This window comes from Vicia villosa, linkage group LG3 (assembly GCF_029867415.1).
Source record: "Vicia villosa cultivar HV-30 ecotype Madison, WI linkage group LG3, Vvil1.0, whole genome shotgun sequence".
NCBI lineage: Eukaryota > Viridiplantae > Streptophyta > Magnoliopsida > Fabales > Fabaceae > Vicia > Vicia villosa.
Genome location: NC_081182.1, coordinates 94633621 through 94705709, shown reverse-complemented (window position 1 = coordinate 94705709; position 72089 = coordinate 94633621). Strand labels below are relative to the sequence as shown.

General features: G+C 34.9%; 5 protein-coding genes across 5 annotated transcripts in view; 4 read left to right on the top strand and 1 right to left on the bottom strand.

The window, feature by feature from the left end:
• The first annotated feature begins 25037 nt into the window (after nt 1–25037).
• Nucleotides 25038–26910, top strand: LOC131656369 (tyrosine--tRNA ligase, chloroplastic/mitochondrial). The gene has a single exon (XM_058926102.1). It carries the CDS (start codon nt 25132–25134, stop codon nt 26641–26643), a length of 1512 nt encoding a protein of 503 aa, XP_058782085.1. The 5' UTR covers nt 25038–25131; the 3' UTR covers nt 26644–26910.
• Nucleotides 26911–28325: 1415 nt separating this feature from the next.
• LOC131662186 (phosphatidate cytidylyltransferase 4, chloroplastic-like) lies at nt 28326–32723 on the top strand. The gene is made up of 8 exons (XM_058931895.1): nt 28326–28601; nt 29131–29399; nt 30550–30740; nt 31265–31389; nt 31554–31687; nt 31823–31938; nt 32228–32331; nt 32436–32723. Exons 1-7 carry the CDS (start codon nt 28383–28385, stop codon nt 32317–32319), a joined length of 1146 nt encoding a protein of 381 aa, XP_058787878.1. The 5' UTR covers nt 28326–28382; the 3' UTR covers nt 32320–32331; nt 32436–32723.
• Nucleotides 32724–38539: 5816 nt separating this feature from the next.
• LOC131658595 (uncharacterized) lies at nt 38540–40980 on the top strand. Its single transcript, XM_058927872.1, has 3 exons — nt 38540–39202; nt 39356–40079; nt 40157–40980. The coding sequence occupies exons 1-3, from the start codon at nt 38540–38542 to the stop codon at nt 40978–40980; spliced, it is 2211 nt and encodes a 736-aa protein (XP_058783855.1).
• A 7573-nt stretch (nt 40981–48553) lies between these two features.
• Nucleotides 48554–50966, top strand: LOC131662184 (CBL-interacting serine/threonine-protein kinase 10-like). Its single transcript, XM_058931894.1, has 2 exons — nt 48554–48683; nt 48887–50966. The coding sequence occupies exon 2, from the start codon at nt 49250–49252 to the stop codon at nt 50633–50635; it is 1386 nt and encodes a 461-aa protein (XP_058787877.1). The 5' UTR covers nt 48554–48683; nt 48887–49249; the 3' UTR covers nt 50636–50966.
• Nucleotides 50967–70010: 19044 nt separating this feature from the next.
• Nucleotides 70011–72089, bottom strand: part of LOC131656368 (uncharacterized) — a 2209-nt gene continuing 130 nt past the window's right edge. Inside the window, exons 1-4 of the mRNA XM_058926101.1 lie at nt 71923–72089; nt 71529–71667; nt 71245–71378; nt 70011–71061 (exon numbers count right to left, since the gene is read on the bottom strand). The exon at nt 71923–72089 is cut by the window's right edge and continues 130 nt beyond it. Of these exons, the coding sequence (XP_058782084.1) occupies nt 70233–71061; nt 71245–71378; nt 71529–71667; nt 71923–72089 (1269 nt within the window). The 3' untranslated portion in view covers nt 70011–70232. The remainder of the gene's footprint in view (nt 71062–71244; nt 71379–71528; nt 71668–71922) is intronic.

Sequence of the window (72089 nt, the reverse complement as noted above, 5' to 3'; positions counted from 1 at the left end):
CAGTAAAAGATGGCTGATGAAACTGCAAAGTCTACATCTACATCTGGCTCTGCTGAGCAACACAACGGTAACAATGGTTATACTAGACCGCCGGTATTTGATGGTGAAAACTTTGAATACTGGAAAGATAAACTGGAAAGTTACTTTCTTGGTCTAGATGGTGATCTATGGGATCTTCTGATGGATGGTTACAAACATCCGGTAAATGCCAGTGGCGTAAAGCTGACAAGGCAAGAAATGAGCGATGATCAGAAGAAGCTTTTCAGGAATCATCATAAATGCAGAACTGTTTTGTTGAATGTTATCTCTCATGCTGAGTATGAGAAGATATCTAACAGGGAAACGGCCTATGACATATATGAGTCCTTGAAAATGACTCATGAAGGAAATGCTCAAGTCAAGGAGACTAAAGCTCTCGCTTTAATCCAGAAGTATGAAGCCTTCAAGATGGAGGATGATGAAGACATTGAAAAGATGTTTTCAAGATTTCAAACTCTTACTGCTGGATTGAGAGTTCTTGACAAGGGATACACCAAGGCTGATCACGTAAAGAAGATCATCAGAAGCTTACCCAGAAGATGGGGTCCTATGGTGACTGCATTTAAGATTGCGAAGAATCTAAATGAAGTCTCTTTGGAAGAGCTGATCAGTGCCCTGAGGAGTCATGAAATTGAACTGGATGCAAACGAGCCTCAAAAGAAAGGTAAGTCTATTGCATTAAAATCCAATATCAAGAAATGCACTAACGCTTTTCAGGCTAGAGAAGAAGATCCTGAAGAATCAGAATCTGAAGAAGAAGATGAACTGTCCTTGATCTCCAGAAGGCTAAATCAACTCTGGAAGAACAAGCAAAGGAAGTTCAGAGGCATCAGAAGTTCAAAGAAATTTGAACGTGGAGAATCTTCTGATGACAGAAGATTTGACAAGAAGAAGGTCATGTGCTATGAATGCAATGAGCCTGGACACTTCAAGAATGAATGTCCAAAACTTCAGAAGGAAAATCCCAAGAAGAAGTTTCATAAGAAGAAAGGTCTTATGGCAACCTGGGATGAGTCAGAAGATGATTCAGACTCTGAAGATGAGCAGGCTAACTGTGCGCTGATGGCGACAGAAGATGACGGATCGGAATCTACATCAGAATCAGATTCTGAAGAGGTATTTTCTGAACTTACTAGAGATGAGTTAGTTTCCAGTCTAACAGAACTTCTGGAATTCAAGTCTCAGATTAGTCTCAAATACAAAAAGCTGAAAAAGCTATTTGAATTTGAAACGAAGAAGCTTGAGTTGGAAAATTCTGAATTAAAAGAAAAAGTTTTAAAATTATCCAATAATGTTGGATCTCCTTCCAATTCAGAAAAATCCACTCCTAGTCTAAACCATATTCTGAAAGAATATGATTTAAGTTTCAGGAAGTTCTTATCTAGAAGTATTGGCAGAAGTCAGCTAGCTTCTATGATATATGCTGTGTCTGGAAACAGTAGAGTTGGCATTGGTTTTGAGGGTGAAACCCCATACAAACTTGAACCTGTTGATAAGATGAAAATCACATACAAGCCATTGTATGATCAGTTCAAGTATGGCCACTCACATGATATTAGGCACACTTCACATGCTCAAAGTTTTCACATTACACACACTAAGAAGCATGTGACACAACCTAGGAAATATCATGAAACTCACATTAAGAATTATCATGCTGTTCCTCCTATTGCTTACAATGTTAAACCCAAGTTCAATCAGAACTTGAGAAAATCTAACAAGAAAGGACCCAAGAAAATGTGGGTACCTAAGGATAAGATTATTCCTATTGCAGATATCCTTGGCTGCAAAAAGGACAAAGCACAACATGTCGTGGTACCTGGACTCTGGATGCTCACGACACATGACAGGAAGAAGGTCTATGTTCCAAGACCTGGTGCTTAAGTCTGGAGGAGAAGTCAAGTTTGGAGGAGATCAGAAGGGCAAGATAATTGGCTCTGGAACTATAAAGTCTGGTAACTCTCCTTCCATTTCTAATGTACTTCTTGTAGAAGGATTAACACATAACCTCTTATCTATCAGTCAATTGAGTGACAATGGTTATGATATAATCTTTAATCAAAAGTCTTGCAAGGCTGTAAATCAGAAGGATGGCTCAATCCTATTTACAGGCAAGAGGAAGAACAACATTTATAAGACAGATCTGCAAGATCTTATGAGTCAGAAGGTGACTTGTCTTATGTCTGTTTCTGAAGAGCAGTGGGTCTGGCACAGAAGATTAGGTCATGCTAGTTTGAGAAAGATTTCTCAGATTAACAAACTGGATCTTGTCAGAGGACTCCCTAATCTGAAATTCAAATCAGATGCTCTTTGTGAAGCATGTCAGAAGGGCAAGTTCTCCAAACCTGCATTCAAGTCCAAGAATGTTGTTTCTACCTCAAGGCCATTAGAACTCTTGCACATTGATCTGTTTGGCCCAGTCAAAACAGCATCTGTCAGAGGGAAGAAATATGGATTAGTCATCGTAGATGATTATAGCCGCTGGACGTGGGTAAAATTCTTGAAACACAAGGATGAGTCTCATTCAGTGTTCTTTGATTTCTGCATTCAGATTCAATCTGAAAAAGAGTGTAAAATCATAAAGGTCAGAAGTGATCATGGTGGTGAATTTGAGAACAGATTCTTTGAAGAGTTCTTCAAAGAAAATGGTATTGCCCATGATTTCTCTTGTCCTAGAACTCCACAGCAAAATGGATTTGTAGAACGAAAGAATAGGACTCTGCAAGAAATGGCCAGAACCATGATCAATGAAACCAATATGGCTAAGCATTTCTGGGCAGAAGCAATAAACACTGCATGCTATATTCAGAATAGAATCTCTATCAGACCTATTCTAAATAAGACTCCTTATGAATTGTGGAAGAATATAAAGCCCAACATTTCATATTTCCATCCTTTTGGATGTGTATGCTTTATTCTGAACACTAAAGATCATCTTGGTAAGTTTGATTCCAAAGCACAAAAATGTTTCCTTCTTGGATATTCTGAACGCTCAAAAGGCTACAGAGTATACAATACTGAAACATTGATTGTAGAAGAATCAATCAATATCAGGTTTGATGATAAGCTTGGTTCTGAAAAACCAAAGCAGTTTGATAATTTTGCAGATTGTGATATTGATATATCAGAAGTTGTTGAGCCAAGAAGCAACGCATCAGAAGCAGAGCTTCTCAGAAGCAAAGAATCTGAAGATCAAGTATCAGCTTCTCTGGAGAATCTAAGCATTTCTGAAGAACCATCTGTCAGAAGATCATCCAGACTCATCTCTGGTCATTCAGAAGATGTCATTCTTGGAAAGAAGGATGATCCAATCAGAACAAGAGCATTCCTTAAGAACAATGCAGACTGTCAATTAGGTCTTGTATCTTTGATCGAGCCAACTTCTGTTGATCATGCTTGTAACTCGGTGAACTGACTTTTATTTTTAATATGCAACAATGTTGCGGTGAGCAAGAGTCGCCACCGACTTTTATTTTATCCAATTAGGAAAGGTATAAAAGAACAGGAAAGACCTTAAAAAGATTTCGAGTTCGGGGGGTAGGTTACGAAAAGGGAAGGCGTAAGCACCCTTTTCATCCGTAGTTATCTACGGGCTCTTAGTTGCTTAGCTCACTTTTGTTTGAAATGTTTGATTTTGAAAAAGTAGTGTGTGTTTAGAAAAACACTTTTGTTTTGAAAATGTCTAAAAAGACAATGTTAAAAAACATGGTGTGAAAAGTATCTGTTTTTGTTTGAATTGATTGTGAGCAAGCACTTAAGAGTTCCTACCCTAAGTTTGTAAGGTCTTTCCTATTCATTAAGGCTTTCCTTGGGCGATAGTACTATCCATACCAATTGAGGATAGGTAGTCCTATACATTGGATGTGCGGGTCATCGAAGGGTCATCGAGTCGTCATAGGGACTATCCATACCATAAAGAGGGTAGGAAGTCCTATGCGATGTGAATAGTCATAAAGGCAACATGTAGAGATACCTTAGCAATCCGAAGGGACTATCATCATTTATCGAAGGCAACTCGAGGGACTAGATCATGTTTATCGTAGGCAACTCGAAGGGACTATGATCTTTATTCCGAAGGGACAATGATGATTTTGAATCGTAGGCAACATGTGCTAAGGTATCCCTACGTTTTGAGGGACATGACCACTTTTATTCATAAGGCAACCAAGAGGGGCGTACCCTAGAGGTGAGTGAGTGCAAGTGTGTTGTTTTCATTTATTTTAATCTTGAATTAGTGATCTAACGGTCAATTGATTTATCTTGCCATACAATCCTAACCATACATCTAACAGTTAATATAGCAGTTTAATATAGTGCAGAAATTAAAAGCAAAAAAAAATATAGTCCTACGCTATTACATCGCTTCGGGGTGGGGGTTACATAACCAAAAATGGGGATAAAAATAATTACAAACCCAAATAAAAATAAGAATAAAATTGCAAGTGTCTATGCCCAATGCCTTAATAACAATATCTTGCAAAAAAAAAGCCAGAAAATATTAGTATGAGCATAAAAAAATAATGCATGAAAAATGATAAAGAAATACTAACAATCAAGAAAATAATAACAGGTATCTAAAAAATGTTAAATTCTAAAAAAGAAATTAACTACAATATTTTTGGTGTTTTTATATTTAATGAGAAGCTTAAATCTTTCTTTTTTGTATTTTTTTACTAGTTGAGAATAAAATAATTAAATTAAATTAGTTTAATAAAAAAAAACTTAAATTGATTTGAAGGGAAACACAAATTAAGCTAATTTTTATATAGATATTCGGTTTTTATTTTATTTTAATAAATATAAAAGATTAGATATACCACTAATATTAAAAACACATAAATAATAAGTAATAATAATAAATAAATAAAAAAGATCCTAACATTTAGCATTAATAACAAATAGAATTAACAAAATAATTAAAAAAAAACTAACGTGGGGAACGAATTCTCATTTAAAACGAATTAAATACTTATAATTATAAAAATTAAGATTCTTGACCATTTCAAACTAATAAACCTCCATTGAATAACTGACATGTGGTAAATATATTTTAAAATAAATGAAAAAACAATAGCTATAATAAAAACACAGAATTGAAAAAAACTCAAACAGGATCTCATTCTCTCGTGAATTTCATCCTCCTCTAAACAAACTAAATTTTTTTTCTTTCTCAAACGAAACAAATTCCTATCATAAGAACAAAGACAACACAAAACTTAAAAACTCATGTGTGAATGCAATTGATGGTTTAAAAGATGTTACCAGACAGAGGAAGGATGCCAGCGGTATCTGTATACGAAAAGTAGGACTCCGGCGGTTGCAGCGGTGGCTAGATCTGGTGAGCGACAGAGGTCTTGCGGCTGACGGCGAAGGTTTCTGATCGGAAGTGATGGTCGCTACGTTTTGCGACTGTGATGGTAGCGCTGTCGTGGCCGGCGCGGTCTCGAATGGACTGAGTCGGTGATGTGCAGACTCCGACGGTTGTTGTTCGGCATGATGGAGATTGCAGATCTGCGGCTTCGACGATGGAAATGGGGGAGCTGTGGTGATTTCCGCGTGGTGCGATTGGCGATATCTTTGAAACTTCTTCTCTGTAAAATAAAAAAATTATAACAATTTGTCTTCTCTGTAAAAAAAACTTATAACAATTTGTCAGGTTATATTGTTAGTTCATGATTTTGATTCTGTTGGATATTTCTTTTTATTTACAGGTTGGGAAGATTTGATACAAACATTAGTATTATGATGTTGTTGTTTTGATTTGGATTGAGCATTATGATAATTATAATGGTAGATTTTATTGAAACTGTGGTGATTAAAGTTACTGAGAAAGAAGAAAAAGAAAAGTAATGGATGTTCGTTAATGAGTTAAAAATAAATTCTTATGTCAACGTAGTAATATTTACAGTATATGGATCGGTTAGAAAATATGCACCAAAATGTTTAAAAAATTTGTTAGTGTAGCAAAAAAAAATACATATTACATCTACGTGAGAGAATGGTTCTTTCTGGTGTTAGAATGTGTGGAATCAGGGTAATTATTACTTGTAACCAAAATAAATTTCAAAGAAAAGGACAACCATCAGAGGTCCTCCTTTGGTTGAAAGAATAACCTTAAAAATGAAATGGGGCCTCACATGTTTAATCATCGGCCAAGAACATTATAAAAATCAATTTTTTTAAAAGGGAGGCCTCAGGTTAGTGTCATCATTGGCCAAAACAAGGGTTTTAAAAAACGTAGAAAGTTTGATGAAGAACGTATGTAAAAAAAAGCTTTTTTTAAAAAAAATAGTTTATGAATGAAATTGTGAGAATGGTGGATTATGAGAGAATTGTTGATAGTTGTTGATCCAAATGAGAGAGTGGAGAGCCACTATTTATAGACTGAGAACTAGGTCAAAATAATCCTAAAAAGGACAAGATCCAACCCAAAGGCCCATGGACCGTCTTGGTCCCCAAGATTAAGAACCTGTCTTGGTCCCCAAGATTAAGAACCTGGACGTACTTGTGTCCAGGTGCGTCCAGGTGTAAAAAAGATTTAAAACAAAAAGTTAAAAAACATAGAAATGCACCAAGCGAGAGTTGAACCCGTGGCCTTCTATTTGCAAGCCTTTCATTCTTACCAATCGTGCTATGTTATTTATTTGAAATAAAAAGACAATTGAAAGTATATGAAGCATCGGCTAACATTTTCTATTTATTAAAATATAAGCAATTTAAGAGTAAACTACTATATTTTTAAAATAGACTTTAAATCGAATATTTATGAAACTCTGGATGTCAACGTAAATGAATCCAAGATTTAATAAAAATCCAATTTTAAAAATAATTTCGAAAATATTTGTCACTAAAAAGTGTGGGCAAATTTTGGGGTATGACAGCTGCCCCTGTTCAATCTTCTTAAACCTGAAGAGGTAGATTGACACGTCTGCCAATCGTGATCTGAAGGTAGAAGAGGATTGAACACTAGAATACCAAGAAATTTGCTATCGGAGATGCATGGACTTTTAGCGGAGATGGGCTTGAAGATGCCATCCAGGTGTTTGACAAGATGTCTGTCTAAAGCAGACGCTTTTCAAGCTAGATCGCGTGCATTGATTGTATCTAAAGGAGAGATGAAGTAATGTCTTACGGAAGACTACCTGGAGAGGTTCCTAGAAAGGATATGATACGTCTTAAAGAAGACTAACCTAGAAAGGTCCCTAGAAATGATATGAAACGTCTTAGAAAAAGACTGTTTAGAAAGACTCCTAGAAAGGATATGAAACGTCTTAAACAAGACTACCTAGAAAGGTTATGAAACGTCTTAGAAAAGACTACCTAGAAAGGCTCCTAGAAAGGATATGAAACGTCTTAGAAAAGACTACCTAGAAAGACTCCTAGAAAGGATATGAAACGTCTTAAACAAGACTACCTAGAAAGGTTATGAAACGTCTTAGAAAAGACTACCTAGAAAGGCTCCTAGAAAGGATATGAAACGTCTTAGAAAAAGACTACCTAGAAAGACTCCTAGAAAGGATATGAAACGTCTTAAACAAGACTACCTAGAAAGGTTATGAAACGTCTTAGAAAAGACTACCTAGAAAGGCTCCTAGAAAGGATATGAAACGTCTTAGAAAAGACTACCTAGAAAGGTTCCTAGAAAGGATATGAATCATCTTAGAAAAGATTACCTAGAAAGGTTCCTAGAAAGGATAAGAAATGTCTTAGAAAAGGCTACCTAGAAAGGTTGATAAACGTCTTAGAAAAGACTACCTAGAAAGGCTGATAAACGTCTTAGAAAAGACTACCTAGAAAGGTTTGATAAACGTCTTAGAAAAGACTACCTAGAAAGGTTGATAAACGTCTTAGAAAAGACTACCTAGAAAGGTTCCTATAAAGGATGAGAAGTTCTTTAATTGTTTCTGAATTATCTTTGGGGAAAGACTTGGAATGAAGCATTAGAATATTATTTGTCTTGAATGAGTGTTAAGATTGAATTGTTGATACAATCGTCTTTGCACTGTATCTGGATGATAATGTTCTTTTGACTGTGGAATGACCTGAAAAGGCAAAATAAGTTTTATGCAATGTCATGATGCATGTATTGTGTAATGAGGTTCTCGAAATAAACGAGAATGTTGTATGCTATGTATGTAATGTGAATGAGGTTCTCGAAATAAACGAGAATGTTGTATGTTATGTATGTATTGTGAACCATGCGTGGATGGACGATATAGTCGAAGTATATTGGTAACTTTGTATAGCAATTGCTGGTTGAGAAAATAAATCTCTGTATGCTGCGGGAGATGATGACAAGGTGATTGTGTTGAGAATTCCCGTCTTCCGTTCGAGGATATCCAGCTGGGGATTTTTATTACCGCTTGGGGATGAAAGTAGCTTGAGTGATTTGATCCTGATGTGCCCTGACTAGGGATAAGAGAGATGGATAACTGACCAAGTTTCCACTGTGAGTGCCAACTTTACTGGGAACAGTGAGTTTGAATAAACCCTGTTGGAGAATAAGATTGTATCGGAGAGCCTGTAGTGTTGGGGAGCCAAGTCTCTGTTGGGAAGAGATTATTTGAAGGTAACTCCTCGAGGATTACTTTGTGGGGATATTGTTGTCAAAACAACTTTGTGGGTAAGATCCCTTGAGATTTCAATTTTCATTGCCCCCGTGTCACTTGATGTTGGAAAACATTTTCTTAACCATATGTGGCCCTTTGCATGGGGAAGTCTATTTGCCCCTGGAGTCGGTAACTTGGTATACTTGAATCTTGAGATTACTGGAATTAGAACTTCGAAGGAGATACTGATCCTGCTGCTAGTAGCTAAATAACTTTTGCTGAGATTTGTGATCGATGCAACATGCCCCAAGTGATAAACTTGCCCTTCGAAGGAGATACTGATCCTGCTGCTAGTAGCTAAATAACTTTTGCTGAGATTTGTGATCGATGCAACATGCCCCAAGTGATAAACTTGCCCCTCTGGCTGTTCAGCGTCTTTGAGAGATTCTCTGGATCTTGACTTGGTTGCCTCAGATGAATGGGATAATACCATGCCATGCCCCTTTTGTATATTGTCCTTTAGCCAACTGAGTCAAGCGTAAGAAATATCTTTGCCTTTTGATGCGCTTCTGAAGCAACTTTGTCTGTTGGGAGGACTTTCTAGGATTTGTGTTATCCTGAGCAACATGCCCCTGTATCATGAACTTAGGAATCATGCCCCTGATTGATCAGGCTTAGAGGTAATTTCAATTATGCTTGGGCAAATGCCCCTGATTGCCCAACGCTTATGAGGGATTCTTCGAATCTTGACCTGATTGCCCCAGATATCTGAGCGCTTACTCAACGGAGTATTTCGACTGCTTTTGTTCCCCTGAGGGTGATTATAATTTGAGATGTTCATGCTCGAACTCAATGGAGTTCTGAAGACAACTTATCCCTTGAGAGAATTAGACTTTTCATCTGCAGCTCATGATGGAAGCTTTCCTGGTGTCAAGTACTTGTTCATATGCAAAGAATGTTTAGTATGAGAAATATAATTCTAATGCAAAGTTCATGTTTGTCTTGAAGATTTTAAAAAAGATTTGTTTTTTGAAAGGATGTCAAAACATCAATTTTTGTGAAAAGTGGCGTGATACCAACTCAAACGTTTTAGCAAAACTCCTAGGAGTCGGTTTACCGTATTCTCGTTTACAGTATGCTTTCGAATTAACCCTGCTTCAATTAGGACTTTTGAGGGTTGTAACGTGGCTTGGTTCATGGTTTTAGAAAAAAAGATATATAGGCTCAAAATTTTATTGGTGCCCACCCCCTTCGTGATGTTCTCCAACCTAAGTTCAGTTAACTCGATGCGAGCATTCATCCTTCAAGAGGAGCTTGAGATGATTGAGGAATCGATGAAGTGTTTGGACATGTCAATCATTTACCTTTTATTCTTGGTGTCTGATCACACGATCTTGTTCTTTGAATTTATTGTCACACGATCTCGTCCTTTTGCTAAGGATCTTTTTTTGTTTCACGTTCCTTAACTTTTGCCTGGATAAATTCTTTTGAATTTTGATGTCCAGCGGGATGCCCTAATTTTTGCCTAAGTCACTTGTTTTCAAGTTGTTGACTTAGCGGGTCTTTTTTCTTCTTTTTTTTTTATTCATTTTTTTCCATTTTTTGAACAAGTTGTATGATCCTGGGACGTCTTCGATTCGTTGGAAAGATCGTGACCACCTCATTTCTTGGTCGACGAGGGATAACCGTTGTTGTATCGTCATATTTTGACCTTCTATTGCGAGGGATAACCATTTCGTTTTTTACTGTCCTCAACCTTTTGAAGGATAACCATTGTTGTATCCTTAGATGTGCACTTCTGATGAATTTTGAACGCTCGATCAGATTAACTGAACACTACCCTGCCCCTAGGTTAAATGTGAGGGTTTTTTCGTATCGAAAAGAAACTCCTACTTCAAGGCTCAAAGGGGTTGACAAGGGATTAACTTCCTTATATCTCCAGTGTTTGGGGATTTGAAACAATGCCTGTACATCATCAACAGGGTTTTACTCGAAAGCACACCAACTGAGGTGATCGGTATTATGTATTCGTCATTCTCCCTTCGGAGTTGTCATGCTTTATCGCCGAGAGTTTGCCATCACAAGCAAAGAAAAATATGTTAGAGCGAGAGTGAAAGAATTTTTCCAAGACAAACATATTCAATGCATCATTATTATAGTTCAAAAACAAAACAAGTATGACACATAAGCAGTATTGAATCAAAACAAGAAATACTACACAAGAACATGCATGATGATATAGAGATTGTCAAAGTTGAGGAGATTTTCTCCGTATGGACTTATTGATTCAGAAGATCCATTGAGTCGAAGGAGAACTTCAAATCTGACTTTCAGGTACAAATGATGATAACCTTTGCATCGATCAGGCTTTGAACCTTGTTTCTGAATGGCTGACAATCATCAATCGAAGGGTCAAGTGCCCCATAGCGGGAGAAAAACCAAGTGTTAGTATTTGAAACTCTAGATTACTTTTAGGAAGGAGATTCTGACGAAGTCACATAAGAGTTGCAAGTGTCCAGCTCCAGGGAGAATAAAATAGTAAGATGAGAAGCTTGTCTGTTGGTAGCAGCTTCGCCTGAAGAACTTTGACTTTTCACCTTTGGACGTCCTTCTATAAGAATCAAGCTCACCATATCCAGTGGGTCATAGCCTCTGATTCGGGGTATGGTACCTTTGAATGTGAAGGCATACGGCTAGAGGAAAATAAATGATGGGAACTGTACCTTTGAGTTTGAAGGAATATGGCTGAAGGAAAATAAATCCTCTTGCCCCTTGATAGGAACTATACCTTTGAGTTTGAAGGTATCGGGCTAGAGGAAAATAAATCCTCTTGCCCCTAGATAGAAATTTAGGCTCTGGATAGTCCTTCCATAATAGTACCTGGAAATTATACGCCTTAAATCCCTAATATCCTTGAAAAAGGTTAGTCAACAGGTTATGTAAAAGCAGAAGGTAGTATGGACAAGTAAGTCCTACAAACAAAACCTGCAAGGAAATCAAGTGTTTATATAACAAACAAGTCATACAAGAGTCCTTAGGTTTAAAGGCTTGCATGAAGTATGACTAGGTGACTACCCTTCCTCAAAGGTACTTCTAAAGATAAGGATGATATCAGCAACGGGTTCTACCGAGTTATTCAGAATTGTCAGCCCTTCTAAAGCACCCTCGGACATGATGCATTTGCACCATGCAATGATACTTTGAGAGAGGACCTATCTGAATTGTAGCATCGGGTAGCGACTAGTTCTCAACATTTGTCAAGAGTAGTCCCCCCACTACGTTCCTAAAGGCCAAGATGGGTTAAAGGGTAGCTAAAGGTCCTTGAGCTCCGGCGCACCCAAAGTTACATACATAGACCTCCCTCATTTGAGAAAGGTGTGCATATATCTACGGAGTCCTAACTCAAGCGTGAACTTCATATTGACTCATCTCCCACATATGTGAAAGAGGTCGCCATGACTATGTCACTCCTATCTTATGGTGCACTCGAATCCGGGTATAGGATTCATCTTCCATTCAAATGCCCAAAACAACCTTGAAAGGTAAAGCAATCAAAACAAACAATTATTAAAGTGAACTAAACTCTAAGGTAACCCCTCTTTTTAATTATCCCCAGCAGAGTCGCCAGTTCTGTAACTCGGTGAACTGACTTTTATTTTTAATATGCAACAATGTTGCGGTGAGCAAGAGTCGCCACCGACTTTTATTTTATCCAATTAGGAAAGGTATAAAAGAACAGGAAAGACCTTAAAAAGATTTCGAGTTCGGGGGGTAGGTTACGAAAAGGGAAGGCGTAAGCACCCTTTTCATCCGTAGTTATCTACGGGCTCTTAGTTGCTTAGCTCACTTTTGTTTGAAATGTTTGATTTTGAAAAAGTAGTGTGTGTTTAGAAAAACACTTTTGTTTTGAAAATGTCTAAAAAGACAATGTTAAAAAACATGGTGTGAAAAGTATCTGTTTTTGTTTGAATTGATTGTGAGCAAGCACTTAAGAGTTCCTACCCTAAGTTTGTAAGGTCTTTCCTATTCATTAAGGCTTTCCTTGGGCGATAGTACTATCCATACCAATTGAGGATAGGTAGTCCTATACATTGGATGTGCGGGTCATCGAAGGGTCATCGAGTCGTCATAGGGACTATCCATACCATAAAGAGGGTAGGAAGTCCTATGCGATGTGAATAGTCATAAAGGCAACATGTAGAGATACCTTAGCAATCCGAAGGGACTATCATCATTTATCGAAGGCAACTCGAGGGACTAGATCATGTTTATCGTAGGCAACTCGAAGGGACTATGATCTTTATTCCGAAGGGACAATGATGATTTTGAATCGTAGGCAACATGTGCTAAGGTATCCCTACGTTTTGAGGGACATGACCACTTTTATTCATAAGGCAACCAAGAGGGGCGTACCCTAGAGGTGAGTGAGTGCAAGTGTGTTGTTTTCATTTATTTTAATCTTGAATTAGTGATCTAACGGTCAATTGATTTATCTTGCCATACAATCCTAACCATACATCTAACAGTTAATATAGCAGTTTAATATAGTGCAGAAATTAAAAGCAAAAAAAAATATAGTCCTACGCTATTACATCGCTTCGGGGTGGGGGTTACATAACCAAAAATGGGGATAAAAATAATTACAAACCCAAATAAAAATAAGAATAAAATTGCAAGTGTCTATGCCCAATGCCTTAATAACAATATCTTGCAAAAAAAAAGCCAGAAAATATTAGTATGAGCATAAAAAAATAATGCATGAAAAATGATAAAGAAATACTAACAATCAAGAAAATAATAACAGGTATCTAAAAAATGTTAAATTCTAAAAAAGAAATTAACTACAATATTTTTGGTGTTTTTATATTTAATGAGAAGCTTAAATCTTTCTTTTTTGTATTTTTTTACTAGTTGAGAATAAAATAATTAAATTAAATTAGTTTAATAAAAAAAAACTTAAATTGATTTGAAGGGAAACACAAATTAAGCTAATTTTTATATAGATATTCGGTTTTTATTTTATTTTAATAAATATAAAAGATTAGATATACCACTAATATTAAAAACACATAAATAATAAGTAATAATAATAAATAAATAAAAAAGATCCTAACATTTAGCATTAATAACAAATAGAATTAACAAAATAATTAAAAAAAAACTAACGTGGGGAACGAATTCTCATTTAAAACGAATTAAATACTTATAATTATAAAAATTAAGATTCTTGACCATTTCAAACTAATAAACCTCCATTGAATAACTGACATGTGGTAAATATATTTTAAAATAAATGAAAAAACAATAGCTATAATAAAAACACAGAATTGAAAAAAACTCAAACAGGATCTCATTCTCTCGTGAATTTCATCCTCCTCTAAACAAACTAAATTTTTTTTCTTTCTCAAACGAAACAAATTCCTATCATAAGAACAAAGACAACACAAAACTTAAAAACTCATGTGTGAATGCAATTGATGGTTTAAAAGATGTTACCAGACAGAGGAAGGATGCCAGCGGTATCTGTATACGAAAAGTAGGACTCCGGCGGTTGCAGCGGTGGCTAGATCTGGTGAGCGACAGAGGTCTTGCGGCTGACGGCGAAGGTTTCTGATCGGAAGTGATGGTCGCTACGTTTTGCGACTGTGATGGTAGCGCTGTCGTGGCCGGCGCGGTCTCGAATGGACTGAGTCGGTGATGTGCAGACTCCGACGGTTGTTGTTCGGCATGATGGAGATTGCAGATCTGCGGCTTCGACGATGGAAATGGGGGAGCTGTGGTGATTTCCGCGTGGTGCGATTGGCGATATCTTTGAAACTTCTTCTCTGTAAAATAAAAAAATTATAACAATTTGTCTTCTCTGTAAAAAAAACTTATAACAATTTGTCAGGTTATATTGTTAGTTCATGATTTTGATTCTGTTGGATATTTCTTTTTATTTACAGGTTGGGAAGATTTGATACAAACATTAGTATTATGATGTTGTTGTTTTGATTTGGATTGAGCATTATGATAATTATAATGGTAGATTTTATTGAAACTGTGGTGATTAAAGTTACTGAGAAAGAAGAAAAAGAAAAGTAATGGATGTTCGTTAATGAGTTAAAAATAAATTCTTATGTCAACGTAGTAATATTTACAGTATATGGATCGGTTAGAAAATATGCACCAAAATGTTTAAAAAATTTGTTAGTGTAGCAAAAAAAAATACATATTACATCTACGTGAGAGAATGGTTCTTTCTGGTGTTAGAATGTGTGGAATCAGGGTAATTATTACTTGTAACCAAAATAAATTTCAAAGAAAAGGACAACCATCAGAGGTCCTCCTTTGGTTGAAAGAATAACCTTAAAAATGAAATGGGGCCTCACATGTTTAATCATCGGCCAAGAACATTATAAAAATCAATTTTTTTAAAAGGGAGGCCTCAGGTTAGTGTCATCATTGGCCAAAACAAGGGTTTTAAAAAACGTAGAAAGTTTGATGAAGAACGTATGTAAAAAAAAGCTTTTTTTAAAAAAAATAGTTTATGAATGAAATTGTGAGAATGGTGGATTATGAGAGAATTGTTGATAGTTGTTGATCCAAATGAGAGAGTGGAGAGCCACTATTTATAGACTGAGAACTAGGTCAAAATAATCCTAAAAAGGACAAGATCCAACCCAAAGGCCCATGGACCGTCTTGGTCCCCAAGATTAAGAACCTGTCTTGGTCCCCAAGATTAAGAACCTGGACGTACTTGTGTCCAGGTGCGTCCAGGTGTAAAAAAGATTTAAAACAAAAAGTTAAAAAACATAGAAATGCACCAAGCGAGAGTTGAACCCGTGGCCTTCTATTTGCAAGCCTTTCATTCTTACCAATCGTGCTATGTTATTTATTTGAAATAAAAAGACAATTGAAAGTATATGAAGCATCGGCTAACATTTTCTATTTATTAAAATATAAGCAATTTAAGAGTAAACTACTATATTTTTAAAATAGACTTTAAATCGAATATTTATGAAACTCTGGATGTCAACGTAAATGAATCCAAGATTTAATAAAAATCCAATTTTAAAAATAATTTCGAAAATATTTGTCACTAAAAAGTGTGGGCAAATTTTGGGGTATGACAATGCTCTAGAAGATCCAGACTGGATAATTGCTATGCAAGAAGAACTGAATCAGTTTACAAGGAATGATGTTTGGGATCTTGTTCCTAGACCAGATGGATTCAATATAATCGGTACAAAATGGGTCTTCAGAAACAAGCTCAGTGAGAAAGGTGAAGTGGTAAGGAACAAAGCCAGACTGGTGGCTCAGGGTTATAGTCAGCAAGAAGGGATTGACTATACAGAAACCTTTGCACCAGTGGCCAGGTTAGAATCTATTCGTCTACTAATTTCATTTGCCACTCAACATAACATCACTCTCTATCAGATGGATGTTAAGAGTGCCTTCTTACATGGTTATATAGATGAAGAAGTTTATGTCCATCAACCTCCTGGTTTTGAAGACTCCATGTCTCCTAATCATGTTTTTAAACTAAAGAAATCGTTGTATGGATTGAAACAAGCTCCCAGAGCTTGGTATGAACGCTTAAGTTCTTTCCTTCTGGATAATGGTTTCACTAGAGGAAAAGTGGACACTACTCTCTTTTGTAAAACCTTTAAAAGGGATATTTTAATTTGTCAAATATATGTAGATGATATTATTTTTGGAACATCTAATGCTACACTTGGAAAGGAGTTTGCTGAGTCTATGCAGGCTGAGTTTGAAATGAGCATGATGGGAGAACTCAAGTATTTCCTTGGAATACAAATAAATCAAACATCAGAAGGAACGTATGTTCACCAAACCAAGTATGTGAAGGAACTTCTGAAGAAGTTTAATCTTCTAGACTGCAAAGAAGCCAAAACTCCTATGCATCCAACATGCATCCTAGGTAAGGATGAGGTAAGTAAGAAGGTAGATCAGAAGTTATACAGAGGTATGATTGGATCTCTTTTATATTTGACTGCTTCTAGACCTGACATTCTGTTCAGTGTTTGTTTGTGTGCTAGATTCCAATCAGATCCTAGAGAATCTCATTTAACTGCTGTTAAGAGAATTCTAAGGTATCTGAAAGGTACTACTAATGTTGGCTTAGTTTACAGAAAATCTAAAGAATACAACTTAGTAGGATTCTGCGATGCTGACTATGCTGGAGACAGAATTGAAAGAAAGAGTACTTCAGGAAGTTGCCAATTTCTTGGAAGTCATTTGATCTCCTGGTATAGCAAGAAGCAAGCAACTATTGCTCTATCAACAACAGAAGCAGAATATGTCGCTGCTGCTGGTTGCAGTACACAGATGCTCTGGATGAAGAGTCAGCTAGAAGATTATCAGATATATGAGAGTAACATTCCTATATTCTGTGATAATACTTCTGCTATATGTTTATCTAAGAATCCTATTCTTCATTCAAAAGCTAAACATATTGAGATTAAACATCATTTCATAAGGAACTATGTTCAGAAGGGTGTTCTATCTTTAAACTTTGTGGATACAGACCATCAATGGGCTGATATCTTTACAAAACCCCTGGCTGAAGATAGGTTTAAGTTCATTCTGAAGAACATCAGTATGGATTTATGCCCAGAATGAGAAGATGAGAAGTTCTTATGTATGAGTATCTTCTGAAATGAAAGTGGATTATTTTTTAATCAGAAGTTCTAATTGAAATCTTTTAGAAATTATGATTCGGTTATTACTAACGTTTCATTGTCTAAGTTGATTCAGAACCTCTTTTAAAGCAAAACAGCTGTAACGTTTTATCTCGGGATGGTAAACCTGTCTTTACTGTTCATGGATAAGCGCGCGTGCAGTTGAAGGGACGCCGACCATAGGTAACTGTGCTAGTCACCTCATTTGTCTTTATTATCTCTCCTCATGTCACGTAACATTAAATGCTATCCATCATTTGTTTCATTTTCTTTTCTTTTAAATACTCTTCAAACGCTTCTCCTTCCCTCTTATATTTTCTCTATTACACTCTGTCTTTGTTTTCTTTCTCTATCTCTTTGCATTCATATCAAACCCTAGCTGTTCATTATCTGCTAATCCATCATGAACTCTTCATCAAGCCCAGGAAACCATGAAAATGATCAAAACAAAAAGAGAAAAGCTGTTGAAACATCTTCTTCCAAACCCAAAAAAGATAAAGATCACCTATGACCCTCTCAAGGTGAATCCATTCGAAGCAAAGTTGTCTGGAAACTATTCTAGACGTGTGTTTCAACCCCCTGGTGAAAGCCCTCCATCATCTCCATCTTCTTCCTCATCTTTTTACCTTCAAGACTCAACTTCCTCTTCATCTAACCTTTCCTCTCCCTCAACCCATTCCAAAGAAATCTCTTCATCTTCACCTGCTGAGAATGTTGTTTCTGATAGAGATTGTGGAAGATCTGCATCAGAATCAAGTCTCCCTGACCCCTCGCCTGGAAGTCCAAGAAGCAGTCAATGATGCGTTTCACTCCTTCATGGCAAGGAAAACTGCAAATTATGACAGGGTTCAAGACATGCTGGCGCAGATTTTGTCTTAGCTAGGGTCTTAGTCCTTGGTCTTAGTAGTTTTCTTTCCTTGTTGCATCTGCTTGTTAAACATCTTCTCATGTAATATCTTTTGATTATCAATGAAAAGTTTCTTTGTTTTGCATTTCATTGATTTTATTTGTCGTTTTATACATCTGAATCTTTTGAAATATTCTTTTTGATGTTATGACAAAAAGGGGGAGAAGATAAATGATAAATGATTTGATTAATCTATCAGTTGCTGGGTAAAGCTCCCACACATTTACTAACAAGAACTGCAAGTTCTATATGGTTTAAGTGTTTTGCAGGTATAAAGAAGTGAAGAAAATATTCAAAGCAAACACAAGAAGCAAAACCATAAGAAGCGTTATTCTGTAAAAAGAATAAGCTTATGGAAACTGAAGCAAGCTGAGTGCTGTCAAGCTTCAGAATCAGAAGCACTGATAATAGAATTTGATCCATATTTGTCTATTTGTTCTGACAAAATTCTATTTGCTCTGATACATTATTTTAGCCTATATGGCTCTGATACATATCATGTGTTCTAATATACATTTTATGTTCTGACTCGTTCATGCTGACTTTTGTCGTTTAGTTTTGTTCTGTAACATTTCAGGATGTAGAGATGCTCTGATGATGCTCTGGTACATTCAACAATGTTCTGATACAAATCTAGCATGAAGTGATGTTGGTAGAAATTCAAAGCTCTGAAGCTATCCGAGGGAAGCAGAAATCAGAAGCTGTGAATGATCTAAAGATCCAGAAAACTCAAGTTCTGAAGCTGTCCTAAATGGAAGCAGAAATCAGAAGTTGTGAATGTTCTGATGATCAAAGAAATTCAAGTTCTGAAGCTGTCCTAAATGGAAGCAGGAATCAGAAGCTATGAGTGTTCTAGGGATCTAAAGAAATTCAAGTTCTGAAGCTGTCCAATGGAAGCAGAAGTCAGAAGCTATGAATTCTCTGAAGACAGAAGCTTATGTGATCGTCTCTATCGAAATAATCAGGGAAGTCTTTTATTAAAGTTCTTCGAGTATTTATTTCAGGGGGAGATTATTTATCTCAGGGGGAGATTGTTAATCTCAGGGGGAGACATATTCACATGCTTATGCTATAGCTGTGTAATTTGTCTTTTGCCGTCTGCTCTTTCTGATCGCAAATTCATATCATTTATATATGTTTTTGTCATCATCAAAAAGGGGGAGATTGTTAGAACAAGATTTGTTCTGATCAATTATCTTAGTTTTGATGATAACAATAATATGAATTTTGCTTAAGATAATATGGTACTCTAATCCAATGCAATTTCCTTTTCAGGAAATATATAAAGAGTATGCATAATTCAGCGCTCAGAAGCTTTGTCTCAAAGGGTTCAGCATGCAACATCAGAACATGGTCTGGCAAGACATCAGAAGATGGTCGAAGCAGAATCAGAACATGGGTCTATGGAAGCATCAGAAGAACATGAGATCAGAAGCACTGAAGTTCTGATGGTATCACGCTCAGAAGCACTTCAAGGTCAGAAGATCAGAAGATGCTTTGCACCAAGCTGTTTGACTCTGATGATATTCAAACGTTGTATTCACAAACATCAGATCAGAAGGAAGTACAAGTGGCAGGCTACGCTGACTGACAAAAGGAACGTTAGAAGCTATTAAAGGCAACGTCAGTAGACACAGCGTGAACAAGGCTCGAGGTAGTTGACAAAAGCGTATAACATTAAATGCGATGCTGTACGGAACACGCAAAGCATTAAATGCACTCAACGGTCATCTTCTCAAGTGCCTATATATATGAAGTTCTGATGAGAAGCAAGGTTACCAATTCTTAACGAACTTACACAATTTTTGTGAATATTAACTTGCTGAAACACTGTTCTATTCGAAGCTCAGAATCTTCATCTTCATCAAAGCTCACTACATTGCTGTTGTAATATATTAGTGAGAATAAGCTTAAACGATAAGAGAAATATCACAGTTTGTGATTATAGCTTTTAAGAAGCAATTGTAATACTCTTAGATTTGATTACATTAAGTTGTAAGGAACTAGAGTGATCGTGTGGATCAGAATACTCTAGGAAGTCTTAGAGGTTATCTAAGCAGGTTGTAACTAGAGTGATCGTGTGGATCAGAAGACTCTAGAAAGTCTTAGAGGGTATCTAAGCAGTTGTTCCTGGAGTGATCAGTGTGTGATCAGAAGACTCTGGAAGACTTAGTTGCTGACTAAGTGGAAAACCATTGTAATCCGTGCGATTAGTGGATTAAATCCTCAGTTGAGGTAAATCATCTCTGCGGGGGTGGACTGGAGTAGTTTAGTTAACAACGAACCAGGATAAAAATAACTGTGCAATTTATTTTTATCGGTCAAGTTTTTAAAGCTACACTTATTCAAACCCCCCCTTTCTAAGTGTTTTTCTATCCTTCAGACGTACCTCCGGTTCTTCTTCCTCCGGACATCCACCTCCTCCGTCATATGTTCCGGCCCCGGTTACACCTCCTCCGTCATTTGTTACTTACAGTAGTACACCTTTTGAAATTTGGAAGCCTTTTTTTCTCCCCACCACTCTCTCATCCCCACCTACCCGTGTTTAACAATATGTAACTTTAATTTTATGTATTATTATCATTGTAATCTTCACCCGATTAAATAAAGCGAATTGTTGTTGTTTTTCATTTTATTCTGTCCAGACATATTTTCGGAGGTTCATTTCCGAATTCTCCAAGGGGGGTGCGTTCAGAGATGAACTTCCGAAACACCACATTTTCTGAAAATGTAACTTTATTTCGGAGATGCATCTCCGAAACCAATATTTTATATTAAAAAAAACACGTTTTCGGAAGTTCATTTCCGAAAACACCTTTTTTTCAAAAAACAGTACCGTTTCGGAAATGAACTTCCGAAACAAGGGGTAATGTTGTAAATTCACCAGGGGTGGGCAAGAAGGTTAGGAGGTGGGTGAAGAAAAAACCAATTTTTTTCCTATGACATACTGTTAAAAACATGTTTGAATGAGTTTTGTTTTTAACTTTTAGATTTTATTTTGCAAATTAATTTTAAAATATTATTTTGAAAAAAAACATATTTGCTAATCTTATTTTTAAAAGTTGTTTAAAAACTAAAAAAAAACTTTTTTTTTTATAAATTTAGTTTAAAAAAATAAAAAGAGGAGATTTATTTTATACATATTTTATTTTTTCAAAATAACTTTGCTTTAATATTTTTTATTTTAATATAGATATAGTTCAAAACATCTATAGTATAATATTTATAATATTAAATATAAATAAGAAATTCATAACACATTTTCAGAAATATTTTTTTAATATTTTTAAATCAATTATATTTATATATGCGGGACTGATACAAGAATATTCACATTCACTATTAATATACTCTTTTGCATTAAGTCATATTTAATGAGCTCTCATGATTAAATCATACTTAATATTTTATTAAACATCTTAAATATTCTAACAATTTAATTAATTTATGTTCTTGAACGTTCACTTAGCCCATAGAAAAATACTTAAGAATGGGTCTCCAATTAAAAGGCACGTAGTGCAAGTAGAAATTTGTTCTAATTAAAAATAGGCAATTTTGTCATCCAACACATTAATTACTGTTTGATCCAATTTGACGGTTGTCGGCACAATAAGTCGCATCACACGCGAGTAATCTCAATCGTTCTTAGTATATAAGAGCAATTTAGGATGTCGCTCGACACAACATGCATATTTTTATCGTTTAAAATTAAGCATCTTGCAGCGGAATTCAATAACAATATCATGTTCAAATAGTTACTTAAAGAAAACTTGTAAATTAATTCAAAAACAACTCAAACGCCTTATTCCCGATGTTACATATCAGAGCAGTACAAACCAACTAAATTAGATAAAGTGAAAATAAACGAAGATGAGCATCTAGGCCATCTTCCGAGTCATATCAACTAATATCACTCCTCATGAGTATCTGTACAATAAGGTACAAACAACACAAAAACAAATAAGAAAGGGATAAGAATAAACTTCAATATATTAGCGGTGTAAAGAATATGAGGGTAGACATAAAGCGGATAACAACAACACCATTCATATACATACAATTTACAATCAATTATTCTCACTCAGCACGATGAATAATTTACACCAATATAAAAAAGCTCATATGTATGTAATGTGACTCTCGACTTGACACTATGCATGTGGTACCAACTAAAAAATGGTTCCTTTTCAAATTGCATCCTCACCCCCCTTATGAACTCCGAGTCCCCCTCATGAGCTCCGTACAAGTCACCTGTACCCCTTCTGAACTTGTAACTCGCATCTTTCACAACACAATACAATATGATGCATGACACATTATCAATGAAATAACAACAATAACAACAATACATTTACGGTTCCCCTTCTAACCATAAACATCATGCAAAATAGCAATAATGTAGTTTCCCTTTCTGAACTACCACCACAAGAAAACAATCATAATTATGTACACATCACATGATTATTCACCAAAACACCCAACATCATAAAACAACTCAATTCAACAACTCACCCTTCCATGGACACTTCTCCATGAAAGTCAACATAAATTATTTTCATAAAATAATTAATAACACAATAATCAATCATCAACACATCACACTCATTCATATAATTTTAAATTATTATTGCATACAACAGTAGTTCCCACTTCTAAACTACACCGTTCAACTGAAGTAATCACAATCATGCGCGCATCATATAATTATTCCACAACCACACTTCATAACCAACATAATTTATTTAATTATTATTTCACCTTTATAATAATTTACAACATAGCAGTCTATCATACATGTTTATACAATTACATCTCACCATAATAAATATCATATGATCATTCATAAAGTTTATCAATCTCTAAAACATCACCATAACAGTTAATATCCTTTTCATCAAAATTAATCATACACACATAAATAACCTCCTAGGACATCATCGTGGGATAATATTACCCGTTAGTTTTCCGACGCTTTAAACCACAAGTGAACCATTCAATTGCTGCCAGTGGACCAATCAATTGGTCTTAGATCCATGTTCACTAATTGTGTATGCTCAGAAATGGACAAATCAATTACACCCCTAGGCCAATTGATTCTTTCTTGTATTCTATTAAAAAATTCCAATTTTTACAAGAACCAATTGATTACATACATAGACTGTTATGAATTCAATGCCAATAATAAAGTATAAAGCAAGGAAAAAAGAAGAACACAAGAATTGGTTATAACTGTCATTCTTTTACTTTCTCTTAGAAAACAAGATTACAAGTTTACAAGAATAACAAATAACCTCTCTCACCTTAAATTAGGATTTGCAGCGTACAATGATGAGAGACTAGTATGCTATTTATAATAAAACCTAACATACTAACTAATGAGCTTTTTCCACAAGGCCCATTACACAAGCTAACTTAATAAACAACCTAACTTAACAAATTAGGATTTAAACACTAAAACCTAATTTAACATGCTAACAACCCTAGCATCTTCGACACCTGCATGCTAGACCTATCTTCGACACCAGCATGCACACTTCGACACCAGCATGTGAACAACCTTCGACTACATGCTTAACTCTGTCGAACTGTCGAAACAAAATGCAACCCTTCGACCATACTAGAGTCCGGTCCAATATCTCACATAGACCAATGGATTGCTTGCTTCATTCTGTCAAAAAATTCAATTGTTTCCAAAGGAACCAATCAATTGACGTAGGGTGTCAATTGATTGTTCCACCCTTCCTGGTTCTAATTTTTTCCAATTTTCAAAGGGACCAATTGATTAATCCAGGGTGTCAATCGATTGACACCTGCAACTTTTCTAAAAATTCTAATTTTAATCACGCTACAACAATTTTAATCACTTTTAAACTCCACCCAAACATGCCATCACACACCTAAACAACTTATTTTGACCATCAAACCTCACACGCCATTTACCTACTATTACTACATCATATACACACGAATTAACATATAATTTCATCAATTCTGCATCAACAACAATTTAACCATGAGAACCATCTTCATGTTCCTCATCACCAATGCAACACACTAATCATCATCATGAACATAATTAATCACATAGAATTCATCAATTTCTCATCATAATTCAATAATAACAACACATAATCAATTCACAACAAGAATCATCATTATCATGTTCATGATCTTAAACCAAACTTTTCAAAACACAACAATGGAGAAAGAAAATCTAGAGGAGGGTAAGATCCCTCTCTATCCTTCATAAATTACACCTATATACAAAAGTAGCTTCCCTCCTAGCCTCGATTTCTTCTTCCCAACCTTGTTCTTCCTAATGCCTTTGCCTCTTTATCTCTCAAACTCAATTTCACGTATCAGTAAAATCTCAACTTCCCACTCTTCTCTTTTTAATATAAACCATATTTCCTCATTTAGGTTATTCCTATACTATCCTCACTAATCTCCACAATTCCTAAGTGTGAATCACCATATCACTATGCTTAATCCACACTAGGATCCCACTTCCGCTACACCACCGAGCATAACCAGACTCTGATACCAATTGTTGGGGAGTCTGGAGACTAAAGCTTGGGAAGTACCAATGAGATAAAGGTTCATAAATTCAAGTTACTTTGATGTCACATCTCCATAATAACCTTAAGACATTAGGAATATGCGTCATTTCTCTCATAAACTCGACATTTTTTTCCTGTTTTTTAGACGATGTAGGACTTAACCATTGACACTTGAATCCCAACAAATTTCTTATTTACCTATGACAAGATTTATTCAAATTTTATATAGTTTTAAGTAAAATAAAAGAAATTCAACATAAAAATCTTTTAAAATCCGAACAAACCTAGAATCCCAAAACAAAACGAACCATAATACCAAAAAAAAAAAAAAAAAACCAGAGCACTAGTTTCACAATTCACACATCCCAAACCCCATCACCATCATCCTAACCATGGCCACAAATTTTGCTTCAAGGTCCATTTTCTTCTCCCATTCCACCAAGTACTTCATCCTTCCTTTCAAACCTCCTTCTTCCCATCTTCAATTTCCCCTCCCTCTCCGTTTCACAAGAACAACCTGCACTCTCCAACATCAACAACACAAACAACCTCAAACTACTAGAAGCGTCATCGGAATCCTCGAAGAAAGAGGCTTACTCGACTCCATAACCAACGATGCTCTCAGAAGCATTTCATCAAACACCATCAACGCACCCCTCAAAGTCTACTGCGGATTCGACCCTACTGCCGAGAGCTTGCACTTGGGCAACCTGTTGGGTCTCATTGTTCTCTCTTGGTTCCGCCGTTCGGGACATAATGTCGTTGCGTTGATCGGTGGCGCCACCGCACGGGTCGGTGACCCATCTGGGAAAAGCCTTGAAAGACCAGAGCTTGATGTTGAAACTCTGGAGAGGAACACTGCAGGTATTGAAAACACCATTAGAACTATCTTGGGTCGTGCTAAAAATCCTAACTTTGAAGATTCGAATGTGAATGGTAATGGTAATGGTAATGGTAATGATTCTTCTGTTGTGGTTTTGAATAATTATGATTGGTGGAAAGAGTTTAGTTTGTTGGATTTTCTGAAAAGGGTTGGGAAGTATGCTAGAGTAGGTTCAATGATGGCTAAGGAGAGTGTTAGGAAGAGGTTAGAATCTGAACAAGGAATGAGTTATACCGAGTTTACGTATCAGTTATTGCAGGGTTATGATTTCTTGTATTTGTTTCAAAATGAGGGTGTTAATGTTCAAATTGGGGGTAGTGATCAATGGGGCAATATAACTGCTGGAACTGAGTTGATTAGGAAGATATTGCAGGTGGAAGGTGCTACTGCTACCTATGGTTTGACATTTCCTCTTTTGTTGAAAAGTGATGGTACGAAGTTCGGTAAATCTGAGGACGGTGCAATTTGGTTGTCTCCGTCTTTCTTGTCTCCGTACAAGTTTTATCAGTATTTTTTCTCTGTTCCAGATGCTGATGTTATTAGGTTTTTGAAGATTCTTACCTTTTTGGATATCGATGAGATAGTTAAGTTGGAGGAAGAGACGAAGAAGCCTGGATATGTGCCTAATACTGCTCAGCGGAGGCTTGCTGAAGAAGTTACCCGATTTGTTCACGGTGAAGATGGTTTGAGAGAAGCTCTTAGAGCAACTGAAGCATTGAAGCCGGGATCTGAGACAAAGTTGGATTGGAAAACTATCGAGGGGATTGCAGAGGATGTTCCGTCTTGTTCTTTAGCTTATGACGAGGTTTTGAATCAGTCTTTGGTTGATCTTTCAGTTTCTTCTGGTTTGTTCGACAGCAAATCTGCTGTGCGCCGGTTGTTAAAGCAAGGAGGTCTTTACTTGAATAATAGCCGAGTAGATAGTGAAAATAAGAGGATTGAGGAAGCCGATATAGTGGATGGTAAAGTTCTCCTTTTATCTGCAGGAAAAAAGAATAAGGTACTGGTACGAATAGCGTGATTGGATTTACTACATGAATATTCTTTGGAGAGTGTTTTATTTATTCTGTTTGTTTGATGTATGCTTTGTAAACCTTTGATTTTGGTGGTAATCACTAATATTTAAGTTGCTCATCAAACAAGCGTGTTTATTGGTGTAACTGTTGAGCCAATTTTTCATTTGCTTGGTGTTCTGATGAATAATTTTCTTGACATTGGTGACATTTATGCTTGTGACGATTGTTACTCGGTATCATTATGAATAAACTTTGCTGCTGTCTACTAGTTTATGGAGTGTTTATCATCACTCAACATAGCTATCAAGGAGTGTTTATCAGATATATTTGTATCAAATAATTTGTTTCAATGTTCTTTAGAATTGTGTTGCTCTGTTATTAATCAACAAAAACTAAGGATGTATCAAGATGAGAGTACAAGAGATCCTTCAATTTAAAACTGGATACTAGAAAACAAAATCAAGCAAAAACAATTTTTTTATAATGAATTGTCAGTGGTTAGTTTGTTAAGAGGGAGGAGAAAATTGTTACCATGGAGTAAGACCTGAACCTTATTAATAAAAGAATGATAATAGGTTATGTTAAGGCAGTAAGGTTGGTAGCTCTGCACAAACACCAAACAGCAATGTGGGTACAAACTCGTGACAAAAAATGATCACAAACATTAAACTGCAACTTTAAATAATGAAATTCCAAGGCAGGGTATGAGTTTGAATCCGTGACATCCATTTATTCAACTTTAAATAATGAAATTTTAACCAACAAAAAAAATGATGCTATATTAGAAAATACTATAATAATGTAAAAATGGTTTGTACTTTCAAATGGTTTAATAATACTTAGATTATCTTTTAGTTTACAAATAATTATAATAATGTATTTGAAGTATTGTTTTATATTACAAAAATGATCAACTATTTATTTTTTTTAACAATAAACAGTTAAGTTGTTGTTTTTATAGTGATTTTGAATGACTTGACATGGAGAAGATTTTAAAAGTGATTTTGGATGACTAACTATTCCACGTCAACATTTTGGATGACTTGACATGGAGAATGTTTTAATAGTGATTTTTTCAAAATTATAGGGTCATTAATGTGATTTTTTTTACAGGGAATTTTTCATAAAAACCCCATATAACATGGGTAAATAACTATTAACCCATGATTTTGTCTTTATATAAAAGTTAAAATAAATTAAGGATTGTATAATATATCACATATGAGAAAATCATGGACTAATTAACCGCAAAAATTGTATTTATTATTGATGAAAGAAATCGGATGAAATCATGGAATAATAATTCATTAATAAAATTAATATAAAAGACACTAATTTTATTTACAATTTTAAATATAGAGTTCGATTTTTGACATGGTCAGTGCACGTGCCTCCGTAACACAAGCTGAATTAGTCAATCTACTATGTAAATCAGAATCGGTGCTAAGGAAAAAAAATTCTACCCATTGAATAATACAATTTGATTAGGGTAGTTCTAAATCCTTCCAATTGCAGCTTTTTAGTTGATCATCTATTATCATTAAATCAATTAACGATCGCTTATGAAGTTTTATTTGAGGTGATTTGAATTTGATCACTATAAATCATACTTTTATTTAATCGGTAAGTACAAAGCTTACTAATTTGGCGACATAGTACAAACAAAATTGAGAAGGATTAACTTCTACCTTTTTATTTATAGTGAATAAAGAAAAAAATTCCACTTTTCCTTTCACTCGTCGTGATGACTCAACTGGCACTTTCCAACTCGCCCTCGCCCTCTCTTCATCACAACTTCATTCCCAATTACCGCCCTTTCTCCTCCCAATCTCAAATTCTCCTCCTTCACCCTTCTCCCAAACCATTTATCCGGTTCACTCGCCAACCGCCTTACCCCCGGTTCATCGTATCCTCCGTCAATCAACCTGAACCGGACCGGCTTCCTCCACTCAATGCCCAAAAGGTAACTACTTGCTCGCCATTCAATTCATCGTATATATCGAAAAATTTATATATTAGGATCCCTTTAATTTGTTAATCAATAACTGATAGTACTCACTTTATATTTGAAAGTTAGTTAGCTTTGGAGGAGTCTGGCTCTTTATCTGTATAGACAGAAACAGTTGGGAAATAGTTATAGTTTTTTTTTTTGTTCTGGGCGGAATTGTGAATCTACTCCATTTAATTATGTGTTTAATTATGATTTATTTTTAATTAAAAATTTGTGGTATAACTATATATCTATGAAGCACGGACACCTGAAACACGACACGTTGACACCACCACTGACACATCGACACTGATAATAATTAAAAAAAGTTGAATAAATTAAACGTAGTCACAAGTATTGGTATTAATTTCGGATACCAACACTGACACATACACACTTTTTTCAGAGGTGTCAGTGCAACATAGCTATATATACTATGTGCTAAAAGGTTTATGGTGGCATTCAATAAGGAGTTAATGGGATCCCTGGTTTTCTATTGTAGGAGGATTTGCTCTTGAAATCTCAACAACAGGGTAGTCAGCTTAAGAACAGAGTTGTTTTTGGACTTGGCATTGGGATTTCTGCTGGCGCTATTATTTTGGCCGGAGGATGGGTTTTTGCGGTAGCCATGGCGGCAGCTGTCTTTGCTGGTTCACGTGAATATTTTGAATTGATTGGAAGTCAAGGAATTACCGAAGGAATGACACCTCCTCCGCAATATGTGTCGCGAGTCTGCTCTGTCATTTGTGCCTTAATGCCACTATATGTCATGTAAGCTTAGTTAGTGTGCCTTAATTTTTTCATGAATCCTTTCATCTCACAATTTCTACTATACTTTTTATGATTTTCCAATTGAATGTATCATGCATTTAACAATGAAATTTTAGCAATGTTTGTTTTGCATGTTGAATGCAGTTTATTTTCTGGATCTTTTCTATATCATATATACTCTTTATGGTGTATATCATAAACAAAAGTTGAAATAAAACTAAAAAATGGTAGAGGGAAGGATAAATAAACTTTCTTTGATTCTGTAAATAGTTATTTTCTTTACTTCTTTTCCTTGATCTTCAAGTTTCTATCTAGTTCTTAGGCACAGGTAGCAAATCGGTCTTTTTTTTTGTTTAGGTATGAAGTTAGATTGATGAGATTTACATGGACCATCTGTTTTGTAATCTTACACTCTAACATGTAGGGTTCATGATACTATATATCCGTGATTAGATAACTTTAGCCATGTAGAAGATAGCAATAACAGGATACTATATTTCATTGATTAGATAACTTTAGCCATGTAGAAGATAGCAATATCAGTATCACCACCCTTTCTTGTTATCTTCTTGATCTCACTCTCCCTTTCACAATTCTCTTCAATTGTTTGTTCCGTCTTGAAAATCCACCTTGGTGTTAACATAAACCATTTTCTTAAGTTAAACTTTGGGACATTATTTTTTTAAACTTATCTTTATTGGTCTTCCTACATTGCACAGCTACATCACATCAAACTACCAACATGATTAATTACCCGTGCAAGAAGGATTTTGGCTACTGTTGTTGGGGAGAAGACAAAGATTGGCTTACACCCTTTCAAGTGGATCAGAGCATGACTCATGAGGCACATGTGCTGTAAAATTTTGTCATCTCTAACAAAAAATCTGATGATTTCAGTATGTCAAGGGGGATTATCTGTAAAAAAAATAGAAAGTATATTTACCAAATGTAGAAATGTCCCAAACTTCTGGTTAATCTATGTTTTCCCCTTAATTATAAGGTTTCTTTGTTTTTATCTGTATCACGAGAAAGCTTGTGTAGAGAGCATCTTAAAGACTTGCACAATTTTTTTACATCCATTTTTTATGACATGGAAGACTTATTGATGTTGCTTGCTGATTTATTAGTATCTATTTCCGATTCTTGACAGGTATCGTGGTCATATTGATGTTTCTGTGACATCTGCTGCTTTTGTTTTGGCCATGACATTACTTTTGCAAAGAGGAAATGCCCGTTTTGCACAGCTAAGCAGTGCCATCTTTGGGCTATTTTATTGTGGATATCTTCCAAGTTTTTGGGTTAAGCTTCGATGTGGTTTAGCAGCTCCGGCCTTGAACACAAGTAAGTATTTCTCTATCGTCAATAAAAAAATTACCAATCTCACTGGCTCTACGATTCATTATTCGTTTATACCAGTGTTATCAAATATCCGCAATTGTGGCGATATGGAAGATATACGTGGTGGTTTTTGGGCTTGTCGCAATGGTAAATATCCGGCCGATATTGTGGGGTTTTTCCGCCATAATCGACTATAACGGCGCCGCAAAGTGTCTGGTATGGCGGGATTTTGGCTCTCCGCCATAGACAGCACTGGTTTATATCTTTGTAGAAATAGTATTTTCAGACTCTAACCTTAGCTTCAGAATATTTTTCATTTGAATCTTTAGTAGGGTTCATTCCCCCTTCCCCCAATAATATTATGCTACTGTATTTTCTAACTTCATTGATGTTTAGAAATTAGAAGATTTGTAATTATTTGCTAACTTCTGCATATTTAATTGAGCATCTTTTTCTACTCTGTTTTACCTTTTACTATATGGCTTGAATTAGGAATTATATGTCCTTAATAGATTGTTATTCTGTAGGTTTAGGAACAACATGGCCTGTGCTTCTTGGTGGTCGAGCTCATTGGACAGTAGGTCTTGTGGCAACTTTGATTTCCATAAGCAGCATTATTGCAGCTGATACATTTGCATTCATTGGTGGCAAGGTATACAAGCTAATTAGCTTGCAAAAATAACTATTTATATTTTGTCCTTCACAAAAGTATTGTTCTGTGGCTGTAAAGTCGGTCTAACTGGTTCTTATGAATTTTTCGTGATAGCTTGTGTTTTAGTCTTCAACTGTGAAATTTCTTTTTGTATCTTCATGCAGGCATTTGGCAGAACGCCTCTTACTAGAATAAGTCCAAAGAAGACATGGGAAGGTACTATTGTAGGATTTTGTGGTTGTATAGCTACTTCCCTGGTCCTTTCAAAAGTATTCAGCTGGCCAGTATCACCATTAAGGTACTCTTACCCGTCCTTGAAGTTAACGCCGTTCTGCTTAAGATGAACATTCATACATTTTCCGTGTAATTTAAATATCCTGTGAAGTGTGAACAGTTAACACTTAACTTGTGGTTTTTCCTGGAATTTTGTCAGCGCCATAGCACTTGGCATTCTGACTTTCCTTGGGTCAGTTTTTGGCGATCTCACAGAATCAATGATTAAACGCGATGCTGGGGTGAAAGACTCTGGCTCCCTAATACCTGGACATGGTAATGACTCTTTACTAAATATTTCTGTTAGAGATGCATTGTTTATTTTCCTTGATTATAAGAAGAAAATTTACAAGTGAATTAAAGGAAATTTATGAGGATCCTTCTATTTTGTTCATCTTTAGATTGTTGCATCTGGTAAATCAGTAATTATAGGTCATTTGGATGTTTAAGGAGTGTTAACTTTTCGTTACAGATGAACCACACATGTTCAGTTTTCACCTCATTTTTTTCTCCATCAAAAAATATTTGAAGATTAAACACATTTTATTGATTTCATCTAATTTAGGTGGAGTACTCGACAGAGCGGATAGTTATGTTTTCACGGGTGCGCTTGCATACTCCTTTGTCAAAACCTTTCTTCCACTCTATGGATTATAACATGTAACAGAGGTGTGTTTCTTCAAGTTAGTTTATATGATCATTAATCTAGCAAAATAGTTAGATTGTATCTCAATGGTATTACACTGACAATGTTATATGTTTTTTAATGACAGCAAATTGAGTGTAAATATTTATGGAAACATGCGGTTATTTGACCTGGGATCAGAAGACAACAATCAAATGCATAAAAATTGAAGAATCTTGTTGAGTGAACCAGATATATTTTTGTGATGACGATCATCACTTTATTCATCATAAAAGGAACAACAGGAAAAGTCAATTAGGTTTAGGGTTTAGGTATGAATTTCAAATTAAACCGACCGCATGTAAAATCGGACAGAATCTAACACGATTTCATTGGTTTTACTTGATTTTGAAGAAATTAATTCTTTTTTCTCCTCCATAGTTTTAACTTTTAATAACAATAGAAATTAATGAAACTTTTGTTTTTTTAGATAGTTTTGATTGAATATTTTTATAAAGGGGAATGTTGTTTCCATCCTTAGTGGTGCCTTCCACACCCTTGAAAACTAAAAAAATGTTCTTTATCTCCGGACGCACCCAAAATCTCACTATTCTTCACGTTTTTGAGATTCTCTCTAGTTTAAAATAAAAATGGTTCAAAGATGCATCTCAGCAAACTGTTTGGGTGTATTCAGAGATCCATCTCCGAAATACCTCCTGTACTTATTTATGGGGTTTTGTTATTCACTAAACTGATTTAATTAACAAATTAGTGATATTTTCGGAGATGCATTTCCGAAAATGTCCAACAAATTTTTTGATAAAACATCACCTTGCATGATCTTTTTATTTATGCTAAAAACATACTCCATTGCAGGTCATATACTTCCTCTCAATGTGAAGCATATGAAAGCACCTTAAAACATACTCCATTGCAGGTCATATACTTCCTCTCAATGTGAAGCATATGAAAGCACCTTATCGTTTAGGAGGCAAACTTGCTTCTTTATCAATTAGATGAAAGCTCTAATTGATTAGACAAAGATTTTTTGCTTTCATAATAATCACTTATTATTCCATTAAGCACTTGCTAATATTAGTTTTTAGAAGTTTTGAAAAAAGATGAAGAGTTAAAAATAGTTTAGTGTGTGTGCATCTCCTTAGTATTTTAAGACTTATTCTTGCCTATATAACATATATCTAATCAAATGCAAGTTTAAAATGTAAGAGCAAGATTGGTTTTGCATTTGGCCTTGAGTTTTGATGATAACTTTACATGTTATCTTAGAGAACAATTGTATACTCTAATGGTTTCTAACTAGAATGTAGCTTTTGCTAAACAGGTTCTAACTCTGGTAAGAAGGCGTATGACGTCATCAGGTTCTGAACTCAACATTCTACACAAACTCTATTAGAGATATTCTTTGTATAGTTTTGTTTTTTTAGCAAGTAACTTTTGTTCATATCTTGCTTTCAACACTTTTTTGTTGTTGTACTTAAACTTTATGTAATCTAGTTATTAGAAGCATCTTTGTATACACATCTTTGTAAATCAACGGTGGTTGATGGGTATCTTGGGGGACTAAGTGTAGTCAGAATTCCCAAGAAGACAGTGGCTGCATTCATTATGATTTACAGTAAGGATCAACTAAACTTGTTAAGGTAGTCGCAAAGTTGATCAGACTTCTTGTGGTTGTCTGCAGCTTGTCATTAAGGATAAGTTGAACTTGACAAAGTTGATCAAACTTAGTGTGGTTGTCTGTAGCTTGGAAATAAAGATCAGCGGACTTGTTTGGACTAGCCGCAAGGTTCATCGAATTTGTTGTGTTTTGTCTGTAATATGTTTGGTTATAGTGAATTAAGTCCTTATTGAGAATGGAATATCACCTTGGCAGGTGGACTGAAGTAACTTCGTTAATAGTGGACCAAGATAAAAATAATTGTGTTCATCTATTTTTATTCACCTGTTAGCTTTGTGTTTTGAATTGCGAAAAAATTATATTTGGTGCAACCTGATTCAAACCTCCTATCTTGTGTTTCACGCACCTTCATAAAACACTAAGTGCAAGATCAATAGAGCTTTCACAACTCCAGTTCCTTTTATTTGATTGCATTGACTTTGTTTAACCCTTCATAGTAAAACTTAGACATTTTGCTTTTTCTTCCTTCTTGATTGATGATACTTGTGACTCATTTTTCCTTATTCAGTTGTCATCATTAAAAATTCAAAAGACTTTTAGTCGCCACACCATATATTACCACATTAATGTTTCTCCTACATGTCCATATTGCGTTGGAAATGTTGAAACTTTCATCTATTGCATACTACTTTGATCATGACTTTATCAATTTGGCGTGCGTGTTTCATATCAAATATCCCTAAAAAGTTTCTTAAAGTTGATAGTGTGAATTTCTTAAGTTTTATACAAAATGTGGCTATTAAGGTAGGTGATATAGTGTTTTGAATTATATGGAGGACGCGAAGCACAAAAAATAAACTTGTTTTTAAGGAACACAATCATCTTTTACATCTACAATTGTTTCAGTGCTTTTATATCATCACATATCACATCGAAAATTTGGCAACTCAAATATTTCTCCTCTTCTGACTTCCAAGAAAAATGTGTTGACAACAAGCAAATTATGATGGTCTGATGTGCAACTTGGATGACCACTTCCAATTTGATTGTTATTGTAGTGTGACTTTTAAAATAATTTACATGCAAAGATTCAAGCCATCTTGATTAAAATTTCTCATGTTGGAATGTAAGCTTTAAGAAAATCATGTGCTTTTCTTTTTATTTCTTCCGTGTCATTCATTTAGTGGTGAAGAAAGTATCAAAATTTCTTTATTATACTTATTTTTTAAAACTAATTCAAAGTTATATATCTATAATCTATAATATAAGAAAATTAGATGCTCTGGAAAATATCATTTTAACCTTTTGTCTTTGTCTGCCACCTCATCATTTTAGGGGCATTTTGTGTCCAAAATTTATTTTTTGTAACTAAATTGTACTTTTGATTCTAAATTGTACTTTTGTAACTAAATTGTACTTTTGGTTTAAATTGTACTTTTGCAACTAAATTGTACTATTTTAGAGGTATTTTTTGAATTTTTTATGCATGTACCACCTTTTTGCAACTTTATACCCAATATACCACACTTTTGGAACAAATTCCCAATATATCATGTTTTCAAAAAAATTTCGTTATTGGTATAGAACCTCCGCCAATTGGATGGGCGGATGTGTGTTAACTTTTTTGGATCCGCCAATGGGAAGGGCGGAAGTGTATAAATTTTAATAGGCTCCGCCCATTGCTATGGCGGAAGCCTTAAAACGTATTTTTTTTTCTAATTCTAATTTTTGAATTAATATATGTTATATATTTTTTGTTTTAAATATAAAAAATAATGCAATTAATTTTTTTAATTTTAAAATAAATTGAATTAAAATATATTAAATAATATTTACATAAATAAAATACTTTTAATTGATAAATTAAATTACAATGCAATTAAAAAAAATAAAATTACAATAAAGTAAAGTAAACGGTATTTAATTGCCGCCTCGACCCGGTCGGCGTAACCGTTGGTTGGTTCCACAATTAGGAGGATGTCCATCTCTCGTACTTCTTCTACGAGGCTCTTCATCATTTGCAGGTTGAGTAGAAGGACCTATCTCATATCCGCGATCATATAATTCTTCGACCATTTCTTCATTGATAAAATCAGCCGCCGTCGCACTGCCATAACTCAATCTGGTCCCCTCGTTATTCCAATCCTGTTGAGTGGTGTTATGCATTGAGGTTTGCATGTTGACATAATTTTCTTGTGAAGGATTTGGGGTAAATTGTTGTGATTGAGAAAAAGGCATTTGTTGTTGGGGGGTTTGATAGTTGTGGTATTGTGGTTGGTTATAAGATGTAGATGGGTTATGTTGGGTAGTGGTATGTTGCATTTGGGTGTATTGGGGTGTTTGGTAGTGGTGTTGGTAGGTTGGGAAAGGGGTAGGTTGTGAGAATGGTGTTTGTGGTTGGGTGTATGAAGTATATGGGTTTTGGTGATGATAATGTTGGCTTGGGGTAAAAGGTGGTTGTGTTGGAATGAAATTTTGTTGGGTGTTATGAAAATGTTGTTGCATGTTAGGGATAGGTGGTCTGGATTGTTGGAAGTTTGAGGTGGAGGGTTGGCTACGAGGGTCAAACAAGTATCTATTCGGCGATAAATACAAATTTGACACAGTGGCATACCATGACATGTAGTTTGGACTCGGTTTACATTCTTGAGGCATGATTTCCCCCTGCAAGACAGTTTTATGGCGATTATACCATTGACGACGCTCATTCTTGTAATGGTCTTTCCAATCATCGTATGGCCATTGATCGGATAATTGACTTTTATGATACTCTTCCATGCAAGTTGGAGGACCCGGTATGCCTTGTTTAATGCCAAACTGGAGCTTAACCCTATCAGAATGATGCATTTCAACATAAGTGAAGCTTATGATAAAAGTTTTTGTACTCCACACGTCACTATCAGTTGGTTCCAGATCTTCGAGTTCGAGATAGGGCCTCCATGTAAACTGTTACATACAATTGTTTAGTTAAAAAATAGTTATATGAAATAGTATTAATTATTATAAGTGTTAAATATATTACATCAATCGGCTCGAAATGATCGATGAACGTTCGATATCCAGGAGCACAATGATAGGGTGTTTTTTCATAATTCATCCCATGTGCAGACCACCTAAAAAAAGAAATAATTAGTACCTAAAAAAATAAAGATATAATTGTAAAAAAAATTAAAACGTACTTAGTTGCATATGGAAAAATGTATGGGTTACGATTCAATGGTGCCAGTCTCGGCATTCTCGACCACCCCCAGGCTTGAAGTAAGACTCCACAACCTGCAAAATTATGCACTTCTTTTTTGGCGCATCTACACAAGTGTCTGTACAGATGTGCTAGAGTTGCAGATCCCCAGCTATACTGACCTGTTTTATTAAAATCAGATAATAATGGTAAATACTGCAGATGTATAGTGTTACCATTAGTATCAGGAAATAATAGACCACCAAAAAGCAACAAAATATAAACTCTAGCTTTTTGTAAAATTTCTTCGACGGTGGAAGCATCGGTTAATGTCATTTGGTTTTCATATTTTTCTTTGAGCCAAGTCATTTTAATGAATTGGCCCTTTCTACTTGTGTTTGTTAATGGTTCACCCAGTAGTTCTTCAGCAATAGAATAAGACACGGCTGTAGATCCAGCTACTGCGAAACCATTAATACGTAAACCCATCAACATATGAACATCTTCAAGCGTAATGGTGCATTCACCGGTTGGTAGATGGAAAGTGTGGGTTTCTGGTCGCCATCTTTCGCATAAGGCTAGGAGGAATTTTCTATCTACGCCATAAGAGGTAATGTTTATGACATGGCCAAATCCCGCTTGTTGCAAATACAGGCGGATCATATCGTTGACTTCAACAAAACTATGTGACCGAGGACGAAATTTGTTTATATCCTGAAATACAATAATAACAACAAATAATTAATTTAACTAAAAATTATAACAAGCGAAGAAAAAAATTATAAAGATACTTACATATGCCATAATGTTGTTTGGTGTGCCTCGATGTTCTTCTCCGAGTGTTAACAAAGACATTTTTTTGTTATGAGGGTAAGAAATTGTAGGATAGAAATACTTGAAAAATGTATGAGAAGAAATAAAGTGGGAGTGAAATTGTATTGAGAAAGGTATTTGTATGAGAAAGGAATTTGAATTGAGAAATATAGAGTAAAAATTAAGAATAGTTGGTGTTAGATAGTAAATATTAATTGAATGTAATTTAATTCGTGACAGAAAATTCAAAATTTCGTTGACTTCATTAAGGTCCGCAGATCAAATGGGCGGACGCATTTATTTTTCTATGACTTCCGCAGCTGGAATGGGCGGATCAGTGTAATTTTGTCTGACCATTTAATGCTTTCCGCATCTGGAATGGGCAGACCCCATTTAATTTTGTTGACTTCCGCAGATTCATTGGGCGGATCTGTGTCTTTTTCCTGACATCCGCAGGACCATTGGGCGGAGCTGTAGGAGTGCATTTATTCAGCCAACGAGAATTAAAGTGTTGTATTAAAAATAGTTCAACCAATATTTCTCACACTCTTGCATTAATATTATCCATACTCTTGCTTCTATATTGTCCACACTCTTGCATCTAAATTTTTCACAAAAAATTATGCCTATACAATATATTGTGAATGCTCACTACAAAGGAGAAATTCAGTCATCTGATGTTGTTGGGATTATTTTTGCAAACACAGAAATTTGTCGTTTGAAGATAAGCAGAAATCCTAATTTTGGTTACCTGCGGAGTAGGTTGGAATCAAAGTTGCAAGCTGGTTCGATTTCACAAATTATTTATCGAAATGTAATTTTATTCGGTAATGATAATGTGAAATTTGTTCCTCTGAAGGTCCGAGACAATGATGATGTCGAAACAATGTTTGCGAACCATGAAATTACTGGCTTTGATTACATTGATCTCTACATAAAATTTCAGAGAGTTGAACAAGAAAATGCAGCAATAATTCCTAATGAAAATGTTGAAGAAGACGATGATGAAGAAACTGAAGCACAAGTTGATGATTTATTTACCACTTTGTTCGAAACAGATGCAATCAATGAAGAGGAGCAACAAATTCCAGTTGAAAATGTGTATTGTCCACCGCCCCACCTTACAACATTGCAACTAACTGAAGACCAACCTTCGTTTGCATGGCCACGGGATCCCCGTCTTCCGATGGAAGGTGACATAACAGTGGGTAACCAGTTTAAAACAAAAGCCGAATGTGTTCGAGCCATCTCTAAATATCATATGAAACAATGTATTGATTTCAAGGTGAATTTTTCTGACAAAAAAAGATATGAAATATGTTATAGAAACGCTACATGCAAGTTTCGACTTTTGGCGTCCTTTCGAAAGAGGAGCGACCTATGAGAGATAGGCATTATGAACCCACTACATAGTTGTTCAACAACTATGTTCAATCAGGATCATAGGCAACTTAGCTCTCAGATAATGTGTCAACATTTAATGCCCCTTGTTGATAAGGACCCTTCAACTAAGGTGAGCGTATGTATTAGTGAGATTGTGTCTGAATTCAAATTTACTCCGTCGTACAAGAAAACATGGATTGCAAGGAATAAGGCTATCGAACAGGTATACGGTAACTGGGAGAATTCATACAATGAGCTGCCACACTACTTGTTAGCTCTCAAGAAATTTGTTCCTGGTATAGTGGTAGAAATGAAAACACTTCCCGTATATACAGATGACGGAACTGTTGTCAATGGAAAACAAATTTTCCATCGACTTTTCTGGGCATTCCAACCAAGCATTAAAGGGTTTGCATATTGCAAACCTATACTTCAGGTTGATGGTACCTGGTTATATGGTAAGTACAAAGGTACCCTACTAATGGCGGTAGCTCAAGATGGAAATAGTAATATCTTTCCAGTTGCTTTTGCTCTCGTGGAGGGGGAGACCGCAGATGGTTGGGGTTTCTTTCTAAAGAACTTGAGAATGCATGTAGCCCCTCATCTTGGGTTGTGTTTGATTTCAGACAGGCATGCATCAATTGAAAGTGCTTACAATAATCCAGAGAATGGTTGGCATGAGCCTCCATCTGTACATGTCTATTGTATCAGACATATCACACAAAATTTCATGAGGGAGATCAAAGACCGTACCCTCCGAAAAAAAGTTATCAATATGGGTAAGTATAAATTTCCTATTATTATATTTGGTAAATTATATGTATATGTTAGTAACCCATTTTTTTGTAATTATCAGGGTACGCTTTGAACCAACCAACATTCCACTACTACCGAAATGAAATTGGTATGGCTAATGGTGATGCTTTAAGATGGCTAGACAATATTCCATTGGAAAAGTGGACGAGGGCATTTGATGGAGGTCGGCGTTGGGGTCACATGACAACAAACCTGGTGGAATCGATGAACTCGGTATTCAAAGGGACACGTAATCTACCTATTACGGCATTGGTGCGTGCAACATACTATAGGATGGGAACACTTTTTGCTGAAAGGGGTGCTAAGTGGAGTGCAGTATTGAGTTCTGGACAAACATTTACAGAAAGTTGCATGAAGGTGATGAAAGAAGAAACGGCAAAATCCAGCACGCATCATGTAAGAATATTTGACTATAACCATAACACTTTCAGTGTGAAGGAGACAATGGACCATGGTGAAGGAAAGCCTATGGGAGATTACAAGGTAAACCTAAGAGATCTTTGGTGTGACTGTGGAAAGTATCAAGCTTACTGTGTTCCTTGTTCACACGTTATTGCTGCATGTTCTGTGGTGCGCCAAGACGCCTATGCTCTACTGTCCGACGTTTACAGAGTCTCAAACTTATTCGGTGTTTACAGCACAAGTTTTCCAGTACTACCATTAGATGAGTATTGGCCCTCCTTTGAAGGAGATCAAATTTGTCACAACCCATTGATGCGAAGGAACAAGAAAGGCCGTCCGGTGAGCTCACGTATTAGAAAGGAAATGGACAAGTATGATAAGTTAGAGAGAAAATGTGCGTTGTGTCGTCTTCCTGGTCACAACCGAACGAATTGTCCAAATGTTGGAACCAGTAATGCATAGTGTTTTATATTGTTGTTAAATTTTATGCACCATTATTAATACAATGTCGTCTTTCGCATTTAACATAATTACAATTACGACAACACAGATCTTTCGCATTTAACATAAATAACATTACAATTACGACAACACAGATCTTTCGCATTTAACATAAATAACATTACAATTACGACAACACATATAACATATATTAAAATAGATAAAAACACTCAACATCAACATTCAAATTCAACAACATTAGTTGATCTAAACCAACATAATTACCAAACACATCAACATATCTAGGAGATTACCACCGTCAACACAATATCATCTGGTCCTAACATCATCATGAGGACACAAGCATCATTTACCACGGGTCTCCAAGAACGAGTTACTCCATTTGGGCCAGACACTTTAACTGACCTTTCAATTTTCCTAATCTTTTCACCCTCAACGATGTGCTCATCTAACCAGCGGAGCAAGTGCCTCTGAAGATGCTCAAAGGTCTGTGTGTTCCAAAGTGTGATCTTCATCGGAGGCTTTACTGCCGAAAATATAACATGTGCATCTCTTTTCATCATGGGAAACGTTGGTAACATTGTTGCAGTGGTGAGTGTTGTGAGTACCAGCTCATGAAGACACTGCTATTTATAAGGACAAGGTTGAAATATAAAATAATAAAATAATCAAAATCTCCGCCCATTGTAGTGGCGGATCTGAAATTAAATAATAAAATAATCAAAAGCTCCGCCCATTGCAGTGGCGGATCTGAAATTAAAAAATAAAATATTTAAAAACTCCGCCCATTACAGTGGCGGATCTGAAATTAAATAATAAAATATGAGTCATGCTAACATGTGCCCCAAGGGCACAGGTTAAGGATACTATAAATAGAAAAAGTTAAATATAATTAAATACAATAAAGTCATATTTAAAGTTTCAATACATTAAATGCACGCATTTTAAGAAAAAAATTCTATAAATATTTCATAACATGTGCGGATGTGCCCTTGGGGCACATGTTAGCTTTTACCATAAAATATTTAAAAACTCCGCCCATTGCAGTAGCGGTACTGATAATTGCAGTGATATACCAGTATTTAAAATTTATAATTAATAATAATATGATTAATATATAATAAAATAATTTAATTAAATAATCAAAATTTTTATAAACATGTTGTGAAATTAATATTATATTTTATTATAATCTTTTTAATATATATTAATGGTTTATTATTCAATTATAATATTTATTATATTATTTAAATTTGTTTTTAATTTAATTAAAATTTTCAAAAAAAAAAATAACGAAAACACTACTCCGCCCATTCAAAGGGAGGATGTTCATAAAAAAAGAGAGGCTCCGCCCATTCAAAGGGCGGATGCTCTATAAAACAGGTTTTTTTTTTGAAAACATGGCATATTGGGAAAAAGTTTGAAAAGTATGGTATAATGGGTATAAGTTTCTAAAAAGATGGCAGGACAATAAAAAATTCGTATTTTGTGTCCAAAATTTACTTTTTACATGTGTAAAATAATTAAACACTTTCGGTGCATGATTATTATTCTCTTTTTTTAGTTCACAAGTAAATTAGTTTCTAAAATATATGTTATTAGTTTAATTATGTGTCAAATGTTTATTATGGGTCAAAGTCAAATTCTATTATCAATCTAAATATTTTTATAAATGATGCCTACAAAAAATAATATTTGTGTACTGAGTAAAATATATTTGATCTATGTATTTTCATAAATGGTGTTATTTTTATATAAATGAAAAAATCTATTATTGATCTAAATATATTTATATACGAAAATTTACTATTGATCTAGATATTTTTGTAAATGATACCTAAACATCAGGGCTAACCCAATCAATTCAGAGACCCTGTTTGAATAAAAAAATGGGCCTAATAAAAATATTTACACCGCGGATTATATCGACTATGAAGTAAAAAATACATTTTATTCATAAATAAAATTACTTACGAGTTGATTTAATTCAGAATAATTAGATAAAAAAATAAAATCCTATTCAATTTCATAAAATTTAATTTAAATTAACTTTCTAAATTTATTTGGATATGTTTGACACCCCCTAATTATATTGTATATTACTTGTAACAGTTAATTTATTTTAGATTTATAGTTTACGGTTTGCACTTTTTCCTAATAAATTGTATACGTTTTAAATTATATATACTCCAGGAGTATAGTGATAAATATTACATACTTTTTAAATTAAAAAAAGTGTATAATTAATATAAGAATTTCTTAAATATTAGAATGTTAATTTGATTGTCTGTAGGCTAGCTTTTCGTTTTACTAGAGATTAAGGGCCCATATCATTACACATAAAAAGAGTATAACTTTTTATAATTATTTAACTAAAAATGCATTGATTTTTACATGCTATTTAAATATTGAGACCCCATGTTGTAGCATTTGTACATGCACATGGTAGGCACTAGTAAACATAAATAATATTTGTATATGAAAAAAAATCTATTGATCTAAATATTTTTATATACGAAAGATGGTACTTATGATCCAAATATTTATGATCCAAAAATAGTATACGAAAAAAAAATTATTATTGATCTAAATATTTTTATATACGAAAAATTACTATTGCTCTAGTTATTTTTGTAAATGATACCTAACCATAAATAATATTTGTATACGGGAAAAAATATATTATTGATCTCATGGCCGTCTCAATTTTTTGGAGGCCCTGTGTAGATTAGTCATGGTTCAATCATGACAAAATAATTAGAGGCCCTATTTACCCTCATTTTAAAGTGGCAAAGATTTATGAGGCCGTATTTAGTTACGATTTAATCGTAAAATATTTGAGGCCCTGTGCGGTAGCCCGCCTTGCACGCCCTTAAAGACGGCCCTAATTGATCTAAATATTTTTATATACAAAAAATGGTATTTATGATCCACAAAATTTTGATTCAAAAATGGTATACAGGAAAAAAATTTACTATTGATCTAAATATTTTTATATACAAAAATTTACTATTGATTCAGATATTTTTTGATACCTAAACATAAATAATATTTGTATACGGGGAAAAAATTATTATGGATCTAAACATTTTTATATACGAAAGATGATATTCACGATCCAAATATTTATGATCCAAAAATTGTATATGAGAAAAAAAAATCTAATATTGATTTAAATATTTTTACATACGAAAAAAATTATTATTGATTTAAATATTTTTTTTTAGTTTTTAACCTTCTATTTAAAATAAATATATTATGTAAAAAATGCGCGTACCAGACCAGAACCTGTGCGTATGCACGGGTTTGTTACTAGTTTGATTAAGAATTGAGACATCTTTATCAACTACATTCTCAAAGATGAAAACTCTTAGAGCATAAATATCGGGGGTGGTATTTGCCACATGTACCACTTGTGTCAGAATAGTATGGATAATTGAATGCAAATGGTGTAGTATTACATAACCACCGTATCCAAATAATGTTACGGTGTTTTTCAATTTTTTATTATATTAAATGTTAAGTTAGTGTATATTGTGTGATTAGTGAGACCCATTTTAATGTTTTAGATGGGTAGTATGAATATTTACAAATTTTAATTAGGTGGTTTAAATCAGTGTTTTAAAAACCGGACCGAACCGACCGGTCGGACCGGGAACCGGCCAGGTAACCGGTCTGGTTCAATAGTCGGATCGGGTATGCCATCAAACTGGTGGAAACCGGTGAAAACCTGGAAAACCGGCGGTTTAATTGTTTTTTTTTAAACTTTTTTTTTACTTTATTTTAAAAAAAAATTTAATTTTTTTTTTAACATTTCTTTTAAATTTTTAAAATTTAGTAGTGTATTACTTAAATAGCATTCTCAGATAGTTTTTTTCGTTAGTGACAAATTAAAAACTTTATTGTCTATTTGTTATCTTTGCTAATAAATTTTCTTAAATAACATAAACATATTGAATTTTATTTGATTTTTTTTATAGGAGGATTCTATTTTGAATTAAATTTGGTACACATTGGAGTTATTTTGTTATAAACTATTCAATTAGATTATGTTGTAATTAAACTTTGTTTGCAATTAGACTTTGTAATTTTGTACTATTTTGTTATGTGTGATACTTTGTTTAAAATTTGAATTTAAGTTATGAAATTGTGAATTTATGATATGATATTTTTAAAAAATTTAAGAGCTCGTTATATTTTTTTAGAGACTGAATCATTCGGTTCGACCGGTTTTATACCTATATAATGACAGGTCTATTCAACCGAGTTATCCGGTTTAATCCGGTTTGATCGTGCGGTTCGACCAATGACCCAGTGGTTCGATCGATAAACCAGTGACCCAGTACCCTCACCGGTTCAATGACCGGTCCGATTTTTAAAACACTGATTTAAATAATTGAGAAGTGTGAAATAATATATTATATTAAATAGGATCCATTTATACCACCAAATAGGTGATATGGATGTGGATGCTCTTATGCAAATATCCTATGAAATTATATGCAAATCGCGTGAATTCTCTGGTAAGATGACGCATAAATCATTGTTTTCTCTCTCTCTCTTCATCGATTTTAACAAATAATTTACTTTTTGTTTTTTTCTCTCTCTCATAAAACACGTGTCTAAAAATATAGGTGAAGTTAATAGTAGTATTGATTTTAGAGTAGTACTATCCTTTCTTGAGTTGATCGAAGATATATATAGAGATAAATGGTAGTGAGTCTCGGTGTTTTGGTGTCGGCAGAGGGATACGAATAAGGATCCAGAGTCTCTGAACTCTCATCAAATCTTGAGAAGCCTAGCTATTGGAGCAAGTCTGTTTTAATGTTGGTGTTTTTTAGTTATGATCCTTCAATTTGTAGGTGCAATTGCTATAATTTAATACTGTTTCATGGTGATTATGGTTCTGATATCTTCACTGTGCAGCTGGTCTGTGGCTGCATTCCATGCTTGATATCATACATTTATGCTGTATGGAAATTGGCATGTCTCATGCCTTTGGTAATGGAATTGTTTTTTGCTGTTTCAAAAAAAAAATATATAGAGATAAATGATTTGTAAACAAATCAAAATGAATAGGCGCGTGTTTGTTTTCACGTTGAAAACAAAACAACGCAACTCACCACTCTTGGGGTATGATAAATGGAGCTGTGAGGCAGTTCCAAAGAGATGCCAGATTATTCCACTAAAACAAAGAAATCTCCTTGAATTTCTTAAAAACTGCCCATGTGTACTTTGAAACAATACAAAATTAATATTACTAGCTTTTTTTGGTTACAAAATTACTAATCCTTTTAAATATGAATATTAAAAATAACCTTGAGGGTGTAAAATGTCGGTAAAAAAAATTGTCATTTATTCATTGCAAATCCGCCCCACACGCTAAGGAAGTATTTGGGACCCACAAACTTGCACAATAGGACTATTTTAGTGTCTTCCATAATCAAATAAATATATTATCAAAAACTATATTATAATTTAAAATTATATATATATATATATATATATATATATATATATATATATATATATATATATATATATATATATATATATATATATATATATATATATATAAGGAGGGATATATTTACTCCAAGAGTAAGTTATCAACACTTACTCCACATCTTAACCATTGATTTTTCTCAATCTAATGGTTAAAATTAATGAGTAATTAAATGTGGAAAGAGAAAACTAATACTCATTAATTTTAACCATTAGATTGAGAAGAATTAATGGTTCCACATCTTAACCATTGATTTTTCTCAATCTAATGGTTAAAATTAATGAGTAATTAAATGTGGAAAGAGAAAACTAATACTCATTAATTTTAACCATTAGATTGAGAAGAATTAATGGTCAAGATGGGGAGTAAGTGTTGATAACTTACTCTTGGAGTAAATATATCCCTCATATATATATATATATATATATATATATATATATATATATATATATATATATATATATATATATATATATATATATATATATATATATAGGCGGAGCCAGCATGCGGCGACCTCGAGCAGCTGCCCAGGCTCCCCTTCTTCTCACCTTCCATTTTCATGCACCTTCTTTTCTCTAAAACCCTTCCATTTTCACTCACATTCTTCTCTTCCCTTTTCACCCTTTTCTTTTATCATGTCTCCCAAATCAAAGGTTCTTAAAATCATTGCAAACTCTTTTCTTAATTTAATTATGGAATATTTTGTGATGTAATGAAGAGTTTCAAAAATTGATAAAAATTGAGTTAGAAAGGAACAAATGGTATGATGTTAAGGTTTACAAAAGGACAAATGCTAGAGACATGTAAGAATTGGGTTGATGATTGTTGTTGTTGTAGGTTGTAGTTTATGTATCAGTATCGAATTGTTGTCGTTACTATCGTTTTGTAACTTGCACACTAAGTGTTTGGTAAATTGCTCCAACCAAGTTTCTTTTCCTTTTTCGCTTCTGTTTTTTATTGAATTGTTGTTATTGATTGATTCACTTGCTGAACTTGTGAAGGAAGGAAGAAATTATTGAAGCAAGCTCTTTTATTCTGGAGTCATATTCACCATGTGATAATGTCGAGATTTTGAAACAAACTCTTTTAAACAATAAAGTGAGTTACAACTTACAAGCTCTACCTTGCTCAGCTTGTTTAGTTGAACTTAGTAAATATGTGTGATATGTTATGGTTTATTACGAACTTGTGATATGTTTTGTTGAAATTATTTACTAGGTTGTTGCGTATTATTACCACGGTTTGATTCTTGACGAAGGAAATACAGAGAAATCACATGGGATGATTGTGGCTGCATTGCAAACAGCAGATAAATACTTCATAGAAAGCAATAAGTTATGTGAGACATTCGATGCGGCTCCTCCATTTTTAAGGTTATCTATTGTCTTCCTTTTTACATAATGATATGCTTATCGCGCACACGAAAGCTATGTGATTGTGTTTATAATAAGCTTACAATATTTTAGCAATATCTTATGGTACACTTGTAGAGAAAGATACATGTTTCAAGAACTTATGATCCTTGCTTATTTTCTGCAAGAGCCTTTAACAATTTTTTGTCAAATATCTGTTATGGTTCGTCAAAAAATTATTATGTCAAATACTGTCTTGGTAGAAAATTATGAAGCCAGTAAAAACTTACCCATGCTTCATAATTTTTCTGGCTACGCCAATATATATATATATATATATATATATATATATATATATATATATATATATATATCAATTAAGTTGATTTAGTCTAATATTTATCATTCTTTTATACTACTTGATATTTTTTACACGACTATCTACTAAACTAACTTAATTAAATATTTATTACATTTTTATATTAAATATCTTATATTAGATATAAAAGTATAATAAATATTACTTGAGATACTCACAAGACAGCTTGATAGAATGTTAAATTCGATATTATTAAGTTGAATATTTTATTTATATTTATATTTAAATTTATTGTAATTGTTATCTTTGTCACTTTTTCTAAAAAAATAAAATGAAAGTTAACATAGTTTAAAGTCTTAAGTAGCTTTTTTTTTTTAAAATTAAAACTATATACTCCATTTAACTAATTAAACCATTCGGTTTCTTAATCCTTGGTCAAAATCTTTCACTTCATCATACAAACATTTCTCTGCGTTTCTTCATCTTCCCTTTGTTACAATCGCTTCACCCCCAAATTCTTAAGGTTACTTTATTATTACTAGTTTTCATCTTCACCTTCAATTTACAGTTTCATCTTTTGCATGTTCCTGATTCTTCTTGATCATCAATAGAATCGTTGATTTCATTGAGCTCAATTCTGATTTATCTTCATCAATTTGATATAATTTTTTCCAATTATGAACAGTTATTGAGGTTGTGAAGTTTCTCAATTTGTTTGTTTTTCAGATTCTATCTGTTGAAATTGAAGTAAATTTTGCTGAAAAAGACACTTCTGGAATGCCTAAAAGATGCAAGTTTTTGATTCCAACTATAAGGTGTTATTGTTGTTCTCACTGTATCATTTGATGATTGAAAAGAGTGAATCACAAATTTACATTAGCTATTCCTTGATGCACAATTGGCACACAAGTTTTTTCATAATGCCTGTTCTGCTGATTCGTGATCGATGCGAAGATGGTTGAAATCGAGACTCGATACATGCTTTTCTTATATATATGTAGATAGATATATACAGTGTAGTAAATGGTACAGAGTTTTAAGTGGGATTAGAAGTTAGTGTAAAGTATTATACTGGTTTATGGTTTAGTAATGGAGAGTAGTGATATGGAACCGAATGTGTTAATGGAACGGTACGAGTTGGGGAGATTGCTTGGTCAAGGGACGTTTGGGAAGGTTTACTATGCACGGAGTAAGGTGACTAACCAGAGTGTTGCGATTAAAGCGATAGAGAAAAATAAGGTTATGAGAACGGGTCTAGTTGATCGAATCAAGCGTGAGATATCGGTTATGAAATTGGCTAGGCATCCTAATATTATACAGCTTTTTGAGGTTATGGCGACGAAGACTAAGATTTACTTTGTTATCGAGTATGCTAAAGGCGGTGAACTTTTCAACAAGGTTTCGAAAGGTAAACTCAAAGAAGAAGTTGCGCATAGATATTTTAAGCAGTTGATCAATGCGGTTGATTTTTGTCACAGTAGAGGTGTGTATCATCGAGATATTAAGCCTGAAAATATTCTGTTGGACGAAAATGGGAATCTAAAGGTTTCTGATTTTGGGTTAAGTGCTCTTGTGGAGTCAAATCAAGAGGATAGTATGCTCCGTACGCCTTGTGGCACTCCGGCCTATGTTGCTCCTGAAGTTATCAAAAGAAAAGGGTATGACGGCGCGAAAGCCGATATTTGGTCATGTGGAATAGTTCTGTTTGTTTTATTGGCAGGTTATCTCCCTTTTCATGACTCGAATTTGATTGAGATGTATAGGAAGATAAGCAAAGCAGAAATAAAATATCCTAGTTGGTTTCGGCCTGAAGTTTGCAAGCTATTAGGCGATATATTGAATCCGAAACCTGATACTAGGATTTCCATAGCTGAGATTAAGGAACATTCTTGGTTTAAAAATGAACCAAATCCTAGGAATAAAAAACCACAAGTGGAAAACAGCACTCTTTCTGCTTCTTCTTCCAGTACAGTTGTGACTGATGAAAACGACAGTCCAGAAGCGGAAGAAGCAAAGGAAGAGCCGTTTGTGCCGACCAGTATAAATGCCTTTGATATTATTTCCCTTTCGGTTGGTTTTGATCTTTCTAGATTCTTTAAAGACGATGTTCAGAAAAAAGAAGCAAGATTTAGTTCGAAACTACCTGCATCAGTCATCATCTCGAAGATGGGAGACATTGCTAAGCAACTAGGGATGAAAATTCAGAAAAAAGCCGCTGGTTTGTTGAAATTGGAAGGATTGAGTGAAGGTAGAAAAGGGGTTTTATCGATTGACGCAGAGATCTTTGAGGTTACTCCTAATTTCCATTTAGTCGAGGTGAAAAAATCGAATGGAGATACATTGGAATATCAGAAAATTCTGAAAGAGGATATTAGGCCTGCTCTTCAGGATATTGTTTGGGTGTGGCAAAGTGACCAACCACTGCAATCTCAACAATCAGATCGACAGCTACAGATACATGACCAGCAGCAATGACAGCCGCAGTCATAATACATTCTCAGTGATCAGGATCAACGCCGCTCCAAATTTAGCGCTCAGAGAGTGCTGAAATAGGTATTTACAGGTTTGGTTGTAAAAGTTGAACTCGTCCTTGCAGGATATGAGTGGACTACTTACCAACCGAAGTGCGAGTATATTTCATGACAACGCCCTTTTCCTTTTTCGAAGAAAAAAAATCTCAATTGAGGACATATATGATATAGCATTTCATGATGCCATGTTTTTTTTCAATCATGTTAAGATTTAACTGTCTCCTTCTGTTGACCTTAATTTAGTAGAGATTCTGTTTGCAAAGTACATTTCTCAATTTTGTTGTATAATGAGTTTTATTGAACTTTTGTCCATTTTTAACTTGATGATAATAGAATCTTAATGGAGAGACTCTTATACAACCATGGTTTTAAATTGTAGTCCGCAACCATAATTGCGCCCACAATATTGCTGATGAGGTAGTTTCCACAACCGCATGGAACCAAAATTATATAGTGATTTAAAATCACGCGTCTCGATGCATTAGGAACCAAATCTAACAACTACGGGAATATTTTTCAAATATTTTTATCAAAAATAAAAAATTCATAATTCTAAAACTCAATTTACTTATGTTTTAAAGAAACATATTAATGTTAAATATTTTTCAACCGTGTATTTCAAACACTTTTCAATCCAGATGTACGCCACAATATATGCAATATGCATTGCAGCAACTGCAATGACCACTGACCGCATTCACAATACCTGTAAGCGAATTGCATAATACGTTTTGCAGCAACCGTAATGATCGCATTCGTTTAACACCTGCAACCGGATTGCGACCTACAATGACCGTAATAACAACACTCGCAACCGAATTACAACCGTTGTTTAAAAACATGCATCTGATTTAAATGGAGAGACTCTTATCTTATTGCGGACAATCAAGGCAAATATAGAACAGTAGTTATGTGCTGCATGCCATGTGACCAAATATTGAGGGACCATGTTTGTATCTTAAACTTTCCTACTTTGTACATTTATCAAAAGCACTTTGGTCGAAGTGCAGCCCCATTTGTCAAAAGCAAAAGCTTGAATAAAAAGAAAAGAAAGGATTAAAATTAAAAGATAAATGAAGAGTTAATAGCTTGGTTTACAATTTACATGGTATCTCATTAGCATTTACTTCTGCCATGTAAGAAAAGTCACAAATCAATGAGATGCGTAAGATCAATGGTATTATTGGTTGTGGCGGTGTGATTCGAGGGGATATCAGTGAAGAAATAGTGGGTTTTTGAAATTTATTGGGAGAGGGGACCTTTATCTGGATGAACTATGGGGTCTTTATGAAGGGTTGCAGCTTGCTGGAAATATGCACTTTTGTAAGGTAGAGCTGAGGGTGGATTCATTGGTAGTGGTTCAGGATGTCAAAGAGAGGAGGAATATCCATCGAGGAGGGAATAATCTCGTGTTCAAGATAATTAGTATGTGGGATTGTTGTTTCAATTTTGAAAATATTGCCACAAAGAAAATTATCGGGATGAGTCGCGTACTAGGTCGCTTTCTTTAAGACGTTTCGCCGTACTGCCAATAATTATGCAAAGCAGTTCGAGATTCGACGACCTCTCCAGGATAAAACACTCTGTTCAGAGAATACGACTATCACTTGCACTGTGATGAATCATTCGAAGTACACCTTCAGATGGTATAACAACCAGACGTAGTATCTGGAATTAATCCAGTCGAAAATAGAAAAGAAAACATTTAGATGAAGCAGAGTAGAAAGAATGAAAAGAGAATTCGAATGTGAATTCTGTAGTGAGTTGTGAAGGATAGAAAAACACTTAGAAATGGGGGGTTTGAATAAGTGTAGCTTTAAAAACTTGTAAGATAAAAACTATTTGCACAATAATTTTTATCCTGGTTCGTTGTTAACTAAACTACTCCATTCCACCCCCTTGGAGTGATTTACCTCACCTGAGGATTTAATCCACTAATCACACTTGATTACAATGGTTTTCCACTTAGACAACTGCTAAGTCTTCTAGAGTATCCTGATCACAACCTGATCACTCTAGGAACAAACTGCTTAGACAACCTCTAAGACTTTTCTAGAGTATTCTGATCTACCTGATCACTCTAGTTCTTACAACTTAATGTAAACAAATTCTAAGAGTATTACAATGCTTCTTAAAAGCTATAATCACAACTGTGATATTTCTCTTAAAGTTTAAGCTTAATCTCACTATGATATTACAGCAGCAATAAGTGAGCTTGATGATGAAGTTTGAGAGCTTTTGAATTTGACAGCGTTTCTGTATAATGCGCAAGTGTTGTATATAGCTTCTCATCAGAACTTCATATTTATAGGCGTTTGAGAAGATGACCGCTGGGAGCATTTAATGCTTTGCGTAATCCGTACAACATTGCATTTAATGTTTCACTCTTTTGTCAACTACCTCGAGCCTTGTTTCCGCTGTGTCTACTGACGTTGCCTTTAATAGCTTCTAACGTTCCTTTTGTCAGTCAGCGTAGCCTGCCAGTCTAGTACTTGCTTCTGATCTGATGTTTGTGTAAACAACGTTTGAATGTCATCAGAGTCAAACAGCTTGGTGCAAAGCATCTTCTTGTCTTATGACCTTGAAGTGCTTCTGAGCGTGATACCATGAGAACTTCAGTGCTTCTGCTTCTGATCTCAAGTTCTTCTGATGCTTCCATAGACCCATGTTCTGATTCTGCTTGACCATCTTCTGATGTCTTGCCAGACCATGTTCTGATGTTGCATGCTGAACCTTCTGAGTCAGTGCTTCTTGCGCTGATTTTGTGCATACTCTTTATACAATTCCTGAAATGGAAATTGCATAGTATTAGAGTACCACATTATCTCATACAAAATTCATATACATTGTTATCATCAAAACTAAGAATATTGATCAGAACAAATGTGGAGCCTTTCTCCCAGCAACTGATAAAATAAATCAGATCATTTATCACATATTTCTCCCCCTTTTTGTCATAACATCAAAAACATAATAGATTCAGATGAAAAACAAGACAAACATATAGAAGAGAAGGATAATTATCATTAAGTTCAAGGAGAAAAGGTTCAGAAGTACAAGAGGAAGATGCAAAAACAGATGCAGCAAGGCAAAAAAAAATAGTCTAAGACTCAATCTAAGATGACCCTAGCTTGGACATGATCTTGGCCAGCATATCATGAATCCCACTGTTGCTCTCATTCTGCCTTTCCATGAAAGCACGAAATTCAGCATTGATTGTTCTCTGCTCATCCTGGTTCTTCTGAATGACTTCCAAAGTCCTTGCAAGACGAGAAGGTTCATCAGAAGAAGCTTCACAACTTCTAACCACAGGAATGGCATTGTGATCCGCAGCTTCCATGGTCAGATCATTTGCAGGATTTTCCTCAACAGGAATTGTTTCAGCAACATGATCAGCATCTGCTTCTTGCATAGAAGCGTCTCCATACTCTGCAGCAGGAACCTCGGAATCTCCATCTTCAAGCGCCTGAAGAATAGCAGCAAGATTCCTAGGGGCAGAAGAACCTTTAACTTCTGGTGGGTCAACAACTTCTGGAATGACCAAGCTTGGGTCTTCCTTAGAAATGTTTTCCCTCAGAAAGTCAAAGAGAGTCTTGAAATCTCCCAGCAGAACAGGGTATTGAGGCTTCCAAACCACAATTTCCCTGCAAGGATTTGCTTCCATTGCAGCAGCAATTCTTGCTTCTTCCAATTCATCCACAAATCTCTTTTCCTCAGCAGCAACACAGTTTCTGAGGGGATGATAGTAGATACCATTGTCACCCTCCAGAAGATAACTAGCATAACCAGGGGCAACAGCCACTAGTCTCTTCTGTACTCCCATTGCTCCTACTTGAAAATCCTGGCGAAAGCTTCTCCAGAGATTTCTTGTAGAAACATCATCAAGACCATTAAGGAAAGCATCCCTCAAAAGGTCCAGCCTGCTAATCACTTCATGTCTGAACAGCTCCAGGTAGATATGGGGTTCAGGTTCAGGAGGGTTGAAGGTGAATTTGTAGTCAGGGTAGAGAAGGCAGTAAGGGTTGGATTTTCTGGTAGGTAAGGGATGGGATAGAGAAGATGAAGGTGCAGTGGTTGAGGAAGAGGGAATATCAGTGAAAGAGGTTGATGAGGAAGGTATATCTGTAGGTGTGGAAAGGATGGTAGTTAAGGGGGTAGGGTTGAGAACTTGAGAAGATGATGGTGTTTGCAAGCTATTAGGTAAAGGTGATATAGGGGTAGGAGTTTGTGCAGGAGGAGGTGATTGAGGAATATTTGTAGAGATAAGGATATTTTGAGGTTCAGAAGGGGAAGGTTGGATAGGTGGAGGTTGGTACACTTGCCTGGAGAAGTTACCTGTTCTGATTGCCTCAAAGGAATCAACCTTAAGAGGGTCATAAGTGACCTTCTGCCTTGTTTCTCTCTTGACAGCTTCTTCTGCAGCCTTTCTCTTTAGCCTTTTCTCTCGCTTCTTCTTATCCTCCTTCTTGAGGTCAGCTTGAGAAGGAAGCACTCTTCCACGAATCCATGCAGGATCAATAGACGATGAATTTCTCACAGAAGCCTCCAAATAGAATTTAACAGCCTGGCAAAGTTCTGCATGAAATAGAGTAGAGAAGCCTGCAACAGGAATTCTTCTGTATTCAATGTCAAAGGGAACAGCAGATATTTCCTTAACAAGTTCCATTCTCAGCAAGTCAAGACTATTGAAGATAGAACCCCGAGTGACTCTAAAGAAGTTAGGTGTTCCAATAGCCCTTAGGGAGTCCATTAGGTCACTTTCAATCAGAATGTCTGAGATCACTCTGGCGAAAGGAACAACATTTCTTTGAAGATGAGGATACTCTGCTCGTTCGTCATCTCTTGATTCTTCAATAGCCAACTTCAGATTCTCAAAGATGATGTTGGAGATGTTGATCTCAATTCTTCTTCCGATGCAGGAGAGAGTGTACTTATGGTCAGGAATGATGTAAGATGAAGAGAAGAATCTCTTTCTGTGATGAAGAGAGCCCAGAATAATCTCAGCCCAAACTTGATAAAACGGCTTCAAGGTACCAGTTAGACTTGAATCAGTACCGGTAACACACGAAATCAGCTTCTCAACCTGGAACCAATCAACTCTGCCAGGAAGGGGACCAGTGACTCCTTCTTCATCGGTCAAGTTGTACAACTTCCTGATTAACTTCTCAGTTATCACAACTTCATGCCCTAGCATGAAGGAGATAATGGCGGTTGGAGTGACGGTTGCATGAACCAAGAAATCTTTCACTAGTTCAGGGTAAATTGGTCCAGCCAATCTAGCCAGATAGTTTGACCATCCCTGTGACATGAGTTTAGCATCAGGTTTGAAACCATATGCTTTCAAATTTTCAAAGTCCACTGAGGACTCACAGAGAACTTCCAGTTCTGACTGAGGAATGGAGCAAGTCTTCAGAGGAGCGTATCTGTGCTTGTTGTATACCAGTTGAGAGGAAGAATTCATGATGATGTTGCTTGGTTTCTGATCACAGACTAGGGTTTGAAGGAAACAAATGCAAAGAAAGAGATGCACAGATGGAGAGAGAAAGAAAAAAAGAAAATGAAGATGAAGTGGGTTATTTAAACGGTTTGAAAAAGAAATTAAAAATAAAGTAAAAAGAAAACTGTTTAAAAGAAATGATTAAAAAAAATGACATCAATATGAATTTAATGAGAAATGACGTTAGGAGAGATAATGTGACAAAGTGAAATGATTTGCACAGTTACCTAGGGCGGCGTCTCCTCAACTGCACGCATGCTTGTCCAAAAATAGTGAACACGTGTTCATTTTCTGGAAAGACTGGTGACAGCTGTTTTTCTTTAAAAAAGCTTCTGAATCAACTTAGATAATGAAACGTTAGTAATACCAGAATCAGAACTTCTAATTGATTAGTATCAGAACTTCTTATAGCTGCCTAGTCCTAACACATTTTAGAAGGTATTCATACAAAGATCTTCTCATCTTCTCATTCTGGGCATAAGTCCATACTGATGTTCTTCAGAATGTACTTAAACCTATTTTCAACAAGGGGTTTTGTAAATATGTCAGCCCATTGATGGTCTGTATCCACAAAGTTCAAAGAAAGAACACCCTTCTGAACATAGTCCCTCATAAAATGATGTTTAATCTCAATATGTTTAGCTTTGGAATGTAAGATAGGATTATTAGATAAACATATAGCAGAAGTATTATCACAGAAAAATAGGAATGTTACTCTCATATATCTGATAATCTTCTAGATGACTCTTCATCCATAGCATTTGTGTGCTACATCCAGCAGCAGCAACATATTCTGCTTCAGTTGTTGACAGAGCTATAGTAGCTTGCTTCTTGCTGTACCAGGAGATTAGATGACTTCCAAGAAATTGACAACTTCCAGAAGTACTTTTCCTTTCAATTCTATCTCCAACATAGTCAGCATCACAGAATCCTACTAAGTTGTATTCTTCAGATCTTCTGTAGACTAAACCAACGTTAGTAGTACCTTTCAGATACCTCAAAATTCTCTTAACAGCAGTTAAGTGAGATTCTCTAGGATCTGATTGGAATCTAGCACACAAACAAACACTGAATAAAATGTCAGGTCTAGAAGCAGTTAAGTATAGAAGAGATCCAATCATACCTCTGTACAACTTCTGATCTACCTTCTTACTTACCTCATCCTTACCTAGAACACATGTTGGATGCATAGGAGTTTTGGCTTCTTTGCTTTCAGAAAGATTAAACTTCTTCAGAAGTTCTTTCACATACTTCGTTTGATGAACATAGGTTTCATCAGAAGTTTGATTGATTTGAATCCCAAGGAAATACTTGAGTTCACCCATCATGCTCATTTCAAATTCAGCCTGCATAGACTTAGCAAACTCCTTTCCAAGTGAAGCATTAGATGTTCCAAATATAATATCATCAACATAGATTTGACAAATTAAAATATCCTTCTTAGATGTTTTACAGAAAAGAGTTATGTCCACTTGTCCTCTAGTGAAACCATTGTCCAGAAGGAAAGAACTTAATCTTTCATACCAAGCTCTGGGAGCTTGCTTCAATCCATACAATGATTTCTTAAGTTTGAAAACATATTCTGGAGACTTAGAGTCTTCAAAACCAGGAGGTTGATGGACATAGACTTCTTCATCTATATACCCATTTAAGAAGGCACTCTTAACCTCCATCTGATACAGAGTGATGTTATGTTGAGTGGCAAACGAAATTAATAAGCGAATAGATTCTAACCTGGCCACTGGTGCAAAGGTTTCTGTATAGTCAATCCCTTCTTGCTGACTATATCCCTGAGCCACCAGTCTGGCTTTGTTTCTTACCACTTCTCCCTTTTCACTAAGCTTGTTTCTGAACACCCACTTAGTACCAATGATGTTGAATCCTTTTGGTCTAGGAACCAAATCCCATACATCGTTCCTTGTAAACTGATTTAGTTCTTCTTGCATGGCAATTATCCAGTCTGGATCTTCTAGAGCTTGATCGACAGAAGTTGGCTCGATCAAAGGTACAAGACCTAACTGACATTCTGCATTGTTCTTAAGGAATGCTCTTGTTCTGATGGGATCGTCTTTCTTTCCAAGGATCACATCTTCTGAGTGAGATAAAGAGAGTCTAGAAGATCTTCTGACTGTTGGCTCTTCAGAAATCCTGAGATTCTCTAAAGATGCAGCAACTTGATCTTCTGATCCATTGCTTCTGAGACTTTCAGCTTCTGGAGCTTTGCTTCTTGGTTCTACAACTTCTGATATGTCAATATCTATATCTGCAAAATTCTCAAACTGCTTTGGTTTTTCAAGACCAAGCTTATCATCAAACCTGATATTGATTGATTCTTCTACAACCAATGTTTTAGTATTGTATACTCTGTAGCCTTTAGAGCGTTCAGAATATCCAACAAGAAAACATTTTTGTGCCTTAGAATCAAACTTACCAAGATGATCTTTAGTATTCAGAATAAAACACACACATCCAAGAGGATGAAAATATGAAATGTTGGGCTTTCTGTTCTTCCACAATTCATAAGGAGTCTTATTTAGAATAGGTCTTATAGAGATTCTATTCTGAATATAACATGCAGTGTTTATCGCTTCTGCCCAGAAGTGCTTAGCCATATTGGTCTCATTGATCATGGTTCTGGCCATTTCTTTCAGAGTCCTATTCTTTCGCTCTACAACTCCATTTTGCTGTGGAGTTCTAGGGCAAGAGAAATCATGGGCAATACCATTTTCTTTGAAGAACTCCTCAAAGAATCTGTTCTCAAATTCGCCACCATGATCACTTCTGACCTTTATGATTTTGCACTCCTTCTCAGATTGGATCTGAGTGCAGAATTCAAAGAACACTGAATGAGACTCATCCTTGTGTTTTAAGAACTTTACCCATGTCCAGCGGCTATAATCATCTACGATGACTAATCCATATTTCTTCCCTCTGATAGATGTTGTTTTGACTGGTCCAAACAGATCAATATGCAGAAGTTCTAACGGCCTTGAGGAAGAGACAACACTCTTAGATTTGAATGCAGGTTTGAAGAACTTGCCCTTCTGACATGCTTCACAAAGAGCATCTGATTTATATTTCAGATTTGGGAGTCCTCTGACCAGATTTAGTTTGTTAATATGAGAAATCTTTCTCAAACTAGCATGTCCTAATCTTCTGTGCCAGACCCATTGCTCTTCAGAAACAGACATAAGGCAAGTCACCTTCTGCTTCTCAAGATCTGAAAGATCAATCTTATAAATGTTGTTCTTTCTCTTGCCTGTAAATAGGATTGAGTCATCCTTCTGACTTACAGCCTTGCAAGACTTTTGATTGAAGATTATATCATAACCATTGTCACTTAATTGACTTATGGGCAATAAGTTATGCGTTAATCCTTCTACAAGAAGTACATTAGTTATGGAAGGAGAGTTACCCATACTTATGGTTCCAGAGCCAATAATCTTGCCCTTCTGATCTCCTCCAAACTTGACTTCTCCACCAGACTTAAGCACCAGGTCTTGGATATCTGCAATGGGATATCTGCAGCTAAGGATATCTGCAACAAAAATTATCTTCTCCTTAGGTACCCACAATTTCTTGGGTCCTTTCTTGTTAGTTTTCCTCAAGTTCTGATTGAACTTGGGTTTAGCATAATAATTAACAGGAGGAACAGCACGATATTCTTTAGGTTCGACAGCATGATATTTCTTAGGTTGTTTCACATGCTTCTTGGTGTGTACAGTGTTAAAACTCTGTGCATGTGAAGTGAGCCTAATATCATGTGCATGGCCATATTTGAACTGATCATACAATGGCTTGTATGTGATTTTCAGATCATCAACAGGTTCAAATTTATGTGAGGTATCACCCTCATAGCCAAAACCAAACCTTCTGCCAATACTTCTAGATAGGAACTTTCTGAAGCTCGAGTCATATTCTTTCAGAATATGATTTAGACTAGGAATAGATTTTTCTGATTCGGAAGGAGATCCACTATTTTTGGATAGATTTAAAACTTTTTCCTTCAATTCAGAATTCTCTGATTCCAACTTCTTAGTTTCAAATTCAAATTTCTTTTTCATCTTTTTGTATTTGATACTAAGGTGAGCCTTGAGTTCCAGAAGTTCAGTCAAGCTGGAAACTAATTCATCTCTAGATAGTTCAGAAAATACCTCTTCAGAATCTGATTCTGATGTAGATTCTGATCCATCATCCACTGTGGCCATCAGTGCAAAGTTGGCTTGCTCTCCTTCAGAGTCTGATTCTGATTCAGATTCAGAATCATCCCATGTTGCCATAAGACCTTTCTTCTTATAAAACTTCTTCTTGGGATTCTCCTTTTGAAGTTTTGGACATTCATTCTTGAAGTGTCTAGGCTCATTGCACTCATAGCAGACAACTTTCTTCTTGTCAGATCTTCTGCCACCAGAAGATTCTCCTCGTTCAAATTTCTTTGAGCTTCTGAAGCTCTTGAACTTCCTTTGCTTGCTCTTCCGGAGTTGGTTTACCCTTCTGGAGATCATGGACAGTTCATCTTCTTCTTCTGATTCTGATTCCTCAGAATCTACTTCTTCAGCCTGAAAAGCGTTAGTGCATTTTTTAACATTAGATTTTAATGCAATAGACTTACCTTTCTTCTGAGGCTCATTTGCATCCAGCTCGATCTCATGGCTTCTCAAGGCACTGATTAGCTCTTCCAAAGAAACCTCATTCAGATTCTTTGCAATCTTGAATGCAGTCACCATTGGACCCCATCTTCTGGGTAAGCTTCTGATGATCTTCTTTACATGATCAGCCTTGGTGTAACCTTTGACAAGAACTCTTAATCCAGCAGTTAGCGTTTGAAATCTTGAGAACATCTTCTCAATATCTTCATCGTCCTCCATCTTGAAGGCTTCATATTTCTGGATTAGAGCAAGAGCTTTGGTCTCCTTGACTTGAGCATTTCCTTCATGGGTCATTTCCAATGACTCATATATATCATGGGCAGTTTCCCTGTTAGATATCTTCTCATACTCAGCATGAGAGATAGCATTCAGCAAAACAGTCCTACATTTATGATGATTTTTGAAAAGCTTCTTTTGATCATCATTCATTTCTTGTCTTGTAAGCCTTACGCCTGTAGCTTTTATTGGATGTTTGTAACCATCCACCAGAAGATCCCATAAGTCACAATCTAGACCAAGGAAGTAACTTTCCAGTTTATCTTTCCAGTATTCAAAGTTTTCACCGTCAAATACTGGTGGTCTAGTATAACCATTGTTACCATTGTATTGCTCAGCAGAGCCAGATGTAGATGTAGATGTGTTTGTTGGAATTTCACCAGCCATCTATTACTGAAGCGTTTTTCTCTTCCTGAATCTTTTCTAAACACGGTTAAGTGCTTGCAACTTAGAACCGGCGCTCTGATGCCAATTGAAGGATAGAAAAACACTTAGAAAGGGGAGGTTTGAATAAGTGTAGCTTTAAAAACTTGTAAGATAAAAACTATTTGCACAATGATTTTTATCCTGGTTCGTTGTTAACTAAACTACTTCATTCCACCCCCTTGGAGTGATTTACCTCACCTGAGGATTTAATCCACTAATCACACTTGATTACAATGGTTTTCCACTTAGACAACTGCTAAGTCTTCTAGAGTATCCTGATCACAACCTGATCACTCTAGGAACAAACTGCTTAGACAACCTCTAAGACTTTTCTAGAGTATTCTGATCTACCTGATCACTCTAGTTCTTACAACTTAATGTAAACAAATTCTAAGAGTATTACAATGCTTCTTAAAAGCTATAATCACAACTGTGATATTTCTCTTAAAGTTTAAGCTTAATCTCACTATGATATTACAACAGCAATAAGTGAGCTTGATGATGAAGTTTGAGAGCTTTTGAATTTGAAAGCGTTTCTGTATAATGCGCAAGTGTTGTATATAGCTTCTCATCAGAATTTCATATTTATAGGCGTTTGAGAAGATGACCGTTGGGAGCATTTAATGCTTTGCGTAATCCGTACAGCATTGCATTTAATGTTTCACTTTTTTGTCAACTACCTCGAGCCTTGTTTCCGCTGTGTCTACTGACGTTGCCTTTAATAGCTTCTAACGTTCCTTTTGTCAGTCAGCGTAGCCTGCCAGTCTAGTATTTGCTTCTGATCTAATGTTTATGTAAACAACGTTTGAATGTCATCAGAGTCAAACAGCTTGGTGCAGAGCATCTTCTTGTCTTCTGACCTTGAAGTGCTTCTGAGCGTGATACCATGAGAACTTCAGTGCTTCTGCTTCTGATCTCAAGTTCTTCTGATGCTTCCATAGACCCATGTTCTGATTCTGCTTGACCATCTTCTGATGTCTTGCCAGACCATGTTCTGATGTTGCATGCTGAACCTTCTGAGTCAGTGCTTCTTGCGCTGATTTTGTGCATACTCTTTATATAATTCCTGAAATGGAAATTGCATAGTATTAGAGTACCACATTATCTCATACAAAATTCATATCCTTGTTATCATCAAAACTAAGAATATTGATCAGAACAAATCTTGTTCTAACAAGTTGCAAATGAACTGAAGCACTCTATTTATAGGCAAAGGATCCAATTGAGTGGAGAAAAAACTGTGGTAAAAACCGTGGGAGAGTGGAACCGGCCCAGTCAAACTAGCCATTTTTTCACTTGGTTAGCAAGTCATGTAAGACTCTTGGAGGAATAATAATATTTAATTTCTAACGAATTAATTAATTAATGATAATTAATTTCCATTAATTCGGGTTCCAAAAAATTAACCAGACTAGACTGAACGTACGGACGGTGGCGTGCACGTCTTGATGGCTTATGGTTATGGGTGTGTCTTCACTCATTTACAAAATTGTTGGTGCCCTTGGGCCCAACACCAATTGTCCAAGTTAGAATAAGTATACACTACTAATATTTGTATTCCCTCTTATGTGGGATTAAAATGAATCCTTCAAATTCATTTTCATACTAATTCTTACTTGTACTCATTTATTGTCCATTTGATGTCAATAAATCATTTCAATTTTCACTCCAAGTTAACACCATACTAAGAATTCCAACAGTGGGATCTAGACTGGGAGTTAGAAATAGTCCATGTTCATAGGGAAGCTAATCAACCGTCTGGCGCACTGGCAAACCATAGTTTTTCCTTGAAAGAAAAGTATATCATTTTCGCGGATTGTCCTGTTAATTTTGAGTATATTCGTAGAGCTGATGAGAACAACATTATTGTTCCTAGAATTATTTGTCTATATTTTTCTTTCCCCGGGCGTTTAGCCCTCTCTCTAATAAAAAAAATCACTATCTCAAGATTAATAATATAGACACGAGAATTAATATAGCATGTTTTATCACGAATTATCATTAAAGGACTTTAGATTAAAAAGACGTATGTACTTCAAAGGTTAGAACTAGGGCGTGTTTGTTTTAGCAAAATGAATTTTTTCTTTGTATTTTTTAAAATAAATTTTACAAAATCGTTTTTGCAAAATATTACAAATTTTTTTATATTCATTTTTTCTAAATTGAACATTATTTTTGACATCGGATAACATAAACAAATATTATTGAAGATCAAAACATTATCAAAATTGCATTTTTTTTTTTTAAAAAGTGGCATTTCAAAAATGATTTTTTTAATGAAAATCTATTTAAAATACATCAAAATAAGTGATTTTTTAAAATTCTAATATCTAAAAAAAGTTTCAATAAATGATGAAATACCTAAAATAACTATTTAAACAAAGTTTTTATTTGACGATTTTATGAAAAGTTTCTTTATAAATTTTTTTTACATAAAAATATAACACTATAAAAATTATTTTTAAAAAAAGCCAAAACAAATGGTCTTTAGTTCGACCAATCACCTAAGGCTATGTTTAGATTGATGGAGCACGACGGAGCGGAGTGAAAAGAAATGAAATAATATTATGTTCCATTATTTAAATTGGTAAAAATATGATGGAATGAAGCGGAACATAATGAAATGCATTTTATCATATTCTATCCAATTTCTTATTTTTCGTTCCATCCAATTTGGAATGTATGGAATAGAATGAGATATTTTAAATAAAATAATCAAACAAAATTTATATTCCATTCCACTCCGTTTCATTCCGCTCCGTTATGTTCCATTCCGCTTGCTCCTGTTGTGTTTCATCAATTCAAGGATAACATAAAACTCGTTAATTAGATCCTTAAATATTTATTTTAAAATATTCAAAAAGTATATATATATATATATATATATATATATATATATATATTTCAGAACGGTTTTATAAAGTTCTATTTTAAATAAATAAGAAGCAATGAAAAGGATGCTGTAACTCGGTGGTAGAACTGGTTTTATTATTTCGCAAGCAATGTTGCAGTGAGCAAGAGTCGCCACCGACTTTTATTTTGTCCAATTTCAAGAAAGGTAAAAAGAACAGAAAAAGACATTTTTTTAGAAGAAACGGGGGGTAAGTTATGAAAAGAGAAGGTGTAAGCACCCTTTTCATCCACAGTTCTCTGTAGGCTCTTAGTTTGCTTAGTTCATGTTTGCTTATTATTTGTTTGAAAAAGAGATTTTTGAAGAGAAAAGGACTTTATCTTAAAAGCGTAGCCTTTGTTTTTGAAAGATGTGTGAAAAACAATTTCTTTGTTTTGAGCAAGCAAACTAGGAGCACTACCCTATACTTTGTCTTTTCTATGCTTTTTTAATTTCTTAGGACTAACCATACCATTTGTGGGTAGGTAGTTCCTTTTTATTGGACGTGCAGGACAATCGAAGGGTCATCGAAGGTCGTTGAAGGCAACAAGTAGAGGTATTCTAGCATTTTTTTGCTGGGCTATCATCATTTTTCCGAAAGGGGCTCCGAAGGACAGGGTCACTTTTATGATGATATATTCGAGGGTCATCTTTGTTAAAATACCTCTACATTAGAGGGACACGACCTTGTTTCGAAAAGGCAACCAAGAGAGACGTACCCTAGGGGTGAGTGTGTGCAATTGATTTAGATTCGAGTATTTTTATCTTGGATTAATGAGCTACGATTTAATTTTTGAAGTCTTTTCACGCCCTATTTAATAATACACGCAGATATATATTGCAGAAAAAGTAAAGACGGAAACATAAAATCATAACTATTACAGGACTTCGGGGAGGGGGATTACAATTAAAACCTTACATCCCATAAACAGCTACATAACTATAACAAAATGCGGAGTAAAATAGTAAATGTAACAAAGCAAGAGAAAATTTGCGAATACCCACAAGGCTCAAGACGGTACCTCGCATAAACAAGAAAATGTTAGTAGTGAATATATAAAATGATGATGCAAAATGATAACATATAAATAATTATTGATTAAAGAAAAATCTAAAAATAATCATAAAAAAATATTAAATTATAACAAATATGTTAAGCATTTTTTATATGAAAGAAAATCTAAATCCTAATATTTTTGTGATTATTATTTTCATATTTTTCTTTTATGATGATAAAATTAAAAGGGCTAAACTAACCTTAATTAAATTATCCCTAAATCTAAAAAATTAATATTAAATAAATAAAGTTCTGACACCTAAATAAAATAATTATATTAACTATACCAAAAAAATAATAATAAAGATGATGGATGGCAAACAACATGACGTGTTCCACCTCTCCCATGTTAATCTCATGTCTTTTTCCAATTTTAATTTTAATTTGACTTTTCAAAGTTATGGATGTAGCCAATAGTTGAACGACACCTAGCAATTGACAAAAAGGACAAAACAAAAAAAAGAACAGCATCCATATACGTTCAACAGTTTATACCATTTTTCCTTCAACGATAGATCTAAAACAAGTTCCAATTTTTAATACTCAAACCAAAATATTATAACATATTAATCAATGGAAACATGAGTAGAAAATGGGAACAAACCGCAATTAATAGAAATCGGAGGCGAGATCAACGGCGTGGTGGTTCGGATCCGAGAGAGACGGCCACCGCGGATGAACTAAGGTCTTTCGGCGGTGCCTGTTGCACGTACGAAGGTGGCCGGAGCTGTCACGGTGGTGCTGCGCGCAAGGGAGAGATCGACGACGGGAGTGTGGTTGTCGGAGGAGGTTGATCCCGGCGGAAGCGGTGTTTTGCGGTTGTGCTGCGTTTTCGATCCGTCGGTGTTGCGATCCTGCAAAAAAAACAACAACAAACTTGAACTTGTATTAATGTTTAGAGTGATGAGTGATATTAATGAATTTGTGTATTGTTTTGAATAATGGTTTTAGAGTTTGAATTTGATTTGAGGATGATGTTAGATTTTGTGTATGATGTAGTGATCTGGTTGAAACAAAAACGTGAAAGTAGGAAGAGAATGATGGTGTTTATGGGTTGTGTTATAGTTAGAGCTGTCAAAATGGGCTCGGTCCATTGGGCCGGCCCATAAGCCCTACAATTTAGCGCGGGCCGGGCCACAAAATACCTTAAAAAAACACGACCCTGTCTTTTTGGGCCAGCCCACTGGGCCTATGTTTTTTATGGGCTGGGCCGGGCCGGGCCAAGCGGGCTTCGGGCTAACCGATTAAAAAAAGATTTTGGTAAATTTTGGAGAAAAAAGATTGAGATAAGATATGATTTTATAAATGTGTTTTCAAGTCATAAAGAAAAGTTAAAGAAGATCAAGATATATTTTCAAAATGATGTGATCAAGAAAATGGTTGTGAGATGTAGAGAAAATTTGATAAGTATTGGTGATAATATTAAGTTACTTTATACTTTTACATGGATGATTTTGTGGTATTCATATATATTTATGGATAAATATTTTAAACATCACTTATATACGTTTATGATGACTTTCTACTTATGTTGTATTGCATTTATCCATTACATCTTTTTTTATAAAATTATAATTATAATATTGAAATACAGGCCGGGCTGGCCCATCGGGCCGCACGGGCCTTTGAAAAATGGGCCGGGCTCATTTTATGTGGCCCATTTAACAATTGGGCTGGGCCGGGCCAGCCCATTAAAACGCGTTGGCCCACCGGGCCGAAGCGGGCTGGGCCGGGCCGGCCCATTTTACAGCTCTAGTTATAGTATTACAGAAAAAACAAGAACATGGTTAGTAGAGTGAAACAAAATTGGAGATTTATTTTTTTTACGTAAACTTGAGAGAGTGACATTTTGTTTATAATTTTTGTTTATAAAAAAATCATATCCATAACATTTTGAATGTTATGTTTTATATTGTCTTAGTTTAAGATATTTTTTTATTGCAACAATGTTATTGTTTTGAACATTATAATGTAAGAGGTATGTTTTTATTAGAATCTAAACATTAGAATCTAAGAAATTATGGGTTTTTATTAGGGGTGGGTTTAGGCCCCGCCCCGCAAAAGCCCGCGAAAAAATGGGGCGGGGCGGGACGAGCTTTTTTAAGAGTGCGGGTCTAAAACCTTGCCCCGCCCTGCAAAAAAGTGAGGGCGGGGCGGGGAAAGCCCGCGGGCATTCGGCTTTTTAGGCCTAAAAATAGTAAAATTCTATGAAAAACAAATGCCCGCAAAAGTCCACAAAAAAACGGGGCGGGGCGGACACATTAAAGAGAGCGGGCCTAAAACCTTGCCCCACCCCGCGAAAAAATGCGGGTAAAACGGACTTTACCCGCGGGCTGGACCCGTTTTGTCACCCCTAGTTTTTATAGGCATTTAATTAGAATCTCTTCATTGCACGTGAAGAAATTATGAGTTTTTATAAGTCTTTATGTACAAAATTATTTCTTTTTAAGTTTCTGTTTAAATGACAAATAGTACACACATTTTTTACTAATAATATTTATAAGAGTTAATAGTAGTTTACTCTTGTAATGAGCGTGTTTCGGTTTACTCCCACCATTGCTAAAGACAGGTTTTGACAACGGTTTTTTTGAAAAAACTGTTGCCAAAAGATAAGGAGGGGAAAAAGCCAAATTCGCTAACATTACACGGGATGAATTATTGTTAACCCTATTTATAAAAGTTGTTTGTTTTATATTAAGTTAATAACTATTTAAAGCTTTTTTTACATATTATATATTTTTCAAACGTTTTAATTTATTTTTATTAGAAGTACTTTATTTTGTTTGTGTCTAAATTTTTAATATTTATTTTAGTAGGTTTGTAAAACATTTTAACTATTTTTTACAATCTTTGTAAATTTTATTAATTTTTATTGTTTTACATTTTTTTTCTTTCAATTTTTTATGTTAGAAATATAAATTGTTACAAAATATTAAATTTACTTTCTATTTTTTTCCATTTTAATTTCTATGTATAACAAAATTTTAAATAATTTATACATGTTTCATTTGATATAAATTTTAATAATAAGTAATTAAAATATCAATTGTTAAATTTAACTATTATTTTTATTCCAAAAATGTTATATGCAAATTGATAACTAATTTAATAGATTTGTTATTAAATATAAATATTTAATATATTATTATGATATAAATTATTAAATTATTATGATACAATATTTTAATAATATATTTTAAATTATTAGCTTAAATTATAATAATTATCCGTGGATCGCACAGGTGTACGTCTAATATATATATATATATATATATATATATATATATATATATATATATATATATATATATATATATATATATATATATATATATATATATATATATATATATATATATATATATATATATATATATATATTCATGCAATTTGTTCAAATTTAATTTTTTGTTTGTCAAGCAACTTTTTTAAAACAAACTTTTTCTTCACCTGCCAAATTTAGTAAGACTTATATTACCTGATTTTATAACTCAATTTAGTAAGACTTATATTACCTGATTTTATAACTCACTTACTATGATTTTCTTTTGCTGATACATCGAGTTTAGTAGTTCAACTAATTAGGATAAATCTTCTTCATTTTTACTTGATAATATCATTTTGATTGCAATCTCTTTGTACACTCTCACAAAGTCTCTCGAGTGTTAATGATTTAGATGCGTTAACCGTGTAAAAAAATAACATACTAAACTTGGTTTCATGTTTTTCCAAACATCCATTTGTATGCATTCAAATCTATGTCTTTTGTATTTCATTTACATATTCGGACAAAAAAAAGTATAGGATGATATCAATAGGATGTACACGTGCGTATCCACACCATCACAATTAGTACTGTTTAAAAAAATTGTTGAAGAACTGCTAAACTGCACTGCTGAACTACGGATTGTTGAATCGAGTTGTTGAACTAAACCGAACTGAAGTTAAAATATTTAAATCCTTATGTTTGGTTGGTTAGTAAACCGAATTATGTTGCACAAACAATTTTAGAACCAAATTCAATGATAAACGAGTCGAAACTGAACCGAAGCTAAAAGTAAAAGTACTAAAAACAAGTTTAAAACTTTTTATTCAAAAAATTCAATAAAAAGATTTAGTACGGTTTGAAATTCCGAACCTGTATATGCCAAACTAATAACTTTGATTTTGTTCGGTCATAGATAAATTAAAACGGTTCGATTTGATTCTATTTAAATCATCTTTTATTATAGTTCAATTCGATTCAGTTTTCTAACGAAAATGTATCCTTAAAAAAAAAATTCATCCAAACACTAAGATTGGTAGAAAAAAAAAATGAATTACCTCAAAAAATTGTCTTACTCAAACAAACAATTAATCTTTACTGCGATGAAACTAGATCACCAGAGAGTATTGAGAGTAACATTCTGAATAATTTTTAGTCCAATTTTATAGAGGACTGTAATGAAAAAGATGCATTAAATTCTTGGCATAAACAAAATTAAAAATATGAGGATGAAAAAGATTGCATATTTAAATTAAAAATAGCAAAAACAACAGAAACATCAACTTATTTGTTCCACCTTGCATAAAGAAACAACAACTTATTTGTTCAGGTTTTATTCATTCATCACTCTTACAACATTCAATACCAATGATATATTCTATATGCCATCAGAGAATGACAATAGGGCACACCCCATATTTTTTGGCGAACTCAAATATCCCGGTTCCGCGATACTCCCAACAGATACGGTTCCATACACATTACAGTTGGATGAAGTTAGGGGACATTGTTAAGTCAATAAACTCCGAACTAACTGCAGACGAAACTCTTCTCTTCTTCCTATCTATATCGTTTCTACAGCTAGGAGAAGGCGTAGACAAATCAATTATATCAGCTTGATGGGGCACAAAGAATGCACCTGTTTGCTCAGAAACTGTTTTACTTGACTCGGCATCAGTCTTTTTCATTGAACTTATGAAATCCGATTCCTGAATCACTCCTCTTTTTGACAAAGTTGCCGATGATGCTTTTTCCTTCGGCGATGAGATTGAATCAAACGGTTCAATATGCTCTCGTGAAGAGAATGAATGACCTGGGAGTTCTGTTGGTTCAGATTCTTTGTTCCACTCAAATGGAGTGAACGAATGACTTGGGAGTTCTGTCGGTTCAGATACTTTGTTCCACTCAAATGGAGTAAACGAATGACTTGTTGGTTCTGTCACTTCAGATTCTTTGTTCCACGCAAATGGAGTAAACGAATGACCTGGTGGTTCTGTCGCTTCAGATTCTTTGTTCAACCCAAATGGTTCACCAATGTTTTCCCCATGACTTGGATTTTTTGGCGAATCAGGAGTTATAGAATCATCACATGCATCTAGAACAGAGCCACTTGTGCAAGCATTGTTATCATCAAATTCCAATTCATTGTTACTATCGTCTTCATTCTCTAACAAACCGTCAACTCTTTCAGTATAACATGGAAGTTCATCCATCGAGCCAATCTCAACTGTCATATGCTGCGGCAAGTTTGGGCAACTGGCGCAGTGCTTCATATATTTGGTCGAGAAGAAGTTCACCGTCATATCCATGCTGTGATCATTAATATCATGTCAGTATCTAAAACTAAATCACACCCACTCCAGTAAAAAAGAATGTACATATGTAGCACAGACATTTCAAATTAGTATTTTGTGTGTGTCTGTGTTTGTGCTAGTACTTCATAAATGTACATTTCTTACTCAACAAGTCAATAGCGATAGAGTCGGTACATACCTCTCCCAGGAAGGAAGGGTAAGCATTGTGTATGCAAGTTTGATCTTATTGGCGATTCCTGAGAGGGATTTAAAACCAACAGCTGCTTTTCTTACAGCCAATGATTCAATAGGGTGTTGCCAAGCCCATTCAAACTGCATTTCAAAATAAAAGCATCCCCATGAAAACAATATCTTAAATTTTATCATTTTAAATAGCACAGTATGATTTCTCTGCAATCAATAAACTTGAAACAATTTTGGTGACAAATCCATGATACATAGAAAGCAGTATCAGATTAAAACCTGAAGAGCAGCCACATTTGTTGGAAAGCCATATATACACAAAACCATCTCCCAAGGACGCTTGCTCTTGGTTCTCCAAGCTCCACTCCCAATTTCACCGTTGTGCTGTCTGATCCGGCGCCGCGGGTTCACCGTAAATCTGCAAAACTTATAATCAAATCAATTAAATGAATTAAAAACATAAATACCCACCATTTCTAACAGAAAACAATTAAATTTCTTCTACCAAATCAATACATCAAGAGAATCATCATCACATCACAAACAAACAAAAAAACAGTATAAACCCAGAATTTGTATGAATAAAAAAATAAAAGGGGTGTGGTTAAATTTTGGATTGAATCAAAAGAGATGATAAAAATCAGATTTTGAGAAATGAGAGAGGAACCCTTACCCTATGTAAGTGTGGCCTTTGAAACGGGGGTTGAGAGAGGCCAAGAGATAGCAAGCGAAGAATCCTCCTCCTCCTCCTTCATCAGCTTCGTTTTCGTTATTGTTGTTGTGCTGAAGTTCAATTTGAACATCTTCTTCTTGGTGTGCGACAGAGGATTTAGCGTCGGC

What these genes read in the sequence shown, in the direction of transcription:
- LOC131662184 (XM_058931894.1), top strand. Translation starts at nt 49,250, where the DNA reads ATGGAGAGTAGTGATATGGAACCGAATGTGTTAATGGAACGGTACGAG.
- LOC131662186 (XM_058931895.1), top strand. Translation starts at nt 28,383, where the DNA reads ATGACTCAACTGGCACTTTCCAACTCGCCCTCGCCCTCTCTTCATCAC. An exon ending in CTCCACTCAATGCCCAAAAG is followed by an intron (nt 28,602 to 29,130) that starts GTAACTACTTGC and finishes TTTCTATTGTAG; the next exon opens with GAGGATTTGCTCTTGAAATC. An exon ending in CTCCCTAATACCTGGACATG is followed by an intron (nt 31,939 to 32,227) that starts GTAATGACTCTT and finishes CATCTAATTTAG; the next exon opens with GTGGAGTACTCGACAGAGCG.
- LOC131658595 (XM_058927872.1), top strand. Translation starts at nt 38,540, where the DNA reads ATGCCTATACAATATATTGTGAATGCTCACTACAAAGGAGAAATTCAG. An exon ending in AACAATGTATTGATTTCAAG is followed by an intron (nt 39,203 to 39,355) that starts GTGAATTTTTCT and finishes ATGTTCAATCAG; the next exon opens with GATCATAGGCAACTTAGCTC. An exon ending in AAAAAAAGTTATCAATATGG is followed by an intron (nt 40,080 to 40,156) that starts GTAAGTATAAAT and finishes TGTAATTATCAG; the next exon opens with GGTACGCTTTGAACCAACCA.
- LOC131656369 (XM_058926102.1), top strand. Translation starts at nt 25,132, where the DNA reads ATGGCCACAAATTTTGCTTCAAGGTCCATTTTCTTCTCCCATTCCACC.